This window comes from Haliotis rufescens, unplaced genomic scaffold (assembly GCF_023055435.1).
Source record: "Haliotis rufescens isolate VD_foot unplaced genomic scaffold, xgHalRufe1.0.p SCAF_28, whole genome shotgun sequence".
NCBI lineage: Eukaryota > Metazoa > Mollusca > Gastropoda > Lepetellida > Haliotidae > Haliotis > Haliotis rufescens.
The window spans coordinates 4,587,336-4,643,599 of NW_025963979.1; the positions used below are offsets into that span (position 1 = coordinate 4,587,336).

Here is a 56,264-nt window from a genome sequence, read left to right on the forward strand (position 1 = left end):
AGTGCGACCTGATATACAAAGGAAGTAAAACTTGGTGAGAGTGATGCCACAAAAATGGTCTAAAGATAGTGACGTAGAGTCAGAATAGATGAATATATTTTAATTTAACGTATAATTTTTGAAGGGAAGACAGACTTGGTATGATATAATTCCAGGCACCAGCTGCTACCAGATCACACAAGTATGCCGGAGCTATATCTAACGACACCCCAACTTCACCCCATCCAGTGCTCTTTATCGACGTGTCTGTCTCTTCGTCAGAAGCTCGAGGGACGTTAACAACGTAACTAGTGTTTGGAAAGTAGCATCTCCACATGGGGAAATTTGTATGGTATCAAATGAACTAACCTATTATTATTACGGGGATCTTTATTGACATTTCATTGTGTCGAAAAGTATAGCCTACATATGTTAAAGGCGACGAAGTCATACAATATCACGATGCCTTGAAGTAAAATATCCCACATGAAAAGAATGTATGATTATTTTTCTTGATTCAGTGAGGGGTAAAGAAAATTAGAAAACAGCACAGCCCTCCCCCCCTTTACAGATAATTCCAGAAACCAAACTTATCACGTGACACGAATCACATGTCGCCCCTAGTTCAAAATGGCGGCTGATCCTTGGAAGAGGTGTGTTTATGTGCTCTCTATATGCTGTAGTGTTTGGGGTCTAGTTTCTCCAAGTTCTAATGGAAATGACGCCACTAACTTCCTTATCGGGACAGGGATCGGTGACATCACCGGACCAGCTGCTGAAGTGAACATGGTACTGCTCTCTTTATCAACATTACAGCAATTTTTATTTTTACCATGGCATGAACATAGACATAGTGTAACTTGGTTCATGGGGTCATGTAACTGATAGTCTAATATTCTATGCTAACAAACTTGCCTGACAGTTTGTTAGTATAGAATATTAGTTGTATGGTCCAGTGCTTGGTAGAATCAAGATACAAATCAATAACCCTATTTTGTTATATCTTTTGGAATAAAATATACATTATAGCCTTTGTTCATGTGCCCCAAGTGTGTAAATTGTTAATAAGCCCAAAACAGCAACATTAGTGTATGTTACAGCTGAGAGACATTGCATTTTTATGCATTGTATAGGGTTATAGCTAAAACAGCACCTCAGCAAAAGGTCACCTTGCGAAAAAGACACTATTGCCTGGCGAAAACGGCACCTTATCTTTTTTTTTAAATTAAACTTACATGGTCACTTGCAAACACCAATAATTGTGAAATGTTAAAACAAGTTTACATTAGAAATTAGCCACCTACTCCAATTTACTCACCGACTCTGATTGGGAGGTGCAACTAACTTATTGTGGAAACATTATATGCTTTGAAGTTTTAAGTACCTTTACTCAATTTAACTCAATTTCAAGAGGCCTAACATGGTGCTGTCAGTTCGCAATTATTCACAATGGCCTTTCAATGTGTTGCATGTGAGAAGAATGTAAGAAAAAATCAACATCCTGTATCAGTGGATCGACCAGTGGACCCATCGTATATGTGGTACCAGACTTTCTGTAGCCCATTATAGAGAAATTAGCCGGACTGAAGAAGACTTTCCTTTCTGCTGTTTGAGATGCGTAGATCCCGTCAGAGAAGGGTGATCAGTAACTTTGATGTCAGTTTTCAATCAGAAGATGCAGAAGTAATGAGAGTACCAGACCTATTGGAAATCCACATTACAGCTTCAGATGTACTCTTAAAAGACGAAGATGACCGTGACAAGTAACTATATTAAAACAGGAAAAAACATGTAAATGCATCAAATAACATGTAAATAAATCATATATACTACTACATAAATCATTCGTATCGTTATTAAAAATAGAGGTGCCGTTTTCACCCGACTTATAGCAGCCATTTTCGCTAAATGCGATGTCGTTTTCGCCAGAGAAATCGGTGATGTTTTGCCGAGGTGCCGTTTTAGCCTTCACCCAATATATAAATCCAAAGGATTTTTATGGTTGCTGGCAGGGTTTAAAGAATGATAAAAGGCAAAGAATTTTGACAATTTCATTATATCTGGGACACGTTTGACTGTGTGTACATATTTGTTTCAACAGTAGAAACTATCATGATGATAGAATCACTGCATCAATATAACTTCAATAATATGCTTGCTTAAGGTTGGCCATTATATTTATAATTCAAAAACATTTTTATTTTAATCTCTACAGATGGGTTATGCCAATCCTTCACAAACAAGCAATGGCATCCATCTGCGCCAGTATAGTCGAGCGTTTGTGTTTGCTGACAGTGGCAACAAGACTCGGACTGTATTTGTGAGCACAGATTCTTGCATGGTCTCTGAAGATGTCAAACTAGAGGTAAGATAGTAATTCTGTGGAATTGGCAGTGTTTATCAGTAGCATTTGACATGTTTGCTGTCAAAAAAGTAGTTTATTTGCTTCGGGAAAATCCTGATATGTGTTGGTAAAATTGGCTATTTAAAGTCCATGGTGACACACTAAATGAACAGTTGTATATCAAGACACGTCAGATGCTGATTCTTGTTGGTTTTTTTTCAAATAAATGTGAATAGCTGCTAATGATATGCTTCATCATAACCAAGGTTGGCTGAATTTCTTGGAAGAAACCTCAATAATTCATGTTATATTAGAAATATTAGCAGTTTCAATCAGGACAGTGGAGCTCTTTTCTTTTTATTGATATAAATGTTTAAAAAAGAAGAAAGACATTTGACAGAGCTTTTTCACAAGTGCTAATTGGCATCATTGCCATTCAGGATTGTCAGCATGTAGTCAAGGAGGTTCTATCCATGGAGGTTCTATCAAGGCAGCTAGTGCATTGTTTGTCATGCTCCCCATGTCCAAGTCATCTAAGGTGCCACAGTTTGTTGGGCACTCCAGAAACCTATCATTGTGGGTTTGAATTCCGATTAGATTCCTTGGTTTGTCAGCACTGTACTTGTGCTCTTGAATTTCACCAAAGTGATAGACATCTGAGACCTGTATCACTTTGGTCTTTCCTCCCACATTAGCACGCCATCAAACAACTGGAAGCAGCGTAAAACCAAACTCACTCACTCACTCAGCACCTCACAGTGTAAAACCATCTCTCTTTGAGATTGATGAAAGTTCACTGACTCCTGATGTGTACAGTTAGCACATCAGTCCTGCTTGTCATATATTCTATACAAAAAGCGCCGAGACTGTTATCAGTGGAAACACTGAACACGTTATCTGCTTGTCATTGACTTGCCCCCACAGATAATATATGTCTCCCACTCCCAGATACCCAACTATGTTGTGGCATTGACTCTGCTTGGAGCTTGAGCTTGTATGAGGGGTAGAGACATGCTTGTTTGTTGTGATTATTTACTTGCCTATGAGAAGCAAATATATATAAATTATGTCACCAAATTGATTTTGATCTTGATCGTTTAGTAGGCCTTCATCATTCCAGCCCTCATGGGTGTCCCATGTGTGTGACATGATTAACTGGTTTACAAGACTCACTGACAAAGACACCCTGAAATTGGAACTGGTGTGACCTACTATTTTCGTTCATTAGTATCAGGACTAATCTTTTAGTTCAAAATTGTGTTGTTGTTTTTCTTTAGCTACATTGTATTTTAGGGTAAACATTTTTTAAACAAACTAATAAATAATAAACATGATAAAAGGCGCTACATATATGAAATACTTGTGTCTGTGTATTTCTTTGGCAAATTTTTGTTGTAAACTATTCTTCAGACTTTAGAAGTTCACATTATCCTGATTATAGACTTTTGTACTGAAACGGAAGTACATTACCCCAGATTCTCCTGGTTGATACAGACATAAGAAACACTCCTCCATGCTATCAAACAAATAGGATGTCCTAAAATCCAGTAAGCATTGTATAATGTTAAACGATTTTCATTACTGTATTTTTATGTTAATTTGTCTAAATAACATGATTAAGAATAAGATTTAATATTTTGAAAATTAATTGTAATTTAATATTATCTTCAATTGCCAATCTTGTTTATAGATCTATGTCATAGGATACAGTTAAGTACTTGACATGCACTTGTTCGAAGTGGTATTTTGTTTCAAAAAGAAAATCTTTTGAAATTCTGTATTTTCCTTAAATTCAGTTTTTGCACTCTGTTCATGGTCATCATGTTCATTGCCAAACTAAGCTGGAAGTTCTCTCTCTCTCTCTCTTTATTGGGTCCGCGAACCTTGTGTCATTTTTTAAGAAATTAATATATTAGTAAAAATAATAAATTCTAAATGTTTAAATTTGAGGCCGAGCATTGTCCTCCAAGAACACCCAGATAAATCCCTGGCATGGGGATAGATATAGTTGAACACTTAACAGAGCATTGGAAGGCAGAGTTCATACAGACAGGGAAACTCACTCCTGATTTATGGCTGTCAAGGACAGGTTTGACCTGAGGAAAATAGGCTACTCCCTTAAGTTTACTTATGTGACTTTTCAATATATGGGTACATTTTGGGGTAAGACTTCAGCCTGTTCTTTTTAGGATACTTCCAATCATTAAGTAAGGTCTAGCATGTCTGGTGGTAGAAGTAATCACCTTATCAATAATAAATAAACATCTCAATTTCTCATCTTAATCAGTCAGTGTTTAATGAAAATTAAATGATATTTCCTGCATCAGCATCTTGGGTACATAGGGATTTGTATGATAGACACTATTCATTTAACATTGAAAGAAACTGAATTGGATATGTATATGACCCATTTATGTGTTATAAATGTAGCAGGGAAATGTTATCATATTCAAGAATATTCCATGAGCTACACAAATTATTTTACCCAAATTATTCTGCGATGAAAAGTGTAATCTTCAATACTAAAATAAATTTAGAAATTGTTCATTATATCCAAAGTCCATTTTCAAATTAAGAACAGCTGTAATTTCAAGGGAAGAACCATTTTCAGTTTATTACATTTTGTTCGTTTGTTGTTCAAACAATCGAGTCTGGGCCAGACAATCCAGTGACTGACATCATGAGCATTGATCCACACAATTGGGATATGATGACATGCATCAACCACCCGATCCTGTTAGTCACCTCTTACGACTTTTTACGACAAGCACAGGTTGCTGAAGACCTATTCTACACCGGATCTTCACGGGTCTTATTGCATTTATTACACTTATACATAGATATGTTGGTAAGGATCAAGAGATGCTCATGTATTATTGAGAATTTGATAAATTCCGCTAATTATGGCTAGCGGCTGCCGCTGCTGAACAAACCTACCTTTTGATAGGTTGGACAACTTGTGATTTACAACCAGTATAATGCGTTCTCTTCTGATGAAGCCACCCCAGATAACAGGAGGTGGTGTGGTTGTGTTTATGTATAACCTCTGATTCTATACAGGTTGTGAAGAGGCTGCGCAGTGAGTATGGGAGCCTGTACACAGAGAGGAATCTGTGCATCAGTGGTATACACACTCATTCTGGACCCGCAGGCTTCCACCAGTACCTGTTGTTTGAGATTACCTCCCTTGGATTTGTCAATCAGTCCTTTGTAGCTCTGGTAGATGGCATTGTTGATGTAAGTATTTCTTTTAACTGAGGTAATGAATGTTAATCATGTTAATAGTGTACAGCTTTATGATCTTAATCTTGTGTGTGTCATTGTACGTATGGGCTGCCATTCGGTAAAAAAATACAAAGTTGAAATAAAGGACCAAAGTACGCAATAATAGTCAAATGTTACGAATATAGTATTAAATGTTACTAATAAAGGTGAAAATACAAAACAAACTGACGCCAGTTAAAAAATACAAAGTTCAAATAATGGTCAAAAGTGTGCAAAAAGAAAAGACATCATATGAAAAGAAAGAACAATGTGTACTAAAGAATGTCAGTGCGCACGAAAGGACACTACATGTATTCTGCTAAAGGACGTTGACAATGAAAAACGCCAGATGGCACTGCAATTTGTAAAACATCCCGAGTTTAATCGGCTTGTTCAGTTGTGTTTATGATAACTGCATGCTGAGGTGCACAGTGTATTATTGTCATTTTCATTACATCTCAAAAGTGAACATTGTGTGAGAATTGTGCTTGCGCGGCACTGGCAACCTCTGACTATAAAATTATGCAGAGATGTAAAATGTTCACCTTCCTGTCTGATGGTGTGGTGTAAATGTAACTGCAAATATTAAAAGATTTGAAAAAGAGACACTGCTAAATGTTGTCCGAGATTGTGTTATGCGTTAAAAAACAGCAAATGTCGCCACTTATTATCCTACACCGATATAAGGACAATTTGTTTATTTAACAGCTATACAGAAATATGTTCATACTGTTTGGCCCTCACTCTATGAAGGTTCATACTCCAATCAACTCACACAAAGTGAAAGTCAATTCTTAAGTGCACATTATACATATGTGACGTCAGACGGTGGGTGCACGAGGAATGACGTAATACATTGTGCACCAGGGCATGCAGTTATCATAAACACAGCGGAAAAAGCCGATTAAGGTCTATAGGTTTTCCAAATTGCAGCGCCATCCAGCGTTCCTTATTTGTGTTATTGTCAATGTCCTTTCGCAGAATAGTGTCCTTTCGTGCACACTGATGTTCTTTAGTACACATTGTTCTTTCTTTCCACATGACATCTTTTCATAACATTTGACTATTATTTTGTGTACTTTTGACTTTTATGTCAGCTTTGTATTTCTTAACCGGCGTCAGTTTGTTTTGTATTTTGACCTTTATTAGTAACATGTGACTATTATTGCATACTTTTGTCCTTTATTTCAACTTTGTATTTTTGGACCGAATAGCCACCCATCGAACGCCAACATGGTGGGACAAACCTCATGGTATGACTAGGTTTGTCTGGCCTAGACTGGAATATATACAGTCCGCAGTCAGATTGCTGGGATATTGCTGGGTGTGGCGTTAAACAAAGTTCATGTCAATATTTGAACATGTTAGAGGCTGTGTAGATATTTTACTGAGCATGCATGTTTAGGTGGAAAAGATGTTTTCCTCAGTGGTGAGATGGGAAGCCCTTATGCTACCAGATTTTCCCAGTTGTGTGAGGGGGGCCTCCACAAGGTGTACAAGTGCCACTTGTTTTAGTCATGAAGCAACAGTGTAATTTGATTGAACATCTATTTAGAGCTTTGTGTCACTCATCTTCCCAATGCAAGAGACTTTTACAGTTCAGTTTTCACCCTTGCAGAACTAGGCTGGAATTATGGAGCTATGTTTTGGCTGGACTAACGAGTCTATGCATAGTCCAATCAACATTCCGTAACGATATTGACATCTGGTTATTAACAACATGGCAACCGCCGTGCCGAATTCGCTCCATTGCAGGATTTGCAGAACATGTGTACCATCAGCTTGGCGTCAATGCATATTTCAAAATCTTTTCATGTTTTTAATCAAGTTGCTGAAGTGATATGATGCACTACAGGAGGTAAACCTGTTTTATTACAATATAGATCTTTACTATAAATGATGTCGTCTTGATTGGGCACTGCCATTTTGTTTGAAGCAAATGCAAGTGACATGAGAGGTGGAATCTGATTGGTTAAAAGTGGGGACATGGAAGGGACACTGGTGGTGCTACAATCGAGCCCAGAAATTGAAACTGGACTTTTAAAGTCTGTTAACGCCCTTGCCTTGGGAGGATGTGTGTTACTTGAAATGAACTGAAAACAGAACTGGTGGTGAATGGCTCCAGGGTATGTGTCATACTGGAGTGGGGATATAATACACTGGATGAAGAAAGATAACACACAATACTTTCATATTTTTCACTTTTTCAAGGTGTTAACGATGTTGAATATGATAGCTACACAACACCAATACTGTTGCTTTGGTTACCACCACAATGTTCAGTCTTAATGCTGCAGAGTATCCGCATGGCCCATAGCACTGTCCGTCCTGGCAACATTTTCATCAACAGCGGGGAACTACTGAACTCCAACATCAACCGCAGTCCTGCTGCATATGCCAACAACCCAGAAGCAGAGAGAAAGAGGTGAGACACAGATACTCTCAAATAACATGTTTATCACATCATGTGCCCTTGCACAGTTGGTGCTTTCTTATCCAGGTTGATAAATGTGTTATTTGACAAGTTTATTACCGATAGCCTTTTCACATCAAGGGCCATCTACTGGTATATATTTCAGGGACAAGTACTATCGACATAACTGCCATGTACATTTCAGATACAAGTACTGTCGCCATAACCACTATGTATATTTCAGATATAAGTACTGTCGCCATAACCACTATGTATATTTCAGATATAAGTACTGTCGCCATAACCGCCATGTACATTTCAGATATAAGTACTGTCGCCATAACCACTATGTATATTTCAGATATAAGTACTGGCGACACAACTGCCATGTATATTTCAGGGACAAGTACTGTCGACACAACTGCCATGTATATTTCAGATACAAGTACTGTCGACATAACCACTATGTATATTTCAGATATAAGTACTGGCGACACAACTGCCATGTATATTTCAGGGACAAGTATTATCGACACAACTGCCATGTATATTTCAGATACAAGTACTGTTGACACAACTGCCATCTACTGTTCAGATACAAGTACTGTCGACACAACTGCCATGTATATTTCAGATACAAGTACTGTCGACACAACTGCCATGTACATTTCAGATACAAGTACTGTCGACATAACTGCCATGTACATTTCAGATACAAGTACTGTCGACACAATTGCCATGTATATTTCAGATACAAGTACTGTCGACACAACTGCCATGTATATTTCAGATACAAGTACTGTCGACACAACTGCCATGTACATTTCAGGGACAAGTACTGGCGACACAACTGCCATGTACATTTCAGGGACAAGTACTGTCGACACAACTGCCATGTATATTTCAGATACAAGTACTGTCGACACAACTGCCATGTACATTTCAGATACAAGTACTGTCGACACAACTGCCATGTACATTTCAGGGACAAGTACTGGCGACACAACTGCCATGTACTGGGTCAGACATAGCTACGAGCCGACTAGCCCTCTAGTCCCAGTGACTAGTGAATGCCTACGATAATGTTACACAGAAGTTAGAAATGAGATGTGGACTACATGTATTTGGGTGTAACTGGTGTTCTCCCCTCCATTGCAGGTATAAGTACAATGTTGACAAGAACATGACTGTTCTGAAGATGGTGGATGCTGAAGGAAAGGACATTGGCATGATCAGGTCAGTCAGCAAATCTCAGTTCTCTAGGAACTCCTCTGTAGCATCCATTCTTGCTGTTAAATGATATTTGATATTCTATTAATGTTATTGTTCTGAGTTTGCCCTGCAATGTTGGTTCTGTTTAGCTGGTTTGCTGTGCACTGTACAAGTATGAACAACACGAATGGCCTGATCAGTGGCGACAACAAGGGCTACGCCTCTCAGCTGGCAGAGGAAATTATGAACAACGGCGCACAACCAGGAAAGGTCAGTACAGAGTTATTTCCCTTTAACATAGCTTACTGTCTCTGTCTGTCTGTATTTTATTTAGATCTTTTTCTGTAATGTTTTTGTGATTTCAGGGAGCGTTTGTTGCTGCATTCGCGCAGAGCAATGAAGGAGACGTGTCCCCTAATACTAAAGGCCCCCACTGCATTGACAGTGGTCTGCCATGTGATATACTGACAAGCACCTGCCATGGCAAGGTAGTTACCACTTTTGAATTTCTTATAAAGTCTGTCATTTGTAACACAAATAGTCCTAATTTAATCACTGTTGTTCTCATTTTCCCCCACAGAACGAGCTGTGCATTGCAGCGGGTCCTGGCCGAGATATGTTCGAGAGCACCAAGATCATCGGAGAGAATCAATACAACAAGGCCATGGTAGGATGAGGACATAATATCAGGGATGTACTATGTCTGTGTACACGAGGGGGGACTTGGCTAATGTGACAGTTAGAAGCACTATACTCCTGCGATATAAGTATAGGTATTGTAAATATATTGCGATATAAGTATAAGGATTGTACACACATTGCGATATAAGTATAAGGATTGTACACATATTGCGATATAAGTATTAGGATTGTACACATATTGCAATATAAGTATAAGGATTGTAAACATTTTGCAACATAAGTATAAGGATTGTACACATATTGCGATATAAGTATAAGGATTGTACACATATTGCGATATAAGTATAAGGATTGTAAAAATTTTGCTACATAAGTATAAGGATTGTACACATTTTGCTACATAAGTATTAACATATTGCAATATAAGTATAAGGATTGTACACATATTGCAATATAAGTATAGGGATTGTAAACATATATCAGCACAGTGACCACTCGCTACAATGCTACCTTTGGTGTCCAAATAATTGATAGGCATTATAGACTATCAGCGGATTAGTCAAGGTGGAGTCCAGTGGTAGATGACCAACACAACAGTCCATGCTTGCTCTGTCTACCTAACACGATCTACACTGCACGTTTCAGAGTTTGAAAAAAAGATTAGAATTGTAGTTTATTATTCATAGATTTATCAAACGTTATGCTCTGTGAAAAAAACCACATCGTAATCCTTCAGCAAATTAAGGTGTACGAACAGGTATCTATTGCATATATTGTGATATGAATATAGATTACTAAACAAGTCCTCATTAGATACCGTTTTGATAACAATGAGCATTTCTAAATGTTTCTAACGAGAGAAAGAGAATTAGATCATTTTGAGTTGAGTTAAAAATGGGGACGAGTGTAGTACCGTGTATCGCTGTGTATAAGGCAAGTTTTTTTACCTAGAAAAAGAGGGCTTTCAAGGGGGGTCACCTTATACACAGGGTTAAAGGGTTTTGATGTTTTTCCCCTCAACACAGACACATTACTGTGAGCACTAACACCGGAAATACCATGTCAGCAAATCCGTGCGGAAGTACACAAATTAATCAAACAACAGTGTCTTGTTATAAAAAGTGTTCATTGTATATCTGGACTATCCAGCAGTAGCGATCAGCTGTACCAAAGTTCTACGCTTATGGTTATTAATTTATTTCAAATATATATGGCAAAGTTGCAACTAAAAAGACACGATATATATTATTCCGGAAAAGATAGTAGATTCAGATCCAATTCTTCCAATCACCGTTTCAAAATTCTTTACAGTTATATTATTGGGTAATTTTTAACCAAATCACTGGTAGATTCCTGGAAACGTGTACAGCTGATTGCTGTTTTCGGCTTAGTTCATGAGACAATTCACACAGTAGTCAATGCCTAGCAGAAAAGGAAATACAGTTTAGAAGATAAATCATCATGTCTAGTGATGTATTGTCTCAAATTTCAAATTTGTATTGACCAAGTGTAATTTTATCCATGTTTATTAACCTGAATTTGCTGTAGGGATAAAATGTGGGGGGTTTTCTGTGGAAGACAAATACATTTTTATTGCAAATGTAGGGATTGTGTATGCACTGGTGATGTTCTTCATTCTGATTTACTATATAGACGGGGTATATAAATTAGCATTTTAAAAGCTTTTACAGGAAGTCGCCTTATAGGCGGGGTCGCTTTATAGACAGCGATATACAGTTATTTATTAATTACTCAATTAAACTTTGCACAATATCTAAAATCATAATTGCGAAAAACCAATCTCATTAAAATCAGATCTAAGTTCTCGCTACCGCTAAACAAAGATCTGAGGACATCCCATTATGGGTCATGTCAGAACGAGCTTTTGCGAATTTTGACTGAACACTGAAATGACTAACAAGAAGTCAACATCAGCCAATTAGAAAGCACAACTTTCTTGAGCTTTACGGCACTGGTTTCAACCTGGCGACTTCCTTTTCAGACTACACTTGAAAAATATGTTGATACAGTTTTCAATTAAAATTTTGAAAACTGAACAAACAAACATTCCGGAATGTAGATTTCCTTGCATTATTCCACATGATGACAAAACACGTCTCCCAAGAACTAGGTTCACCAGATTGCTTTGGAAGCAATGAGGGGGTTAAGGGGGATAACTCCGATTGTCAGATGTTAATTTTTAATGAACACTTGGCTCTCCAAGAAATTAATTTTTTGGATCAAATTGTAATTCAGATTGAACAAATATATATTTAACTCTGTTTTCTTTTTATCATGTGTATTAGGTCTGTTGATACTATGGATAATGTGGAGTGATATTGATAACTTGATACCTTCACATGTCAACAATGTATTGCCCTGGACCTGCATTGAAAGTTGGATCAACTGTTACATGTGTAATGAATGTGATGTGCTAAAAGCAAACAAGAGGAAGAACAGAAATTGTATTATGCTGGTTGTTGTACTCTATCCAATGGTATTATGTTTTGCAATAACTGTTCTGTCTAACTTACAGTTTGTGTTTAAATTGCAGTGCATTTATGTGGGTTATAAAGTAAATGTCTGAAACAGTGTCTTAATGACTTAGCCATGAGTGATCAGACAGTGATCTGATGTATGTTTCACCAGGAGCTGTACCATGCTGCCACCATCATGCTGTCGGGCCCTGTAGATTTCCGACACACATATGTTGATATGACAGATGTAGATGTGGCAGTCAATGGTACAACTGTGAGTATCAGTGGGTGGTATCAGGTACCTTCAGGCTGAGTTGTCACACTGTAATTTGAAATAGATCTAATTTTTCAAGATTTTATTGATTTTATCGACTGACTTTTAAACTGTATAAGATGCAATATGTGCATCTAGTAAATCCCTGTTACTGTAAGAAAAGATATGGATTATGAATGACATTAATTCAGGATTGAGAAACAATTTTGAAGTGTATGAAAGTGTTTGTCAGAGAAACAGTTTGCCCTGTGTTGCTGCAGGTGAAGACCTGCAAGCCAGCCATGGGCTACAGTTTTGCCGCTGGCACCACCGATGGACCGGGAATGTTTGATTTTAAACAGGGTGAGCAGCTCTTGCATATAGTCCAGTTAAAGAGTTGCAGTTGCAATATCAGGTCTCCTGGGGCTGTTTGTTTCAAAGAGAATGTAGCTTGCAGGCTTCCAGGCTCCTTGTATTAGACTGCCTTGAGTACAGCTAAACTATGGTGCCTGAATGACACACTGGGGAATTAGGTGTGTTTTTAGATACCTCAAGATAATGCATATTATCCGAAGCGAAATACGATGTCATCATGCTCCATGAAAAATAACAAGGCAAACTGTCTGAAACTACTTTGTACCTAGCTTGTGTTGAAATGAAACTTTGTTTGAAGATGGATCATGTGTATTCATGCTTCATGTTGGCACACCTATACAACTACTGCACTTAAATGCTTAAAAACCAATTCAGCTATCTTTGTTAGTATCTGTTAAAAACTTTGTTTGCAGGATCAACATCAACTAACCCTCTTTGGAATTTGATACGAGATTTCATCAAAACTCCGACTCCTGATCAAGTTTCATGTCATGCCCCTAAACCAATACTGCTGGATACTGGCGAGGTGAGCCCACTGTCAGTGTCATGTATGACATGAAGAGTTCAACAGATGGCAACAGTTATCTTTTCTTGCCTAAATCTATGCTGCCATTGTTGCAAATAGGCAGTTTATTTGATTTGTTTGTTTGTTTGTTGTTTAACGCCTCACTCAGCAATATTCCAGCTATATGACGGTTGTCTGTAAATAATCGAGTCTGGACCAGACAATCTACTGTTTGACATCATGAGCATCGATCCACGCAAATGGGATAAGATGATATGCAGAGAGTTTGTTTAAATAAGTTTTCTGCCAACCGGGAAATTAATTTCGGAAGAATGCCTGGTGTCCAAAGTAAGCATCTGTTGTGAAATGTCAATGTTTTATTGTGGCCTCATTGTTAGGATTTGTGAAATTTCCCTTTGTAGTGTTTCGTTTGTGTGACATTTGTCTTTTATGTGTCAATTGCTACAACAGATCAGTTGGCCATATCCTTGGCAACCAGCAATTGTTGACGTCCAGATACTCCGACTTGGCCAGCTTGCCATCATTGCAGTACCAGCAGAATTCAGGTTTGTGACATGTGAGTCAGTATGTGACCTGTGAGTCAGTATGTGACATGTGAGTCAGTACGTGATATGTGAATCACTATGTGACATGAGTCAGTATGTGACATGTGAGTCAGTATGTGACATGTGAATCAGTTTGTGATATGTGAGTCAGTTTGTGACATGTGAATCAGTATGTGACCTGTGAGTCAGTATGTGACATGTGTGTCAGTTAGTGACCTGTGAATCAGTATGTGACCTGTGAATTAATTTGTGACATGAGTCCGTTTGTGTTATGCGAGTCAGTATGTGACATGTGAATCAGTATGTGACATGTGAGTCAGTATATGACATGTGAGTCAGTATGTGACATGTGAGTCAGTTTGTGACATGTGAGTCAGTTTGTGACATGTGAGTCAGTATATGACATGTGAGTCTGTATGTGGCATGTCAGTATTGACATATCAGTCAGTATGTAACATGTGAGTCAGTATGTGACATGTGAGTCAGTATGTGACATGTGAGTCAGTATGTGATATGTGAGTCAGTTTGTGACATGTGAATCATTATGTGACATGTATGGATTACACTTTCACAAAACTCTTTTTCTGTTGGTAAAAAAAATACATTGTATCGCTTCAGTTGAATAAACAAAGCTATAACAAACTTTGTCAATGAAAATGTGAAATTTGCTATTAAACATTACTATTATCATGTGCATTGTCTCGTAAGGCGGAAATAGCAATCAGCTGAACACACGTGTTCTCCCAATCTATTGGTGATTAGGTTAAAACATACCCAATAATATAACGGAAAAGAATTTTGATGAAATGATCGGAAAAAGTAGTGTCTTAAATTACTAATTTACTACAAATAATATTTTCTGATATCATGTTAATTTAATGTCAGGTTTTACTATATACAGTGTTCCCTCGTTATTGCGCCCTTCAATATAGCGCTAACTCGGTTATAGCGCACGGTAAAGCATGGCTCCCCAAATTTACTAACATTTTCAATGAACTCAAGTTTTCCAATGACGCGATGCTTTCCCCCATCTCAGAAAATATTATCAGCTGATCACCGCGATCACGTAACACCGGAAATACCAGTCAACAAATCCTAACTGAAATACGCAATTTGATCCTATTATTATTATATCTGGTAATAAAAAAAATGTTCATTGTTTTCCTGGACTAATGTTTGCAATTTATTTTTTTAATTATACTCAAAATTTCATTCAATAATTATGATAATGTTTACAATAATTTCAGCGAAATCATATGCGAAGTGATCAGTAGATCGCACAACTCACCGTTATTTACAGGAACCACGGTCAGATTACCGCTATTGATGCCTTGAAACAAACTTTAGTTGCAAGAGAATGGATACACATATCATAAATGCCATACCATGACTGGCTAAAAGTCATATTTGAGGCAGTTTGTCAACATAACGTTTTCGCAATCGAAATACATGTAGCGCGGGAAGTTCCTACGGTGACTGGTCAAAATCATTCCATACGTGAATGGAACAATTTGACAAATCACCGTTAAGGTTTTGCGCAATCTCGCTATTTCCATCACAGAAACAATATGTTGACATCTAATCGTCAAACTACAACAAATATTACTTTAAAGTATGGCAGTTATGATATATGTATCCATTTCTGTCATCTAAGGTTCGTTTCAAGGAGTCAATAGCAGTAATATGATTGTGGTTGCTGTAAATAACGGTGAGTTGGTAGAGCGGACCTTATGGAATGGGGCAAACGGAAGTTGTAAGTACCGGAGGGACACCAAAATCAGTGTAAATAGGATTGAATGAAAGTTTGATTAAAATTAATAAAAAAGATTAAGTACATTACAAACATAAGTCCAGATATACAATTAAACACTTTTTTATTGCCAATGGCGTAATGACACGATTAACTTGCGTAATTCAATACGGCTTGTTGATATTGTATTTCCGATGACATGATCATGACGAGACGTAGTTTTAGGTTATCTACAGAACATGACATTTTGATACAGATTTCAAGGACCAAGTTAATACCTCAGTTTATCTATGAGATCGGCTTATCTAAGGTCATATACAGTTCTATGATGGCATTGAGTCACGTGAGATATTCAATCTTTGCTGTTGATCTTTTTAATATAAATGAAAGAATGTACCCTTCAATATTGAAAGCAATTTATCACTGTACATTTTACATAATCAGTACAATCTTTGACTGTGTGATAGATGTTCACAAGTGTGATTTCTATTTCTTGTGTATTTCAGTACAATGTCAGGGCGCAGGACAAGAGATGCTGTCGCAGCGGTAAGTTTTTGGACTAAAATGTTAATATAGAGAAGTATCGTGATGCTGTTGCAGCAGTTAGTTTTCAAACTGACATGTTGGTATAGAAGTATCGTGATGCTGTTGCAGCAGTTAGTTTTTAAACTGACATGTTGGTATAGAAGTATCGTGATGCTGTTGCAGCAGTTAGTTTTTAAACTGACATGTTGGTATAGAGAAGTATCGTGATGCTGTTGCAGCAGTTAGTTTTTAAACTGACATGTTGGTATAGAGAAGTATCGTGATGCTGTTGCAGCAGTAAGTTTTTATTTTAAACTGACATGTTGGTATAGAGAAGTATTGTGATGCCGTTGCAGCACTAAGTTTTTATTTTAAACTGACATGTTGGTATAGAGAAGTATTGTGATGCTGTTGCAGCAGTATATATCCTAATCTTTGCTAATACAGTGGAGCTTCCTTAACTCAAGTCATGGGGAAGTTGTCCATAGTTCAAGACAACACAGTGTTGATATTGACCTTAGTTCCAGATGGAAGAGCACCACTGTTCTCATTTTCTAACTGCTTGCCCTAACTGCTACAAAAAATGCAGCATAATATGCTCCAGTTATTGTCTGGCCATTTGGAAGATAGTCCACCGTGACGCCAACCTCCACATCCCATAACACAGAGGCCATAACCTTTCCAGCTGATGGGACAGTTTTTCTCTTCTTTTCTGACGGTGATGTCAAATGTTTCCACTGTTTTGATTGTTTTTTTACTCAGTCTTTAAGTGGTGAACCCAGGTTTTATCCATAGTCACAAACTGTTGCAAGAACCTTGGTTCAGCTTGTTGACTGACTTGTCACAGGGAAACTATTTGTTTAATTATTTATTTATTAGTTGTTGTGGATATACCTCTGTGACATCATGTAATATCCACAACAAAACATTTCACTACTACACAAATCCTTCAATGTTAGGCTCAGAACTTCTCAATCAACAACCCACTAGTTTGGACTGCCTTTACTTTAAAACAAATCAAATCATTTCACTTCACGAACACTAAGACATCACAGTCCAAGTTCCAAACTGTTAAGTTAGTGAGGTTGTGAATGAGTGCAAGACCACAACTTTCCATAGAAATACCTTTTTTTTACTCATGTTGGTATATATTTCATTTCAAATGACACTTGGGTGAGAATCTCCATTTATCGTCTCAAACAGTGTGTCAAGTATAAAGAGTTTCGGTTTCAGCTGAAATACAGTGACATTTGACAAACTTAGGTCTAACAAACTGATGTTTCACAAACTTAGGTCTAACAAACTGACATCTGACAAACTTCAGTCTAATGAACTGACATCTGACAAACTTAGGTCTGACAAACTGACATCTGACAAACTTTGGACTAATGAACTGGCATATGACAAACTTTGATCTAACGAACTGACATCGAACAAACTTCGGTCTAACAAACTGACATCTGACAAACTTTGGTCTAACAAACTTAGGTCTTACAAACTGACATCTAACGAACTCGGGTCTAACAAACTGAAATCTTATATACTGACGTCTGACAAACTGAGGTCCAACAAACTGAGATCTAACAAGACCCGTGAAGATCCGGGGTAGAATAGGTCTTCAGCAACCGATACTTGCCGTAAAAGGCGACTATGCTTGTCGTAAGAAGCGACTAACGGGATCGGGTGGTCAGTCTCGGTCATGTGGTTGATGCATGTCATCGTATCCTAATTGCGTGGATCGATGCTCATGATATCAATCATTGGATTATCTGGCCAAGACTCGATTATTTACAGACCGCCGTCATATAGCTGGAATATTTCTGAGTGAGGCCTAAAACAACAAACCAACCAACCAACCAACCAACCAACATCTAACGAACTCGGGTCTAACAAACTGAAATCTAATATACTGACATCTGACAAACTGAGATTTGACACACTGAGGTCTGACATTTTAGATTTGAGGTCCAGCATTCTGTGTTTTCTCCTTTCAGACTCTGGTATCCGGTGGCTTCCCTCAAGACACAGTGCCAATAATAGCTGGACTGTCCAACACCTATGCTGATTATGTGGCTACTTTTGAGGAATATCAGGTTGGCTGGATTTCATCTCTTTTATTTCGTATTAATCAACTTCAAATACCAAGTACAATTTGGGGTTATACAGGTGCTGCCTTCACAAGCAATGCAAAGTACTCAAGGTTAAAGGCATAATGCCTTTTTTTCTTAATGATGTTATCATGGTTATGAACAGAGTTCTTGCTCTTACTTTTCAAAATATCATGTTTTGCATGAAATGCATGTACAATTGTCATTCCCTCAAAGTATATTTTACCCTGATATTGTAGAAGGCTTGATTCTGATTGGTGGCAACAACTATCCAAAACGCATGCACGCACGCACGCACGCACGCACGCACGCACGCAAGCACGCACGCACATTTTAGACAATGATCTTGAACATTTTTAAGTTTCAAATCTTTGATTGTCATTAGTATCAGTTTAGACAGAACCCCATTGGAAGCCAAATAATGTGTTTCACTCTTTGTAGTGCCATTCTACCAAAATCGTTAAGTTCCTATGTTCCTAGATGAATACAGTGTGCTGAGCTAGATGTGTCTGCCACATGCATCACAGGGCAATCTGTAGAGAGAGACATGTTGTTTGTCCCAGTGTGACTGTCTGTTGCCATGCTGCAGGTCCAGCGCTATGAGGGAGCATCCACTACATACGGGCCTCACACTCTACAGGCATACATACAGACCCTAGTAGGACTAGCACAGGATATGACCAAAGTGAGTTGCTATTTTCAACACAAGATTCTCTCTTGTATGTGCTGCAAGTAGAGTGTTGTTCATGTTGTTCTTCCCTACCTTGCAAGTCAGAAGAGCCATGGGCCAGTACGTGCTCCTGCTTGTGCACCAGATGAGTATATCAAACAGCTGACATTTTAATGACAATTTCTTACATGTTCACATTAAGTAGGTAATATAGAATCATGACTATCATCATTGATCTAAGATGGGAACAGGTACACTTAATATAGAATCTTGAATAGCTTTCATTATGACCTAAGATGGGAACAGGTACACTTAATATAGAATCTTGAATAGCTTTCATTATGACCTAAGATGGGAACAGGTACACTTAATATAGAATCATGAATAGCTGTCATTATGACCTAAGATGGGAACAGGTACACTTAATATAGAATCTTGAATAGCTTTCATTATGACCTAAGATGGGAACAGGTACACTTAATATAGAATCATGAATAGCTGTCATTATGACCTAAGATGGGAACAGGTACACTTAATATAGAATCATGAATAGCTTTCATTATGACCTAAGATGGGAACAGGTACACTTAATATAGAATCTTGAATAGCTTTCATTATGACCTAAGATGGGAACAGGTACACTTAATATAGAATCTTGAATAGCTGTCATTATGACCTAAGATGGGAACAGGTACACTTAATATAGAATCTTGAATAGCTGTCATTATGACCTAAGATGGGAACAGGTACACTTAATATAGAATCTTGAATAGCTGTCATTATGACCTAAGATGGGAACAGGTACACTTAATATAGAATCTTGAATAGCTTTCATTCTGACCTAAGGTGGGAACAGGTACACTTAATATAGAATCATGAATAGCTTTCATTATGACCTAAGATGGGAACAGGTACACTTTATATAGAATCTTGAATAGCTGTCATTATGACCTAAGATGGGAACAGGTACACTTAATATAGAATCTTGAATAGCTGTCATTATGACCTAAGATGGGAACAGGTACACTTAATATAGAATCATGAATAGCTTTCATTATGACCTAAGATGGGAATTGGTATACTTAATAGACAGACAGACAGACAGTTTATTCAGTAAGAAGGCCATAGGCCCATAATACAGACAATGGTTGATTGCATGTACACTTAATATAGAATCATGAATAGCTATCATTATGACCTAAGATGGGAATTGGTACATTATATGCTATGTCATACATGCACCCAGTGCTGGCTGGATGACAAAGGTACACAGTGTTAGTCATATTGCTATTCAAGATCTCACTGTCTTTACCACAAACATTCAACATTGCAATTATATGCCTTAAAACAGTGCCAGAAAGTAATATTTATTATGGTGATTGTTTTACTTACATTCATGAGTTCTACGAGCATTCCTCTGAAAGATAACCTTCCATTCAGGGCACACCCTCCCCTCCTGGCCCTGACCCCCCTAATCTGCTTGACCGCCAACTGTCCTTCCTGCCGCCGGTCATCTTTGACGCAGCTCCAGCAGGCACGACATACGGGGATGTGGTCGTCGATGTTCAGCAGGAGTATAAGCAGGTGGGTGACAGTGTGTTCTCCTTCAGTATGTCACACGTCATGGCGTATGTATCACATCACCCAAGTCTGTTTACATTTGAACAAAAACCATTAGGTCAGACCAATTTTATTGCTTGATTTACAGGAAGTGTTTAGTGAAATGCCTAGATGCAGGATGGGAAAAAAAGAAATTTGTTTTAGTGAAGGGAAACAATCTAGAATTTTAAGAAAGTAAAGATTGTTGGTATGTTTCCCCAGATACAGAAACTATTTGTATACGTAGTTCTCAATGTTCAGTGTGTGGAGAGCGGATGTTACAGAGTTATCGGTCACACAGTTGTACTCTGTGACATGGTTGGAGGACCTGACACAGTTGTTACACTCAAGTAACTTCACATAATAGAAGATGAAATGGCAAAAGGAATTATCAAAATGTTTGAAATCAACTTGATTTGCATTCTTTTGGTCCACCAATGTTTACCACCATTATTGTTTGGGCAATGGGCTCAAGAAATACACAATCTGATTGGCTGTTAGGGGAGATCTAGGCAACTGATTGGCTGTTAGGGGAGATCTAGGCAACTGATTGGCTGTTAGGGGAGATCTAGGCAATGACTATAAGGCTTTCATATCAATTACAGCAATAAATTGAATTTTTAGAGTAGCCTTACTTCTATTTCTAATGTTTTTATTTTCATAGAATTTATATATGATAATGATATCTGCATCTTGAAGTCAGCTTTGGGAAAAACAAATTACTTTGTAAGCCTTGCACATACGTCTACCATGAATTTAACTGTGCTAAATATAACATTTGAAACCTCACGCTGCAAACCCGGTTCAACATTCATTTTAGCACGATTAAATCTGCAGGACACCTAGCTCTACATTAAAAACACAATATGTTTGTCTTCTAATTGTCTCTTTACTTACTGATAATTTTACATATTTTGCAATCCATGCCAAGTAAATTATGATTTGAAATGAGTTCAAGTTTCAGTGGTAATGATTGATTAGTTTTAATGATACTGGAAAGTCCCCCAAACAAATAATGTATGTGAATAGCATGAATAAAACCTATTACAAGCGATTGGTTGTATTTTGGTAACAATCTACACTATACAACCTGCACTGACTATTTCTTTGACAGAACTCGACAGTAACGGTATCCTTCATCAGTGGTGATCCAAGAAATGCTCTAAAGGTAACACATTATCACCTTGTTCGTTGGATCTATTTGATTCAGACTTGTTGAAAATCTCATAATACCATTATCAAACAAACAAATCACCTCCAGTGATTACAGAAGTTGTTTCCAAACACATCTTTTGTGAATGAAAAGTATAAATGGAGGATTTAAGATCGCTTTCCCATAAAGGGAAATACTATGCTAATAACTCATCTACATACAAAACCTGTGTATTCAAGCAACACTTGTATTGTCAAGAAAACTTGACAGGGCATTCTGTGTTTCCTGCCATTCAGAGAGATGAGACATTCCTGACGGTGGAGAGACAGCGATCAGCGACGGAGTGGGACGTCATCTTCACTGACTCCAGCCGACACACCAGGTGAACAGCAAGATGCCCGTACAATGTTGATACCAGTCATTCAGTAACAACTTTGTCAGCCAAAGTCACCTAGCTCTGACTCTTTGTTTCTTGTGTGAACTGAGACATCACTACCCGGGTATCTGACAGGCACCAGTGCAGTAATCTGTTTCTTACACACCCTAACATTGCACCGTTTTAGCATAGTATCAAAGCTTATTTTGTCTATTCTCATGATCACAGTGGTGATTTAATACATAACACAACGGTCATTTGTAATGTGTTCTGGCCTACTGCTTACTTCCCAAACTTGGTGTTGCCCTCCTCCTTGCTCTGGATTATCAAAGTGATGATGATAATGCAATCTAGACAAGTTCAAAGAACATTCATTAACACTCTAAAACTATAAACTTTCAGCACAGACATAGGTGAATTCGACCGAGGCACAAGTAACTTATCAATGAATTACAATCAGGAATTAAAATCTGTCATAATCTGACCTTAGGTCATCACCATGGAGTAGCCAATCACAGAACTGGAATTCGATCTCACACTATGTTTGATACCAATAATCTCAAATGGGTTTCTCACCCACCGGTATGTAAGACGTTGTAGTGTGTACAGACTCTATGTGGGCTTCTCCAGAGCCTTGTCACATTGATAACTTTACCTAGAACTATATGTCTGGCTTGGGAGTGAAACTATATTGGCTATAAGGGACTTGTATTTTGCTAGTGGTACTAAAATTTGCCTTGTTTTTCCACTGGGTCAATGGGGGCGGTCGGGTAGCCTTGTGGTTAAAGCGTTCGCTCGTCATGCTGAAGACCCAGGTTCTATTCCAGACATGGGTACAATGTGTGAAGCCCATTTCTGGTGGCCCCCGCTGTGATATTGCTGGAATATTGGTAAAAGCGGCGTAAAACCCTACTCACTCACTCACCCCATTGGGTGATTGGGAGAGCTATTGATAGGGATGTAACTTCTGACCCATCTAGCAACACATTACAGTTGTACACAGCCCCAAAGTAGTACATCAGTGACAAGGGAAGTATTAATAACCGATTCTGGAGTCATGCTGGACTAATAATAGTTTTGATACACATACATACATGAATAAAAACATGTACCTCTTGTAAATACTTGCCCTTCCATGTTTCAGTCAGACAATAATAGTAACTTTACATGTTTACCAGACAACAATCAGAGGTGCTTCACTGAACTCAACAACACCTACTGCAGTTGTACAGTTGCTTCAGTACAATAGTCTTTTCACCTATCACAATACTATTGCTGCAGTGGTACAACTACCCCAATAGTATCCCAATGGTATATTGTTCTATCACAGAGCTACTGCAATAGTAGTACAATTATTTTACAATACTGTATTGATCTATCACAATACTATTGTAATTGCGTAAAACAATACTCACTCACTAGTTGTTGACAGCTCATCATGATGGAACCGTTGCTATGTTCTCTGACTTCAGGTTCTACTGGCATCACACAAATTATATCCTGGGTGAAAGTGAGGCTGAGGTCACCTGGAACATCCCAGCCAGTCAGGAGCCAGGAACATATCGCATCAAACATTTTGGAGATCACAAGAACATCCTCGGGGCAATAACAGCCTTCTCGGGGACATCAAGCTCCTTTCAAGTGAAGGCTACAAGCAATTGACCAGTACTGTCTCTCCTGTAGATGTGTGAAGTTAGGACATAGCATGGAAAAAGTGTGGTACACAATTGTACATGATTTCTTTCTGTTAGAAGATTTATAATACATTGTTAATAATAGATGATTCTGTTGAAGGAAACTGAAAATAAATAGCACTTAAATGAAATTCTCCAAGTTCATAATATCATGAATTGAACGTTTATATGCATTTGATATTCTGATAAGATTAAGATGTATAAATGTGTTTTGGCTATTTATTTTTATCAATATTCTTATAGTTGATGGTGTCTTTTAAGTATTATTTATCAAATGGAAGAAAATATTCCTGCACTTACTATGCAGTTTGTAGCTCAATTGGATTGACTGTGATATCGAGACAGTTGCTGAAACAGGTTTTTGGATTCATCCTGAAGATTTGTTTGTTTAAAGATGATGATCTTTCATGGAATAGAGTACACGCTGTTGTGAGAGATAGGTTTTACTGGTTTTATTCAAAATGATGTATCCAATGCTTCTTATTCAGGTGATATTTCTAGATGAAATTTGTCATAGAGATCAGTCTAGTGGTGGACTGGTGCCTTTTGATGATTTGTGATTTTGAAAAATACTGAAGAACATTATTCTTTTCTTCACTGAACTGAAGGTATCCATTGGCTATGAACCCAAAATTGGGTTAAAGTTGCCAAACTCCATTTTTGAATTGCACCAGACCGGGGATATGTCATCTCCAGATGACTCTTGTTCCAAATGGTGTATCCACAGTCTCCTGTTAAGGTGATATGAAGCATACATATGGAACTAGCAGTAACGTTTTCCATCAACACCTTCCCAATCAGGGCCCTATATGTCTGCATGCTCCTAGTGCATGTCATAATGTTTCAAAATGGAGTTTAACCCATACTTCTCCACACAACATTGATCTTTGAACACATTGAATACCTCTCAGCTTTATGTATCCACCGTATCAGCAGTCCCTGTGTTACGTGGAATTTGTCATGCTTTTTGGGGCTTGATGTCATCAAACAGTGGGTACTTCAAGTTTAGGTGTTCATGTTTCAACTTGGATATATTTTTGGTATCAGGGTGAAACCTGGTTTTGTCTGCTGCAAATAGGTTTTCATGTGAACATGCACCTGGTGCAAGTTAAATCATGTTTCTTAAATCGAGCCTTGCCAATTGAAATGAGTACATGTGCCTTAGAATGCCTTCACTGAGTGTTTTAACTGATAGTATACTACTCTTCAAATGCTAAGGATCAAAATAGTCGTCTTTAGTCAAAGGTGTGGTCCTTAGCAAATGTTAAGTAGTATAGCTGCCTCCGGTTCTATACTGCTTTCAACACTGACTGCTCACATATAGAGGTACTTGCCAGCACTCTTCTCAGGGATGAATAAGATCTATCTCAGGTTACAGAGCGCTGTGAAGGACACATAGTGTCCATTCATATGCAGCAGCAGCAGTGTCAGTAATTTATTTTGTAAAGTGTCTTCTCTTGATATTCTATTTTTATTCTATTTAATATTAATGTTAGGCAACTATGCTAATAACACACTGATGGGATCGGGTGGTCAGGCTCACCGACTTGGTTGATGCATGTCATCGATCCCAATTGCGTGGATCGATGCTCATGTTGTCAATCACTGGATTGTCTGGTCCAGACTCGATTATTTACAGACCGCCGTCATATAGCTGGAATATTGCTGAGTGCTGCGTTAAACAAGAAACAAACAAACAATAATATTCATGTTCTTAAATAGAAGCCTATCATTGAAGTAAGTTTATACAACTGTCATATACATGAAGGGTTTGGAACTTCAGCCGACATTTTGTACCTTTTTTCTATGAGCATGAATGCTTAAATGATAATTATTTTGTTACAGTATTTTACTGATGTGTTGTTGTCTGAATACGATTTGTTGATTTATAATATGGACGTTTATTTGATTAAAAAAATGTTACACACGCTATTACCATGATTACAGGCTTTTTGTTGACAGTGTATAGTTACCATCATCTTTTGAACTTGCTGCATCTTGAGATGGAATGTGAGACTTGACAAATGGCGTTAGTGATTTATGGTGTTGACAAAGGGGACCAACCATTTGATATTCGGGGGGGATTTTGTGTCAAGATTAGATATTTTCCGCTACAGCAACATAACCAGATTTTCTTTTCTTTTTTAAAGAAAAACACCTTGCAGCAATGTATTTTTTGTGACAGGCAAATTCTTTTACTTCCAACATTCTTAAGCATAATTATTATCAGCCACAACTTATTTTTCGACACAATCCCAGTGGTGCGAGTGATTACTTTGGAACAACTCCCGCTAGATTATTCCTGGATACCAAGAAGAATCCCCAAAAGCATGTGAATGACTCACAATATAAAGAATTTCAAACAGCTATACATTGAGTCACCTCCGACTATGCTTGTCATAAAACTCGTTTATTCCTGTTCCTGTTCCAGGGGAGATATTCTTGGCAAGTTATTCAGGCTGTGACCAATTCTGAAGCATTCCTGCAAAACAGGTGTCAGCTTTCACTTTCATATAGAAATGCACCCTTAACGACTGGAGTCCAGAGTTCTAGTTCAACACTTCACCTTTCCCATGCCCCGTTTTTCCCACAACCTAGGATGACTGAGGATACAATCGTAGATTCGGCAGGCTATCATGCAATGTCTGCGGCTGTTGATGTCAGCCCAGGACGCAAGAAGGACATCTTCAATTTCGGACGTTGCAGTGTTATTTCCAACCATGGTTCAGCAGGGACCAATCAGACTTCATAGTTCCACAACCATCCACTCTCAGAAGCTACTTCAGATGGTGGATGATACAGGCAACTCCGCACCAACACACCATCCTTTGTGGACGATTTACTGATTAGTTGAGGAGCCCACATGGACCACTTATCAGTCTCCACAGTGTGGGAAGACAGTCTGGCACAAATGCCGAAACAACAGTTCTTGGCAATGCTTTTTGCAATATACGCTGGAAACAACACCTGAGGGAGTCTTGATCTCCAACAATTCCACAGTAGCTCATTATTTAAAGAAGAGGTCTACACATTTCAGTCACCCGTTGGACCGAACGTTTCAGTTCTGCAAGTAGTTAGCTGTCACTGGGTGCTAGGGGTCATCACATCCTAGGCGTCACAAACATTGTGCTGTCCAGACCACATCAGTCCTCGCTGACGAAATGGCAACTTCATCCCGACCTGTTTTGGATGTTGTGTCAAACAGAATTTAAACAGAACTAGAACAGAATTCTACCTAGATAATGTTCCCCAAAACTACCACAAGCCACTTTTACATTTTAGATTGTCTTGTCACAGGCTACCAATTGAAAAGGTCGCTGGACAAATATACCACTGGTTGAATGGACACGGTGAATAGATACACGATACATTCACCAGTAGCTAGTTATATGTGCCTCCCGTTCCACGACCCACTGGCTTGGGATCAGGACGCTCTCGCCATATCCTGGGAAAATCTCCATGCGTATTCTTCCCCGCGCCAGCAGTACTATACCAAGAGTACTTTACCCTAACGTGTACTCCAGAGACTAGGGGAGACAAGGCAACTGCTTTTGGTAGCGCCGTATTGGCCCAGGAGAACTGTAAAAGATGGCAGGGAACCCAGTCATGAAACTTCCTCTGTGGAAGAAGCAACTCGTGAATCACTTCACAAAGTACATTCATCCAGGACCCGTTTCGCTGGCTCTCAGTCTCATTAAAATCAGATCTTGTTCTCGCTGTCGCTAAACAAAGATCTGAGGACATCCCATTACGGGTCATGTCAGAACAACCTTTCATCCGACCAATCAAAGCGTCGCTTACCAGATCATGAAAGTGACAGTCGGAAAGTCTTTTCTAATCAATCGGAAACGTCAACACGGGGTATTCCGAACGACAGTTACGGCCCGACCGACTGATTCCGTCAAAAGTATCGTCTATCTCTCGCTTTCGTGGGATAAACATTTGAACGGAGGAGGCGTTGCACAGAACGTTGGAAGCACTGCCATACAATCGCAACCATATATTAGACATTCCGGAATGTTCGTTTGTTAGTTTTCAAAATTTTCATCGTGAACTGTGTCAACATATTGTTCAAGCGTAGTCTAAAATGGAAGTCGCCAAGTTGAAACGAGTACCGTAAAGCTCAAGAAAGCTGCTTTCTAATTGGCTGATGTCGTCTTCTTGTTTGTCGTTTCAGTGGTCGGTCAAAGTTCGCGAATGGTCGTTCTGACGTGACCCGTAATGGGATGTCCTCAGATCTTTGTTTAGCAGCAGCGAGAACTTAGATTTGATTTTAATAAGAATGGCTGGCTCTGCACGTGTGAAACATTTCCAGAAGGCGTTAACGTCCAGAGGATTTTCTGTAAGAGCGGCACTAGCCATTTTGCGAGATCACGGGAAGTCTACTAAGAAGGCTTTATATTAGATTTAACTTAGATTTGATTTTAATAAGAATGGCTGGCTCTGCATGTGTGAAACATTTCCAGAAGGCGTTAACGTCCAGAGGATTTTCTGTAAGAGCGGCACTAGCCATTTTGCGAGATCACGGGAAGTCTACTAAGAAGGCTTTATAACACCTAGTGGGATTCGTTTGTAGCCTACTGCAAGACAACGCGATCTGGAAGGCCAGAGTCCATTTTGCAATACTTGTTTTTTGTCTGCTTACAGCAAAGACGTTAGGGGATGTTGCCATTGTTTTGCCTTACGTTGCAGCCATCAGTTCATTACTGGCAGCTTCAAAGGCTGTTTAGATAAGCACAGCGCACAGTAGGAAACTTCATTTGCCAACTACTAGCTTGGGGATTTTTCTGTTGAGTGTTTAAAGTCGGTGGTGTTGTTTTTCGACTCAACTGCATGGATGTGTCGGATCCCGCTGTGCGGAATCGGGGAGCCAGGTTCGCTGACTTGGTTGATGCATGTCATCGTATCCCAATTGTTTAGATCGATGCTCATGATATCAATCACTGGATTGTATGGTCCAGGCTTGACTGTTTGCAGACCGCAGTCAAATAGCTGAAATATTGCTGAGTGCGCCGTTCAACAACAAACAAAACTGTACACAGAATATGCATTTATATAATCGTCCCAAATACAGGAGGTAGTTTAATTTAAGTAAGGATTAGACAACCTTTTAATATTTTGTGAACGCGCTTAAATAAATTAATAAAGAATCGCTGACATAAGCAGCTGACCACATTATTCACAGTATTTGTTTGTTTGTGGTGTAACGCCGCACGCAGCAATATTGCAGCTATATGACGGCGGTCTGTAAATGACGAGTTTGTCGCCTCTTACAACAAGCATAGGTTGCTGAAGACCTTTTCTCTACCCGGATCTTCACCGGTCTATTTACAGGATAACATCCACATCGTGATAATAATGAATCCAACCCAATAATTTCCTTTTACACGTTAGCAAGTCGTGACGTTATTTTCTTTCAAGAATTTCAAGGGTTTATTCAAGTAGGGAAAGCCATCATGCATTATGTCAATAGTTTATGTAGGAACAGCAAAAGGACTCATTTCTTCTCTCACAACAAAGTTGTTCTTGAAAATACGTCAAAGCATTTGTTTGCTTTTGGGAATCTTGGATAACATATAAGTGGAGTTCTAATACATGTAAGTAATACACATTATCATTACCGTTCCACCTGCACCTGCTAACATATTGCACTCTTCATGAACACAGTCAGTCGTTTGGGGCTTTACGACCACTTCAGATTTGATCTATTTCGCAGTCGCGATCATGTGGGGGTAAATTTTGTTACGATATATGGAGCAATTAGGTATAAACCACCGCTGCCGGCACAAAATGTAAATTTGGGATTAAAAAAGCTAGTTATGGGTTAAGATATGTATGCTATGATAAACAAATTAGAGGCTAAATAAATAAAAAAAATAATGTTAAAGGTAAAACGTAAGACAAAAAATGAGAAAAAAGACAATTGAAATGAAAAGGTTAATAATGGTAAAACAAATAACTAAAAAATCAATCAACATACACTACAAGACATACTAATCACGTCATAAGGAACACATTGTATTTTGACTGTTTAATTTGAAACATGAAAACTTTTGACAGGACCCATATGTAATTGTCAAACTGTGTAATATCTAAGTAGTAGAGCATAAGTTGAGGTTAAATAACATGTATCAGTTAAGCTGATAGTTAACTGTAAAGCCTATGAAATACAGAAAAATTGGGTCAAACCTAAATCTTATTTAACAAAGTTGGGCCAAGTATGAGGTGTTGGCAATGTTGTGGCGGTGGGAGCATGAGTGAAGTGGCCCTTGGCTTGGAGTTTGATAAAAGAGTTAGTGTGTATGGATCAGCGTTAATGTAGCGCGCGGACGTCGTAGAAGACAGTTCGGGGTCCGATCCGAATTGCAGAATGTTGTGTAGGTTGATTTGGAAGAATGTATTGTTTGGGTTGGTTCTAAAATCAGTTATCAGGCCTAGTAACATTTTGTGCCATTTTTCGATATCAACCATACCAACAACAAAACATTACAGCCGTCTTCACTGCACAAACACCCGTCTAGGAAGACCAACTCAACCAACGACTCAAATCACTCTAGATTTGGGCCAAGGCTGAGTGAGATCACTCTAAAGTGACTTGGGCCTAGTCTCAGTTCACTCCCTCAAGGCTATCACTTATATTAACACTTGTTTTAACACATAAAATTATTGAATTATGCTGTAAGGGACATTCTCACGATCTCGACCTTTGGAAACGAACTAAATTTGTCTCAAACACGAGAATGCGAGATCGCGAGAACGCGAGATTTGGTCGCGATCTCGCATTCTCGTGTTTTTGATACATAGCACTTTTTGTCAAAAGTCGACAACGCGAGAATGCGACATTTGGACATGATGAAATATCTCGCAATCTCTACTTGTCAAATTAAGCCACAAAGACAAGAAATCGCGAGAACGCGAGAATGCGACATTTCATTTTCTCGCGATCTCGCGTTCTCGTGTTCTCGCGTTTTAGACACTGTCCGTGCGCATGCGTAATATCATAAGGTCAAACCGCATGCGCACGTTAGTAGTCCTGTGGTCATGCTTCTTTCATGCTCTTCATTCTCCAAGTAGAATTTAGCAGACTTATGACTTGAGTTGCTATGTAATTTACATACACAAAGTCCTATGTAGAGTAGAGTCCTCTCCTTTTGGTACAGTTTCCTATGTACTATAAATTAAAACCCTCAACGTGTTCAATCTAATTTAACAAAAGAAATTGTGTACATGAATGTCCAGTGATAGTTAAAACATTAAAGTGCCCGGAAGCTGGAAACAAAATATCACTGTCAGTGAGAGAGCAAATATTGCTTAAAGCCACATCAGCAGTATTGCAGCTATTCGGGGCTGCACTGTCAGTTACAGAAATAATCAGAGGCCAGTGATTTTCTCCATGAGGCAATATTATACACGACTGGCATATTCATTAAAACAAAATTCTCAAAGACCAATTTGTAGCATTCGGCTAAAATGAGATTGTCCGATATTTTTACACGACACCATAGTCGCCACACACAATTAATTAATAGATTTTCATCCTCTCCCGCCTGACTACAAAATATACTGCCTTACATTATTCTGTTGCCTCAAAGTTCCTAGAAATAGAAATATCGCTAATATGTGTGTTCCTACCCCGTACACGTAGCCCTATTGAACACGCATGATACCGAACACGCATGATGCATGTGAATCGCACCCTTCGACAGCAGTTGTACACAGATGCCTTAAGTCGTTCGATAAGAAAACAATTAAATGTTAAAAATAAAATGCGTCCCGTCTCCCATGTAGACTCTAACTATTAATTTATTTTGGCCTTGACATCCACATGATAGGCATGTTTATACTGGAAAAGTACCCCCAATATCCAGCCTGAGGGACCGGCATGGCTCTGAATACAAGTGGGGGCGGTCGGGTAGCCTAGTGGTTAAAGCGTTTGCTCGTCACGCTGAATCCCGGGTTCGATTCCCGACAATGTGTGAAGCCCATTACTGGTGTTCCCCGCCGTGATATTGCTGGGATATTGCTAAAAGCGGCGTAAAACCATACTCACTCACTCACTCCTTGATTGACAGGTCCTGTGAACTTCGTTTGATTGGCTACTACCTATGTGGGCGTGTCATTAATGTGCATAACTTGAACAATCACCTTATTCACGTCACGTCACGTCACGCCACATTATATATTCCTACGCCTGGAATGTTTACCAATCTCGTCATATTTGTCTGCTTTTTATTTATATAATCGTTTTATCTATTAAACTTTTGTTGATAACACATGTTTTTACTGTCGAATCAAATTATAAGGATTGACAGTGATTCTTTCTTTCGGTTCGTACAGTTTGCACATCGGTTTTACGATTCATATTTCAATGAAGCGAACGAAATACACAGTTCATCCTTAGTCAAACATAAGGTTATTACTGTCTGGCCAGTGTATTATCAATTTGCCAAACTTGTAATGTTTTGTGCATTGAGGTCACCTGTGATAAGAGTGTTTCCAAATCTGTAAAGGGTTTAGTTTTAGTATGATAGATGGTTATACAATATAGTTTTATGGATAGTTGTTTTGATTGCAAGGACATATGAGTTTGGGGTGAGTATATCGATTTTATTATATGATAGGGTGTTTGGTGGGAGGGGTCCATTTCGCCGCATGGATGTGTAACCTGGAATTTTGAAGGCGCATTTGGATGCTATTCATGTTTCCCGCAGAGCTACTATAAGAGTTTAGTACAATGGGTGCCTTCATTAAGTTCATGCCCATTGGAAAGGAGGCACTTGCAATTCCTCTATAAACTCATTATGATTAAGGTGTGTGTGTGTGTGTGTGTGTGTGTGTGTGTGTGTGTGTGTGTGTGTGTGTGAGAGAGAGAGAGAGAGAGAGAAAGAGAGAGATGGAGTGGAGTTTTTTAAGTGTTTATTCGCAGAGTAGAGCAGCTGAGATGAATTCTATAAGTTTGTGGTGGTTCTTGCTGAGTCTGCTTCTGTCTGAGAGGGCTGTTTTGAGTGCTTGTGTTCTGTTGGCTATGAGGATTATCCCGTAGGGGGAGATTTAGTGTGTTGATGGTTTGTAGTAGTGGGACTTGGAGTACACATTCACTTAGGGAATACATTTAATCTAAGGAATGTGTATATGGCACATGTGCATACGACATAACCAAATGGTGTATTGATGTATTGTGGAAAGACTCAACAACAAAGAAATATTATCGACTTATTAGAAGAAACATCAATATCTCGCCTTAATGTGACGCAAGTAACATCGACAGATGGCTGTACAAAATTCAACCCAAAATCCCCAGAAAGCCCCACTCATACTAACATGAAAGAATTGTTTAAGGCGCCCCAGACTCGGTCACCAAAACACACTATAACAAGGTATGGTCATCTTGTCATCAACCGGGATCCAATGCTCACTTGCTACTTGAATGAACATATGCACAGGAAAATAGAATAATAGCAATACAAAAACCAGAAAATGTTCTAAATACTGAAACCCCAATAGACACAACTCACAAACATTCAGATGAGCTTCCGCTTAACCACTTGATCAATTTCAACAACAATGGCATATTGACTACATGGTTTCACGTATCGTTGGTATCCATATTTCTATAGATTTTCTGTAGCTGGTAACAGCGTCCACACATGTCAGCAATAGCAGTTTAAATGCAGTTTGAAATTGCTGTACCATATATGGTAGCGGCTGTTACAGGTACTCGTCCCTGGCAAACATCGCCTCGCTAGATCTGCTGCTTTGGACTTCACTTGCTTTAGGACCGCAGTGTCACAGAAAGTGAGTTACTGTTTCCTATATGAGTTACTTGTTGAGTTACCTATGCCCACTGTGAGTATCAACTAGAAACAGGTTCTCCGCTTTAAATAATATAGACATACAGTTCCTATCGGGACTGCTGTATTGGGGGAACACAAGTCACCGAACATTCCGAGCAACGAGACACGCGATGCAACGACGCAAGACGATACACATACATGCATGCTGTTATTCATTTTTTTTAGTTTTATTATTCTACTATCAGAAGAGTTTCAACATTTCCAATTTACAGAAATATCACATTAGATATAATTCAATTCTATGTACGCTAATTGAGTATGTATATTCTTATTGCGCAGATACAGTAACGTTTGCAATAAGGCAACATTCAAGCATCTGCTGTGTGTGTAGTTATGAATATCGGGACCCTAGGCCTACTATCGAGGCTTACTGTAATGGGAACACGGCTGTTTAGAGATGTTTCCACTAGGCGTATCAGAAAGCTATAACCGTGTGTTCGAATCCCAGTACTATACCAAGATTATGGGTTTCACCAAAGTGGATAAGTCTAGGACACGCATTACCTCGGCCCTCCATCCGACTCCAATCTGATTGGCTGGGAAATAGCTGAAATACTGTTCAAAGCGGCGTCAAACCAAACTCACTTATTCATGCTATCTCTTTTGCTTAGAAGATTTTAAAATTGGTAAATTTAGAACGTTTTTCTAAATAATGTTTTTGCGATGTGCACATACGTGTATATTTAATACATCAACCGTCGTCGAATAACCGACAACCCCCTAAGCCACAGACTTATCTTCGGGCGCTTTGGCGTTATCGCACTTTGTTAAAATATTGAAAATATGCTGTAATAAATAAAAGCGCAACAATGTGGAAACGCGACGACGGTGATCAGTTGGACACTAAGTGTATGCATATGAAAACACGTTATCATCAATACACAGTATATGTAATATGAGCAAGGCAGTAACAATACCTCAGTTAGACACAGAAACAAGTGTAATCATTTTGTCATTCTATTTCAACACATGTGTATGTGTTCACACATTCTATTCGCTACTACAGCGATAGGACATATTGAGTGAATAGGCTTCGTTCCCCCAAATCACCAACTATGGTTTTATGTAAAAAAAAGCAAAAAACTATGGCGCACGTTGAAATGTGCCGACACTGCACAGGATCTACTCCTGACTACAAGTGCATTTAGGGATAGTTAATGAGATAAGTAAGGAAGAGAGAAGGGGTCATCTACTCATTTATTTTGTATCTTTATGTCTGCAAGTGTCTCAGGTAACACAGAAGCACGTCCGCGCAACGATTCATTATGGTGGCTGATTAGGGCCATCGCCATATATCGCTCTGAGAATTCCACGCGATTTCGTGACAAAACGATAGTATACATAGCGATATTATACGATGTAGCCAAAAGCGAAATAGCAATAAAACGCAACGACATGGGGATAGCACGGCGCGACATGGCGATAGCACGACACGACATGGCGATAGCACGACACGACATGGCGATAGCACGACACGACATGACGATAGCACGACACGACATGGCGATAGCACGACACGATATGGCGACAGCACGACACGACATGACGATAACACGATACGACATTGGATATGGTAACGCGATATGTCTAAATGGCGATTCGGCGACAAAGCGATATTCCTTTATGGCGCTATTGCTCAGTCGCCATTTGTGAAATATAAGGAAAGCGGATTCGTAGATTCATACTCAACATCTCATAATACGAGAGCGGGAAGTAAGTGAGATAAACGCACTCATCAGCACATGTACTGAATTAGCAAGCACGATCTACCGGCCTGTATCTAACTGTGGCTTAATTCTTGTAATTCCAAAACAAATTATTCCATCCTAGCTGCAAAATGTATTTATGTTATTCACTGCAGTCAAACACAGCTGTGTCGAACTTTGACGTGTCCAACTTGCGGTTGTCTCGAAGTAACAGTTTGGTCCCCGCGTATTCCTTTTATATTCATCATTTTCGGTTGTGTCGAACCTCGGATAACTCGAAATATTTACGTAGGTCCCTTCAACTTCGGCACATCGAAGTTTGACCGTAATTAGAAATGTGTAATTATTACCGAATCTTACAAATTAGGTCAATAGAATGCGCTGTTATGTTCTTGAAGCATTTCTTATTCGTAATGTAAAATCATACATAAGTTAACAGTTCAGTCGATTGTAAAATGCCAAATCCTCAAAAGAAGTTTGGGTGTGTGTTAAGTAAATCATTCTTTGCACATCCAAATGCTTGATAAGCGATGACATATTGCAACAGTGACACAGGACAACAGTGGACACGTGTCAAGTATGAAGACATTACATTGAAAATGACAATGTCAAGGACACGCGAACTCTGGCCGTAGGATTTTATCACAATCATTTTGAGTTACCACGGCACCTGGCGCCAGGTTTGTCCTACAGGTTTAGGAGAAACCCTCCACCTCATTACGCTGCCACAGTTATTTCTGTTGGCTCACCCATCAGTTCAGTACAGAATAAATCACTGTACTCAACGTTGTACTCATACTGTAAACATGGACAAAATATGGACAAGTTGTAGTTTTAAAAAATACGTTGGTGACTTATCAATAACAGAAAAAATGGCATTATAAAGGAAAACCCTGAAGAAGTTGTTTCATTTTATAAAAACGTATATTTTACAAGACGATAAGTGTGGCGTTCAACTACAAACAAGAAGATAAACTTGGTCAAATAATACACGTCAAATTGCATTGCCAAAACAAATTTAGTGAATATGTTAAAATGTCTTAGAGTTTTTGTCAATATTACATGTGATGTTTACTTTTAAATATTTGATAAAAAAATAAGCCGAATTCAATTGTATGGATCCGATATGTGGGGCCTGGAACATTTGGATGTTACTGAAAAGGTACATGTGCATGGAAAAAGATTTTGGTGTAAAATCTAGCACACAAAACTCAAGGGGACATGGTTATTATGGTAGGGTTCTCTTGTATCTCTATAGTTCTTTAAGGTTATGAAAATCTGGGACGGTGAGAAGATGGCATTCGCTTGCACGGCGTCCACGTGTCATGAGACAACTTCCTGCACGTCATTTGAATCAGAGTCAGTAGGGTATTGAACGTTATACTCGACGTGGGGCTAATGTCATGTTTTCTGACGAATCGAAGTTCACTCACTACTTCCAAGGCCGAAGGAATCGAGTTTGGAGACGTTCCAATGAGCGTTTTATGGTCGTTAACGCCTTACCGCATGACCGTTTTGGGGGTGGGTCCAAAATGGTATGCCCCACTCATGGTGCCATTTGCACAAAGTGATGGGCAAGTTTCATTTTTCAAGATGATAACGCACATGCTCATCGTGACAGGAATGTGACCCAATTCCTACAACAGCAAAACATATAAGTCACTGAGTCCTGACCTTTCCGTCGTTGAACCACTCTCAATAAACTCAATGAATGTTATCGTCCCTGTTTTGCAACCGATCCATCGACACCGACGCTTGCGTTGGAGCCGTACCTTACAACCTTGGAATTTGAGAAACAGGACTACGTGAATTCGGAGGCGGTAGTTTCATGGTGTGGGGGGCCATATCCTACACCACGAGATCTGACTTGGTTGTGGTTCAGGGAAATTTGACAGCAAATTGCTACATGAATCAAATTCTTCAACCTCACCTTCTTCCAATTATTGACCGCCAGAGGGAGCTGTTTCAACAGGACAACGCTCCACCGCACACAGCTCGTGTCACGGTAGATTACCTCCATAACGCCAACACCAACGGCTTGCCCTGGCCGTCGAGATCTCAACCCAATCGAACACCACTGGGAGGAACTCGATGGACGTGTACGTCAACGTCAGAACACGCCGCAGACACTCCCACAACTGACCAACTCGTTACAAGCAGAATGGCGCAGAATTCCGCAGGAGATGCACAGCCGTGATTGCTGCCCGGGGCGGTCACACGAGATACTGAGTTCAGCGCAACCTTGTGGCCTTATGTGACATGACGATGAACAGATTTCAATGCCTTTGTACAACGCCAACATATGACTATCAAGCTCCAAAATTTCATATTTGTATCTATGATATTGAATTAAATATATCGACTTTATTAGGTACAATAAATCTCCTAAAAATCTACCTGTGCGTTTCTTCTTTTGAAGAGTGTACATCATACTGGCTACATAATGGTATAAAACAAATCTACTACTGTTTTTCATGATACATGCGCTTTAAAAGATATGTTTGCCCAAAATGGCATGGTTCCTTATCCAGCTAAATACTACACTATATTAAAAACTACTGTTGTAGCAGAACCGCATATTTTTAATGTATTATTACGTAAGTTTCGAATAACTATTTCCCGCTTACGTTGTAGCGGACAAGATTTATTGAAGATAAGATAAGATAAAATAAGATAATGCTCTGCTTTTCTACCCGTAAAAGCGTATAACAAGGATATACAAATTAAGAGAGGTCATCTAAAATTCTACCAGCTAGAAAGCTTTTGCCTCCTAAGTTTTTATTTTATTTTTAGTTTGGTTTTGTTCTGCTTCGAGAGGGGTCTGCACCAGTAGTGAATACAGGTATACTGATTATAACGGATTTAATACGTGTCCAACAAAAGACAGAACAGTGAATATTAAAAGTTTTCAGTTTTCTTAAAACGTGAAGACGTGATTGACACTTATTATAAACAGCTTCCGTATTTCGTGAGGAGATCAGTTTGTTGTCAATGATAGTTCCCAGGTATTTGTAGTCTCCTACAACCTCCACCGTATCACCGCTAGTAGTCAATGTTTTTTTTTATTTCTTCCTTCGAAAGTCGACCGTAACAAACACATACCTTTGATTGCAAAATGTGAGTGGCGGGTGCTACCGTCAAAGCAGGACATGCTTGCATTTTTGGCGAGCACCTGCTGTCATCACTGATTCTATCAGCTAATCACGTAGTGTTCGAGATTCCATGATATTGTAATGCGCATGCGCGAGTCAGTGCAAACCGCCTTTTTAGTGAGTGCAGACGCATCTTAGAGTTGGGACAATTTTCAACTCATCTGCTATCAAACAGTGTATAATTACACTGTACTGTCATAGTATCTTGACACAGTACAGTTATTATTATACACTTGCTACTGAGTAAGCGGATAATAAACTCGAAACTTTCCACAAGTCAAAACAAATTGAGGTCGTGTTGAAAAGTCCCCGTCCTGTCGACGCGGGTGTGTCTAAGTCCTCTAAAGGGAAACAAAAAGCCACTAAATCCCCTAAACCGTCAACATCGACGGCTTCTGCCACTTCCCAAGCAGATCATACTTCCCCTCTTCCTCATGCGCCCGATGTTTCAGGGACATTGCTTGCCGAATTTCGCAAGATGAACGAACGCATGGAAAAGATGATGTCTGATTTTGAAGGCAGAATTGACACCCTTACACAAGATTACGCTCACGACGACGATCAGACTTTTATATAATTATGAGGATGAGGATGAGGATTATATTCCGCCAAGTCAGGCACATACTGCAAATTCTACTGTTGACATAGCAACAGAACTACTCAGTGGGGAGGAAGTCGTGCATGGCCATGACGAAATCAGGGCCTATCCTTTCGGGTTAGAAGTTGTAAACCTCATCAGATACACTCTGCCGATTACTACGGCTGATGGGGACCTAATTGACCCCAAACTGAACTGAATTGGTTAATCATGTATTCACTACCAAGTTGGATGACCCTGTCATCGCACAGAAACTAAAAAACGACCATAGCGGTGACAAATACACTGAACAGTTTAATTGCTCACAAGCAAGAGGTGCCAGGCACTTTGTTCAGAGATATTGTTTCCAAGTTGAGTGACTCACGATTTGGGCTTATATCCATAGAGAAATATACCTCAAAAGGAAGGAACTGATAAAACCACAGTTGAATGATCATTATCATGCACTGTGTACCCCACGTGACCCGACAAGATTATCTATTCAGGGAGAGTGTGGCCAAACACTTGAAAGCTATGTCAACTCGACTTGGCCACAAGGCTACGAGCTATAGACTTAGAAGTGGCCGTGGTTGGCATAGATATCAACCCTATCCATATGGTGGTAATAGTTGGGCGAGAGGCAGAGGCATAGGCAGATACTTCCATGGTACACCTTTTTAAGGGAACGGCAGAGGCCGCTGGAACAAGTTCTCCGAAAAAAGAGGAGGGGGGAAGTCGGCCAAGCAATAGATGGCTGTACACAGACAACAGATGATAGCCAGGTAGGTGAGTACCTTGCTATGTCTGACTGCTCAAATGTTGATTTTATGGCTGGTCGATTATCTTAATGTTTACACGAGTGGGAGAAACTAACAAAGTATCCTTTTATATTGAATGTCATAGAGGGTCTCAGAATTGTTTTTCTTTATAGAAAAGCAAAACAATTGTTTGAACCTCATCAAATTAGATTTACAGGAAAGTGCTATCATTAGTGACGACATTCAAACCTTACTCAAACAAAATGTTATTGAACCAGCAGAGGAGACTGCTGATCAGTTTCAAATATTTTTATTAGAAAGAAGAGTAGTGGAAAATACAGACTAGTATCAAATTTGAAACAGCTCAATGCATATGCTCAATATCACCATTTTATAATGGAAAGCTTGCAGAATGTGTTGGACATGATCACTTCAAATGTCTACATGGCATCCGTAGATTTGACAAATGCCTACTACTCAGTTGATTTCCCTGTTGCACACAAAACGTATCTCAGATTTACATGTATGCCGAATGGCTTAGCTTGTGCCCCTCGTGTATTCACTAAGATACTGAAACCAGTCTATTCCTATCTCAGGTGTCAAGGTAATCAATGCCTCGGATATATTGACGATTCTTTCACTCAAGCAACAGAAAAAGAAGACTGTTCAGTTACAGTATGTGAAATGTCAAGAGCCTTCAGTTCACTTGGCTTTACAGTTAATATTGAGAAATCTGTTTTAGAACCATCCACTAGGATAAAATTTCTTGGTTTCCACATTGACTCATAAAAATGACAGTGGCTTTACCAGACGACAAAGCTCAGGTTATCAAAACTTAAAGCAATTTAGTATTGACTCGGCAACAATGCTCTGTAAGGAGAGTGGCTCAGTTACTAGGTCTATATGTAAGCACATTCCATGCTGTCAATTTCGGACCACTGCGTTACAGACAATTAGACAGGGAAAAAACAGAGACACTTCAAGATAATTATGGTGACTTGATACGATGGTGGTATTATCAGAGGATGCTAAGCAGGAAATAAAATGGTGGAAGGACAATGCCATGGGTGCTGAGAAACACATTACAACTTCCTCCGAGCCAGATATTGAAATTAGTACTGATGCTAGTCTATTAGGATGGGGGGGGGGGGGGGGGGGGCTTGTAAAAACAAGAAGTCTATAGGAGGGCGTTGGTCACTCCAGGAGAAGCAGCTCCATATTAATGCTTTGGAAATGAAAACTGTCTATCTAGACCTTCAAGCTTTCACCCTGACTGAGTCCTTTGAAGGAAAACATAAAAGGTTTATAATGATCTTACAAGGGAAATTTGGTTTTGGTGTATAGAACATAGAGTGTGGTTGACAGTGGCTCATGTGCCGGAACTGACAAATGTTGAAGCTGACAGGGCATCAAGAAATCTTTCTGAGCAAACTGAGTGGTATTTGGACATAACGGTGTTTCAAAAAATTCGGCGTGAATCCAGCCATAGATATGTTTGCTTCGCGTTTAAACACAAAGCTTCCACGTTTTGTCAGTTGGCGGCCAGAGCCTGAAGCCGAAGCTGTAGATGCTTTCAGTTTGTCATGGTCAAAAGAGCTAAGAGGCATTTCTTCAGACGCAACCAGTGTCATCCTCAGTTCGTGGCGTTCCGGCACCAGGAAGCAGTACGCTACATATATCCGGAAATGAAGACTCTTTTGTTGTGAAAAGAAAATTGATTTTACTGGACCACATCTAGGGCAGGTGTTGGACTTTTTTATGCGTTTATTGAACCAAAAACTTTGTTAAAGTTCTATCCACACAGCACGATGTGAGTTATCAACATTTATTGAATTGGACAACAGACCTTGTGGATCACACCTTGCAGTGTGTCGGTTTCTTAAGGGTATTTTCGAGATGGTGCCACCAAAACAACGTTATACAGAGATGTGGAGTATGACAGATGTTTTGCGTTTTGTTCAGAAGCTTACACCGCTGAAAGATTTATCTTTAAACGATTTGGCCATCAAGTTAGTAATGTTGCCTTCATTAGTGCCTGCCCAGAGAGGTCAGACCTTACACTTGTTAGATATAGGTCTTATGGCAAGGAGTCAGGATGATACTTTGTTTACATTTCATATTGACAAACTAGTCAAGCAGTCTGATCCAGGTAGATTACCTGAACCAGTTGAAGTCAGGGCCTCTTCCTATGACGAGTCACTTTGCCCACTGAAAACTTTGAAGTGTTACCTCAGCGGAACTGAGCGCATCAGAGGATCGGTTACACAACTATTTATAACTTACATTAGGCCCCGCAACGCAGTGTCAAGGGACACACTGGCGAGATCGACAAAACTCGGACTTCATAAGTCTGGTATGGACATTCAGGTATTTAAAGCCCATAGTGTTCGTGCTGCCTCAACCTCTGCAGCGAGGTGTGCATCTGTACCCATTTCAAACATTTTGGAAAAGGCTGAGGACAGAGGTCTGTGAATCGGCAGTGTTGGACACTGTGAATGAGTAAATATTGCGGGTTGGAAAGGTGGCAGGACTTGTCAGCCAATGCAATGTACCTTTAAGTCAGTGAACACAATTCTTATGTGTGAGTTATGATGTTTACTTTGCCAAGGGTAGTTCACCTTCACTACCACTGTATTTGAGAACAATACATTTAACAAGTAAACTCTTTTGAATATTGCCATTCTTATTTTATATTTGGAATAAACGTTTCATCGTATGGTGTATTCCCAGCTCATACGAGTGTATATCAGTCTTTGAAATCTCATGGAATCTCGAACATTACGTGATTAGCTGATAGAATCTAAAAGTTAAACGAGACTTACCTGTAAGTTGAAGGTTGACTGTGGTCTTTAGTAATATAGAGATTACATGCCTTGGAAATTGTGCTCTTTGACATATCTGGAATATCCTGGCTGCAGTCGACCTCATTTCTCCTGCTTTGTGACAACCCTTATTTTACATTGCAGAATAACCCTTCAAGTAACAATGTTTACATAAAAGGTTACGGATCAACACTTATTGTAATTTATTTTTTCAATCAGGGTTAAAGTCACAGATAATTTATTTTTTTATGTTTAGGGTTATCACCGTGAAATAATACTTAGCGACAGTCATGAGACTTCACAGGTTGAATTGATCGTTACACATTGCCTGGATGTGCAAGCGACTAATAATGGTTAGGTTCCCTCTCTACAACAACCACCTGGTTGCTGTATGCAGGTTTTATATAAGGGGTTATGACTTCTCATTCCTTTAGCGATTTCTATCAAACTTACTGTAGTACAAAAATGTACGTTACGATACTCTACAAGGAAGCCTCATTTCCGTTGCTATCGGGAAAAAAAAGATAACGGAGGCCTCTGATTGGTTAAATTGTAGACATTGTCTGATTGCGATTGATATGTATGTGTTATGGAACCCCAACCACAATGCTATAAGTTCTGAGAAAATTTAGTTACTATGGTCGTTGAATGGTTAAAACTGAAACACTTGCATTTGTTGAGATTTTGGGTTATGGGCTGATAACCTAAAACAATCAAACTTTTTTTATTAGTTGTCAGCTACATATTACTTGTATACAAAATCTTATGTTTTGTGAAGATTGTACTTAAAAGTATAAGGATTAATTTGGATGGTGGATTTTGGTTATTGGAGTGACAACGAACATAACAAAGTGTAGGCTTATCATTAACCGTTTGGCGGTCTTTTGAGAGTATACTATATCTTTGGTTGTCACACCATAACCTAATCCACCATCCAAGTCTTAGAAATGACGTCACAATAGAACACCACACGGCTGGATTGTGTGGTTATCCAGGAAAAGTCGCATCGTTGTATTCAATTGTACAAAATGAAGGGTTTTGTCGGTCATCTTGTTGGTTGAGATTTACGCCAAATATGTGCCCTTTCGAATTAGGAATGACAGTAATTGATTATCGTGAGTGTATATTATGCATTAAATGTTGTGCATATAAAATAATAATAAATAAAAAGCAATTTTGAGATGTTCCAGTCAAAGAAAATCACTAAGTAAAACAATACTTTTTTGTAAAAGTTACGACGTCCCCAATAAAATTATTACGGTAAAAAGTAAGGATACGAGATCCGTCGTTTAATGCGTAAACGCAACCGTAAACATGGTCCGGGTCGATGACTTGGTTGATTGAACCTAACTGTCATTGTAACCCGACAGCATGGAGCGTCGGACTTAATATAAATCACTGACTTGACTACTGCAGATTCGATTATTTACAGGCCGATGTCATATAGCTCAAATATTGCCGAGGGCGACGTTAAGAAAAATCAAACAATCAAACCCTACATGAGCGACATTATGTGAATTATTTTTTTTATCTATGTTTCAGATTTGCTCTTGAAACCTTAGACGAAATCGCCTTGAACCCACAATGTCATACTTGCGTCAGTTGGCTCTGGTCACCATCGGTGCCGCCATCATGTTGATCTTTGAGCACGTCACCCTACCCTACTTTTCATATACGATCATTGATAAGAGCATGTTGGAATCCTCGAAGAACATTCAAAGTCCGCGCAAATCTCCAAAGGATATACATACCAACGCTCGTGCTAGTCTTGGTAAAACTAAAGTCTATAGATTCAATGGCAGTCACATCCAGCAACTTCCTGAGTTTTGCACGTGGACTGTTCACGTTGACTGTGTTCCCTTAAAGACGCCATCTGGAGAGACGCCAATCCATATACACGATTTAGCGGTTGACAAGTGGGTGTCCAAAGAATTAAAATATAATGGAGTATGGGAATCTAACAACATCAAGCTTATTTTGTCAGAATTGGAAAAAGACCCCGAGCTTGGTTTCATGGACCTAGGATCCCATGTTGGCGCCTTCTCCCTGTCTGTGGCCAAGTTCGGGAGGAAGGTGGTATCCGTGGATCCGCTCATAGAGAATGTCCAGCGACTTTGTAAGTCCATCCAAAAGGGGGGATTTACAGACAGGATGACAATTTTGTTCAATCCTCTAGGCGCAGACCATTCTTTCGTGAATTTCAAGCCTATTTCAGACAATCTTGGGGGGACAAGCGTTATTGCTTCGTCTGGGTCTTCTTCCACATCACCTTGCGATGAACCAGCTAATTCTTACACTATAACACTTGATGATACATTACCATACCTTCCATTCAAGAAAGCAGTTTTAAAAATGGACATACAAGAGTATGAATATTATGCACTCAGTGGTGCTGGCAGATTTTTCAAGGAGATCGAAGTTCCAGCAATTCTAATGGAATGGGTCCTCATGAAATCAGACATCAATGGTAAAAATCTGGTAGATTTATTATCAAATTGGAATTATTCTGCATACGAGCCAATTATTGGAGGCAAGAAACTCGACATAAATCAATTCTTGAGTTGGCCGTATGATGTGCTATGGAAGAAGGCGAAGCTTGAGCAGTAAGACACCAGGACATACCATCATTTTTTTTCAAATTGTTCATGAATTTGATTATTATATTATACAACTTTGCTATCAATGACTTTTCGGTGTCAGTCTGTGGTTGACTCCCGTGTAGTACGGTGTGTCAGTCTGTGGTTGACTCCCGTGTAGTACAATGTGTCAGTCCGTGGTTAACTCCCGTGTTGCACAATGTGTCAGTCTGTGGTTGACTCCCGTGTATTACAATGAGTCAGTCTGTGGTTGACTCCCATATAGTAGAATGTGTCAGTATGTCGTCGACTCCCGTGTATTACAATGTGTCAGTCTGTGGTCGACTCCCGTGTATTACAATGTGTCAGTCTGTGGTCGACTCCCGTCTATTACAATGTGTCAGTCTGTGGTCGACTCCCGTGTATTACAATGTGTCAGTCTGTGGTCGACTCCCGTGTAGTACAATATGTCAGTCTGTAGTCGACTCCCGTGTAGTGCAATGTGTCAGTCTGTAGTCGACTCCCATTTAGTACAATGTGTCAGTCTTTGGTTGACTCACGTTTAGTACAATGTGTCAGTCTGTGGTCGACTCCCGTGTATTACAATGTGTCAGTCTGTGGTCGACTCCCGTGTAGTACAATGTGTCAGTCTGTAGTCGACTCCCGTGTAATGCAATGTGTCAGTCTGTAGTCGACTCCCATTTAGTACAATGTGTCAGTCTTTGGTTGACTCACGTTTAGTACAATGTGTCAGTCTGTGGTCGACTCCCATATAGTACAATGTGTCAGTCTGTGGTTGGCTCCCGTGTAGTACAATGTGTCAGTCTTTGGTTGACTCACGTTTAGTACAATGTGTCAGTCTGTGGTCGACTCCCATATAGTACAATGTGTCAGTCTGTTGTTGACTCCCGTGTATTACAATGTGTCAGTCTGTGGTTGACTCCTGTGTAGTACAAAGTGTCAGTCTGTAGTCGACTCCCATTTAGTACAATGTGTCAGTCTTTGGTTGACTCCCATTTAGTACAATGTGTCAGTCTGTGGTCGACTCCCGTGTATTACAATGTGTCAGTCTGTGGTTGACTCCCGTGTAGTGCAATGTGTCAGTCTGTGGTTGACTCCCGTGTAGTGCAATGTGTCAGTCTGTGGTCGACTCCCGTGTATTACAATGTGTCAGTCTGTAGTCGACTCCCGTGTAGTGCAATGTGTCAGTCTGTGGTCGACTCCGTGTAGTACAATGCATCAGTATGTGGTTGACTCCGTGTAGTACAATGCATCAGTATGTGGTTGACTCCCATAAAGTACAATGTGTCAGTCTGTGGTTGACTCCCATATAGTACACTGTGTCAGTCTGTGGTTGACTCCCATAAAGTACAATGTGTCAGTATGTGGTCGACTCCCATATAGTACAATTAGACTAAATGTGTCAGTCTGTGGTCGACTTCCGTGTAGTACAATGTGTCAGTATGTGGTCGACTCCCATATAGTACAATGTGTCAGTCTGTGGTTGACTCCCGTTTAGTACAATGTGTCAGTCTGTGGTTGACTGCCATATAGTTCAATGTGTCAGTCTGTGGTTGACTCCCGTTTAGTACAATGTGTCAGTCTGTGGTTAACTCCCCTGTGGTACAATGTGTCAGTCTGTGGTCGTCTCCCATTTAGTACAATGTGTCAGTCTTTGGTTGACTCCCGTTTAGTACAATGTGTCAGTCTGTGGTCGACTCCCATTTAGTACAATGTGTCAGTCTTTGGTTGACTCCCGTGTAGTGCAATGTGTCTGTCTGAGGTCGACTCCCATATAGTACAATGTGTCAGTCTGTGGTCGACTCCCGTGTAGTGCAATGTGTCAGTCTGTGGTCGACTCCCGTGTAGTGCAATGTGTCAGTCTGTGGTTGACTCCCGTGTAGTGCAATGTGTCAGTCTGTGGTCGACTCCCGTGTATTACAATGTGTCAGTCTGTAGTCGACTCCCGTGTAGTGCAATGTGTCAGTCTGTGGTCGACTCCGTGTAGTACAATGCATCAGTATGTGGTTGACTCCGTGTAGTACAATGCATCAGTATGTGGTTGACTCCCATAAAGTACAATGTGTCAGTCTGTGGTTGACTCCCATATAGTACACTGTGTCAGTCTGTGGTTGACTCCCATAAAGTACAATGTGTCAGTATGTGGTCGACTCCCATATAGTACAATTAGACTAAATGTGTCAGTCTGTGGTCGACTTCCGTGTAGAATAATGTGTCAGTATGTGGTCGACTCCCATATAGTACAATGTGTCAGTCTGTGGTTGACTCCCGTTTAGTACAATGTGTCAGTCTGTGGTTGACTGCCATATAGTTCAATGTGTCAGTCTGTGGTTGACTCCCGTTTAGTACAATGTGTCAGTCTGTGGTTAACTCCCCTGTGGTACAATGTGTCAGTCTGTGGTCGTCTCCCATTTAGTACAATGTGTCAGTCTTTGGTTGACTCCCGTTTAGTACAATGTGTCAGTCTGTGGTCGACTCCCATTTAGTACAATGTGTCAGTCTTTGGTTGACTCCCGTGTAGTGCAATGTGTCTGTCTGAGGTCGACTCCCATATAGTACAATGTGTCAGTCTGTGGTCGACTCCCGTGTAGTGCAATGTGTCAGTCTGTGGTCGACTCCGTGTAGTACAATACATCAGTATGTGGTCGACTCCCATATAGTACAATGTGTCAGTCTGTGGTCGACACCCGTTTAGTACAATGTGTCAGTCTGTGGTCGACTCCCATATAGTAGAATGTGTCAGTCTGTGGTCGACTCCCATTTAGTACAATGTGTCAGTCTTTGGTTGACTCCCGTGTATTACAATGTGTCAGTCTGTGGTTGACTCCCGTGTAGTACAAAGTGTCAGTGTGTAGTCGACTCCCGTTTAGTACAAAGTGTCAGTCTGTAGTCGACTCCCGTTTAGTACAATGTGTCAGTCTGTGGTTGATTCCCGTGTGGTACAATGTGTCAGTCTGTGGTCGACTCCCGTGTAGTACAATGTGTCAGTCTGTGGTCGACTCCCTTGTAGTACAATGTGTCAGTCTGTGGTCGACTTCCGTTTAGTACAATGTGTCAGTCTGTGGTCGACTCCAATAAAGTTCAATGTGTCAGTCTGTGGTTGACTCCCGTTTAGTACAATGTGTCAGTCTGTGGTTGACTCCCATATACTTCAATGTGTCAGTCTGTGGTTGACTCCCGTTTAGTACAATGTGTCAGTCTGTGGTTGACTCCCGTTTAGTACAATGTGTCAGTCTGTGGTTAACTCCCCTGTGGCACAATGTGTCAGTCTGTGGTCGTCTCCCGTGTAGTACAATGTGTCAGTCTGTGGTCGACTCCCGTTTAGTATAATGTGTAAGTCTGGTTGACTCCCGTGTAGTACAAGGTGTCAGTCTGTGGTTGACTCCAGTGTAATACAATGTGTCAGTCTGTGGTTGACTCCCATATAGTACAAAGTATCAGTATGTGGTCGACTCCCATATAGTACACTGTGTCAGTCTGTGGTCGACTCCCGTTTAGTACAATGTGTCAGTCTGTGGTTGACTCCTGTGTAGAACAATGTGTCAGTATATGGTCGACTCCCGTTTAGTACAACGTGTCAGTCTGTGGTCGACTCCCGTTTAGTTCAATGTGTCAGTCTGTGGTCGACTCCCATATAGTATAATGTGTCAGTCTGGTTGACTCCCATATAGTACAATGTGTCAGTCTGTGGTTGACTCCCGTGTAGTACAATGTGTCACTCTGTGGTTGACTCCCGTTTAGTACAATGTGTCAGTCTGTAGTTGACTCCCATATAGTACAATGTGTCAGTCTGTGGTCGACTCCCGCAAGGTACAGTGTGTCAGTCCGTGGTTGACTCTCGTGTAGAACAATGTGTCAGTCTGTGCTCGACACCCGCATGGAACAAGGTGTCAGTCTGTGGTTGACTCCCGTGTAGTACAATATGTCAGTCTTTGGTTGACTCCCATATAGTACAATGTGTCAGTCTGTAGTTGACTCCCATATAGTACAATGTGTCAGTCTGTGGTCGACTCCCGCAAGGTACAATGTGTCAGTCTGTGGTCGACTCCCGCAAGGTACAGTGTGTCAGTCCGTGGTTGACTCCCGTGTAGAACAATATGCAAGTCTGTGTCCGACTCCATTATGGTACAATGTGTCAGTCTGTGTCCGACTCCATTATGGTACAATGTGTCAGTCTGTGGTCGACTCCCGTATGGTATAATATGCAAGTCTTTGCTCGACTCACGCATGTTACAATGTGTCAGTCTGTGGTTGACTCCCGTATGGTACAATGTGTAAGACCTACTCCTGGTGACCCGCACCGGTGTATGACTTTTTTAGGACATAAAGACACTCACTCATACACATGATTTATTTTGGAATTAATGTGTCACAATTTCATATAATTCATGGCACTGAAGCAAACACATACAACATGTTTTAATAGTGATCGCAACAAATCAATTATAGCTCCATCACTTTAAATGTCTACACCCGAACCAATCTCGGCATGTAACTACACGTCAGACATAGGAACGAACTAAATACAAGTACAAATGCTTGGTTGCCATCGTATCCCAGTTGTGTAGATGATGCTCGTAATATCAATCACTGGACCGTCTGGTCCTGACTGGATTATTTACAGACTGCCGTCATAGAGCTGGAACATTGATGATTGCGGCGTTAAACAACAAACAAAGCAGTTCTTTCTTCTCTCACAGGTTTCCAGCCCACTAGAATATTCTTTTAAGACGCACGCACGCACGCTCACATACATTCCCCACCAATCGTGAATATATCTGTCAGGACGCATTGTTCCTCTGTATGGTGTGTTACAACCCTTAATGTAAAAATTACTCTTAATGTAAAAATGTTTACATTAAGGGTTACGCGTTAACTCTTCATATAAAAAAAATTACATTAAGAGTAACAACCCGCAACCCTTAATGTAAAATTATTTTTTTTACATTAAGGATTAATATCGTACATATCGCCCCTTAATGTAAAATATTCTTATAAACAAAGTTTGATTAGAAATATAGGATACTTTTTGCTATTTTCACGATTTTTATTGTTTTTTGCTCGGTTTCTTGCAATTATTCGTTATAAGCGACAACGTGAGAAACTGACTTTGCTCAGATCTAAGAACAAGAGGGGCTATTATAAGAATGGCAGGCTCGTTATTGAGGACATGCCAGCTTCTACTCTGGAAGGTAATGAACATCAGTTGCGATCGGCTCCATTCGCAGATCGCGACTCGAGTGGACCATCGTCAACTGTGGAACAGGAGCGGGTGCTGCCGTCAAGGTCGAAGGTTATGCAAAAGCATATCTTACATTGCAAGGAATATAGAAGATTTAACCAACAAACTGTCCGACATTGGCTTTGTTTCTTTTGTATCTGAAAATTGTATTTGAAACATAGTCAATAGAAAATTACTTTAATGACATTTTTTGTTTACCAGCCACAAAGGTCCAAGTTCGGAAGGTATTCGGGAGGAATACTTTTGATAAAATATTCACTGGTAAGATATGTTATTGATGTTCGACAGAGAACATGTTATTACTATTCTGTTGGATAAAAGTATGTTTGGTTTCAGTAGACATACATTGTGTGTATTTACATATATCCAACCGGAGAGATCGACCTGGTATGATAACAAAGTTAGACAAAATGGGATAGAGATTTTGCTGGGTTTTTTTTATTGAGTACCCAGCTGTTTTTATCATTGTATTTGGATTTGTTTGTTTGTTTGTTTGTTGTTTAACGCCGCACTCAGTAATATTCCAGCTATATGACGGCGGTCTGTAAATAATCGAGTCTGGACCAGACAATCCAGTGGTCGACACCATGAGCATCGATCCACGCATTTGGGATATGATGACATGCATCAACCAAGTCAGCGAGTCTGACCACCCGATCCCGTTAGTTGCATCTTACGACAAGCATAGTCGCTCTTTAAGGCAAGAATGGGTTGCTGAAGACCTATTCTACCCCGGATCTTCACGGGTCCATTGTACATGAACAGTAGAACCGGTGTGACGCGGGACTATGTGGAGAACAATGTTATTCACCATGTTGAAAGTAATAATTACTTAGTATATTTCTTGACACAATTTGAGATGGAAAGATATTCATGTGATCAATTACTAAATAACTTTGGAAAAACTCTTTTGGAAATGTGTTCAATGTTCAATGTGTTCAATTGTGAATGGAAGATTTGGAACTGACTCACATCGGTGACTGTATATTTATTGGGCTTTTAGTGAGTGAGTTGGGTTAAACGCCGCTTTTAACAGTATTCGGTAACACCCACGAGCACGGGTATGGCGCTGACAAACCTAGCTACATAATCGGGGCGAACCGGGATTCGAACCCACAATCATAGGTTTGCTGGCGTGCCCAAGGGACGCAACTCTGCACAGCGAATCGCGGCGCCTTAGACGACTGGGCCACCCGTGCCGCTTATTGGCCATTTAGGGTGTAGTGTGATAGATAATGGTTTAGCATCGAGTGACATGTTCCCCGATGGTGATGAATGTCTCGGTGCCATTATTTAAATGCGTTCAGAAGAAACTAAAGATTACTTATACCTGATTAAGTAATACAAAGTTTACAATGAATACAGAAAACTGTGTGGAATCAAGAAAGCCCAGTTTGCACAATGTAAAAGGTGTGACCTAGAAAATGCAGAAGCGGTAGACTCTAAACGTTTCTGGGACATCATGAAGTGTGTGTCTGGACGGCCGCAACGACCCAACCCTATTGATATACAAGACTAGGGGGACTATTTCTCGTCGCCGAATTCTGAACCAATGGGTATTCAGGATAATCTTGGTGAGGTGGAGGACATAGTGACATGTCAAGGTTATGTGACAATTGACATATTAGAATCCCCAATCACCAGATCCGAACTTTTTGAAACATAAGAAATCAGCTGGCCTTGACGACATCTATGGAAGCCATTGTACACCCATGGTTTGAGTGCTAAAATGGGTAAAATGTTATAATCCATGTACAGTAATGTAAAGGCTTGTGTTCGTTCAAACATAGTATCTGGTATATTTATTGCTTCATGGGTGTGAGGCAAGGGTGTATGCTTTGTCCCTTTTTGTCTTCAGTTTTTTTTATAAACGAATTGGTTACTGAAATGGAACAAAATTGTCGTTTTGATGTTAAGTTACATACGGAATTTATTTATATTTTTCTACTTCTATTTGCGGAAGACCTTATTGTGTTTGGCAACACTGTCAACAACGTTCAAATGAAGTTGGATATTTTGCATGATGACTGTTGTAAATGGGAAATGCCAGTCAATCTATCGAAAACAAAAATAGTTGTTTTTCAAAAATAGGGGAAGTTTATCACGTTATGAAAAAATGGTATTATGATGGAAATGCGTATGAAGTAGTTACTGGACACAGTTACCTTGGCTTGTATTGTAGCAATAGATTACTGAAGTCGAATACTTAAATAATATTGCAATTCAGGCAAGACAGGTGTTCGTGGTCCTGTTAATTAGTATACATTCCTTGAAACCATCCTCGCCGCACTTTTACTTCAAATGTTTTGATACAAAGATAACACCAATACTTTTATACGGGGCAGAAATTTGGGGGTTCAGTGACTTAGAACCGAGTCTGGCAGATGTTCTATTCAGTCGCTCGCTGTTTTGAAATGTGTCAAATATTGGCTGTCTCTTTATAATATGCAGGAATCTCGTTGATCCCAAAAAACTGTTACAATATGCTGCAGTTGTACGATGAACAAGACCACGTAAATTGGGTAACGACACTTAAAGCTTTTATTTTCAGATTAGGATTTGGTGATATCTGGTATTTTCAAACATGTGGTAATAAAACCGCATTTTTAAATATGTTACGTCAGCGGTTGAAACTTTTTTACAGGTTTGGCATAGTGATCACAGTTAAAAACACCCATTTCATGTGAGAACTATTTGAGTAGTATAACTGGAAAAAAAAATCAGGACCACATTCACTTGTTTTCGGCTCAGGCAAAGTATTTACATCTTTCCAAATATTCTGAAGTTTAGTACACTTCTGTCATCGCAAGACCCTATTATCAATATGAATACAGAAAAGTACTTGTTTTATGCCAATGCTGTAAGAACACAAATACTCCAACTTTGATAATATGCAATTATGTTAAAAGTGCTTTTTCAAAAAAATGCAAAGGAATGTGTTGTATTTTATACTGTTTGCACCTAAATTGTATTTCGTTTGTACAAAAAAGCCCGTGGCCAACAAGTGCTGAATAAAGTGAAGACTAATTATTCGTAATAGAATATATTCTTCCTTCAACTGTGCGCGTTTTCTCAGGAACAAGAAAAAGTAGAGCCATGGAGCTTGTGTAAGTGCACTGCATCTTTCATATTCCAACAACCTGGTCGTTATTTACAGGTTTTCTTTATGGGTCATAACTGACGATTTTGATAAATCTTGGTACAAAGGTGTATCTAGGGACACTATACAATATAACTTTATTTATGTTACTACCTTGCTTCCATGGAAACGGAAAGGACGCCTGCAGAGCTGATTAATCCATATTCAAAGATTTCGTTCAAATTTGGTATTTAGATACAATGTATTTCAGGACTCAGCCGAATAGGTTTTCTTATCATCATGGCAATATAACTGCGGCATCTGATTGGTCGAAAGTTAGTTGTTCGATTTCGTTAAAAGGGATATTTAGATATATTTTTGCACACAAAGCACATTTTATTACAATACCAACGGAATGGAGTCCTCTGATTGGTCGAAATTTAGATAGCTAAACCTATTTAAGAATATTTTACCGTACTAATAAGTGCTCTTTATGAAACAAGGTGTGGATGATCAGCACAACATACAGCAATATAACCTCATTCAGAAATCCAAGATGGCCTCACAGTCGCCATATTGTAATTTACAGATCTCAAGCATCTAAATGAGTAACTATCTATTTATGAAGTTCTTTTGAAAACGTGAATATCATTTCATTAGATTATTAGTCCATTGTACCCCCGCAACGAAGTTATATAATGGAATCAGCGTGTCAGCCCGTCTGTCGGTCTGTCCGCAGAAAATAACTTTCCGAATAATTCCTTCCAAACTAATTGACTGATTTCAATTAAACTTTGTACACGCGGTCATTTCAACACGTTGTTGGACACACCAATTTGTTTTTTTCATTTGGGCGGAGTTATTGCCTTTTATTACTTCGTCATTTCAATTTGTCTGGACAACTACTAAACTACTACATCGATTTTTTTCAGATATGTATACGTAGGTGTAGGTGTTCCCCATAGGACAGTTCTAGTTAGCCCCATTTTTATCCATACATGCAAGATGTCCGAGAAGCTTATGTGACGTATTGCCATCCGTCTTTGTACGGCATGCGTCATCCGTCATACGAAATCTAGTCACAATCCAATACGATTTATTCATAAAATATGTCGAAAAATAGCATTTACAGCCCACCTGATACAAAGTTCCGTGGTGAGCTTATGTCAGCTCCCACAGAAGATCGAATGGTCGGTTCCTAACTGACATGAAATACTCTACAGGCCGTATGCCTAATGTTCTTTTTCGCTATTTTCAATCAACAATGGTCTTACTACAAGATATGCTAAACTGCTACAGAAACTTCATATCCGAAAAATATAACTGTTAAGTGGCTATATTTGACTCGGCACGGTACTTGGGAAACCTACGGTTTGTTATTTTAACCAAACGCCATTGCATTGGAATTCCTGTAGTTTGTAATTACAACATTTGATTCTGGTGTGTGCTTAACTGTCATATCCGTAATACTGCAACAAAATGTCCATCATTTTATGCCTAAAACTCTGTTAATGGACAACCCACCATCATCTACTACTTGGTCTGATCAGCTTGGGATGAGTCCTCCTTTCCGTCGTTACGGTATTAGGATAGTAACGAGGTTACCTTGCAGAGTATCGACAAATAACCTTTGTAAAACAGTAAGTTTGATAAAAATCGGTTATGAAGCCTGAATATAACAACCAGGTGGTCGTTGTAGAGTAGGAATCGAAAAATGATTAGTCATTTGCACATCTAGACAAAGTAACGATCAATTAAATCTGCGAAGTTTCATGAAAGTTAGATAAGTATTATTTCATAGTGAAAACCCTTAATGTAAAAAAATATTATCTATCACTTCAACCCTTAATGTAAAAAAAATTACATTGAGAGTATTTGTTACATTTAGAGTTGTAACAAGGGTGAATATTTTTACATTAAGAGACTCAGTAATTTTTACATTAAGGGTCGTAACAAGAGTTAACTCGTAACCCTTAATGCTTCGTTTGTTGTTTAACGCAGCACTCGACAATATTACAGCTAAATGACGGAGGTCTGTAAATATTCGAGTCTAGACCAGACAATCCCGTACATGACCTCATGAGCATCGATCCACGCAATTGCAATACTATGACATGCATCAACCAAGTGAGCGAGCCTGACCATCCGATCCCGTTAGTCGCCAGTTAGGACATGCATGGGTTGCTGAAGACCCGGATCTTCAAGGTCGACAACAATTGACTGACAAGAAAGCTGCAAAAAACAACAGATAGTGAGTAAATATTGTTTAAAGCCACAGTCAGCAATATTCAAGCGATATATCACGGCGGTCTGTAAATAATCCAGTCAGTTCCTGCTTCGTCCTTCGTGGTTGGTATCATGACGTTGCTTTCATCTCTTGTCCTGTGTGGGGCTACTAATCTGTATCACTAGAATTGATTGGTTGGTTGGTTTGTTGTTTAACGCCGCACTCAGCAATATTCCAGCTATATGACGGCGGTCTGTAAATAATCGAGTCTGGACCAGACAATCCAGTGATTAATATCATAAGCATCGATCCATGCAATTGGGATCGATGACATGCATCAACCAA

The 56,264-nt window shown here is 39.5% G+C and overlaps 2 protein-coding genes across 3 annotated transcripts; both read left to right on the plus strand.

Annotated features, from left to right (window-relative positions):
• Positions 1–582: 582 nt before the first annotated feature.
• Positions 583–25,837, plus strand: LOC124139708 (neutral ceramidase-like). Its single transcript, XM_046506992.2, has 19 exons — positions 583–768; positions 2,195–2,344; positions 5,384–5,560; positions 7,885–8,012; positions 9,159–9,236; positions 9,362–9,482; positions 9,578–9,700; positions 9,793–9,879; positions 12,504–12,605; positions 12,866–12,947; positions 13,373–13,485; positions 13,936–14,030; positions 16,287–16,326; positions 18,300–18,398; positions 19,003–19,098; positions 20,524–20,667; positions 21,797–21,850; positions 22,132–22,217; positions 23,684–25,837. Exons 1-19 carry the CDS (start codon positions 610–612, stop codon positions 23,871–23,873), a joined length of 2,124 nt encoding a protein of 707 aa, XP_046362948.2. The 5' UTR covers positions 583–609; the 3' UTR covers positions 23,874–25,837.
• A 7,775-nt stretch (positions 25,838–33,612) lies between these two features.
• Positions 33,613–47,217, plus strand: LOC124140112. Of its 2 annotated transcripts, none has more exons than XM_046507505.2 (2): positions 33,613–33,700; positions 44,317–47,217. In XM_046507505.2, exon 2 carries the CDS (start codon positions 44,359–44,361, stop codon positions 45,379–45,381), a length of 1,023 nt encoding a protein of 340 aa, XP_046363461.1. In that variant the 5' UTR covers positions 33,613–33,700; positions 44,317–44,358; the 3' UTR covers positions 45,382–47,217. The 2 variants fall into 2 exon arrangements, with proteins under 2 accessions (XP_046363461.1, XP_046363452.1); XM_046507496.2 differs by lacking the exon at positions 33,613–33,700 and adding an exon at positions 39,742–39,980.
• Positions 47,218–56,264: the final 9,047 nt, after the last annotated feature.

Bases quoted from the DNA above. Each gene is read 5' to 3' on its own strand.
- LOC124139708 (XM_046506992.2), top strand. From the start codon at position 610: ATGGCGGCTGATCCTTGGAAGAGGTGTGTTTATGTGCTCTCTATATGC. The intron at 12,948-13,372 runs GTGAGCAGCTCT...CTTTGTTTGCAG, and splicing joins AATGTTTGATTTTAAACAGG to GATCAACATCAACTAACCCT. The intron at 20,668-21,796 runs GTGGGTGACAGT...TTTCTTTGACAG, and splicing joins TTCAGCAGGAGTATAAGCAG to AACTCGACAGTAACGGTATC.
- LOC124140112 (XM_046507505.2), top strand. From the start codon at position 44,359: ATGTCATACTTGCGTCAGTTGGCTCTGGTCACCATCGGTGCCGCCATC.